The sequence below is a fragment of the Syzygium oleosum genome, unplaced genomic scaffold, assembly GCF_021117445.2.
Source record: "Syzygium oleosum isolate NSW1041296 unplaced genomic scaffold, Sole_v2.1 Sole_v2.01, whole genome shotgun sequence".
In the NCBI taxonomy this organism is placed as follows: domain Eukaryota; kingdom Viridiplantae; phylum Streptophyta; class Magnoliopsida; order Myrtales; family Myrtaceae; genus Syzygium; species Syzygium oleosum.
In genome coordinates this window covers 3,236,440-3,305,577 of record NW_026607485.1, presented here as the reverse complement: position 1 = coordinate 3,305,577, position 69,138 = coordinate 3,236,440, and the positions used below count along the sequence as shown (strand labels likewise).

The window sequence follows — 69,138 nt, the reverse complement described above, 5'->3', positions numbered from 1 at the left end:
GATTGGTAAGTGGAGATGGGAGTTTCAGTTTCTGTAACCAGGCAAAAGAGAAGATAGGAGGTACTTTCTATTTTATACTATTCAGTCAAATAATGGGACTCTTAAGTTAATATCTCCAACTTCGGTAATATAATCTTAGTTTATCGTTTAATGGATTTGCTTGATGCCAATATTAGGTATATTATTGAATGCCACATGCTTTATGGATGGGTAGATTCTCTTTTGGGCTCGTGGCCTGAACCAGTGCAAGCAATGGAAATTTGTTGGTTGACCTATTCAAAAACAGTTTTTGGATAGCTTTTCTTGCTGGTCTGTGTAGTGATCTTGAGTGTCCTTGAGAATGTTATGACAACTCTAAAATAGATGTCCGCCGTGTTTGAGTGAAGAGTCCTTATTGTTGCTGTTTCTACTTATAGTATCTGGATGCTGGTCACCTCTTCTACACGATTGTTTACCTGGACATGCTTCAACATGACTATCCTGTGTCAGTTTGGGCCTAGCTGAAGCTGAATCTACAGCCTGAATAAACTTTTCTGTTGAACCCACCATAATGAGCAATATTGTGGCTGTCTTGAAGATTGACCTTGTAGATCTGGAGAGAGATGGCCTTTGTAAATATATAGAAAGAAATTCTTTTGATAGATTGTGTTGCAGAAAACACCACACCTGCAGTTTTACTCGCCTTGCAAGCACTGTATTATTATAGGTGACATAATACACCTCCATTTTTCTAATTATAATGCATCAGATGTACCTTTACCCCTCCCATCTGAAGCCACAGTATTACAGAAGAGTGATAGGTTGTCTCCGTGGTTAAATCATTTGACAGAAAGAGTGATACTGACCTTATTCTCTAATTAGATTCTTCACAATTATAGGACGGGCTTTGGTTTGAACTTCTTGACTAATGACTCATTTTGTGTTTGTACTTTTTTCTCATGTTCTTTTTCATAATCACAAAACAGAGAGAAAATAGAAACAGTAAGTGTCTACCAGAACATTAACTTTCTTTGGCAAACAAGTACATCCTTCATTAGTAGTCATTTTCCTCTCATTGCCAATCATAACTTGTACCTTTCGCTTTCTCTAATGGTGCTTTTTTGTCTATACATGTAATTTAGTTGATGCTCTCCGTGAAATCACGACCGCAATGGGGTCGACATTCTGGGATTTTAATGGCGGCAACTGTCAAATACGAAGAGTTGGGTTAACACTGCAGCCGCCAGCAAAAGCCAATGGTAGCATTGGATGTGACTGCAACATTGGGAATGATACGTTCTGTCACGTCGTAACGATGTATAAGTCCCTCATCCAATCACTGATATTGCAACTTTTAGAGAAACACATTTTAGTTTTTTTTCTCATCAAAAGTCTCTTGCAACTTTTAGATACTGTACTTGGTTATTGAGTTTTTTCTGAATTCACCAACTTAAAGTTTTTTAGTGTCTTGACATAGTTGTTCTCATAAGTGTGAAATCACCTTGCAAGTCCAATTAATAGAAGATATTACTGCCATTCAGAACTTGATATCTTTCACCATTTCCCCCAGACATTTGCTTTAACGAACCACAAAACCCAATGTCTTCCAATATGTATTTCGAAAAGAAACAGGGTTGTTAAAGAGCAAAATATGGTGGCATCAGTGAAGAAGAGGGATATATCAACATTTATCTTTGTGCTTATTTAGGCTGTTTCCCGAAGATGTAAATTGGTCTCTTCAATATATCCATGACTTCAGCAATCTTATGCACAATTTTCACTGCTGATTCACGGTGTTACGCTATAGTTTTCCAGATATGCGATGAAGCCATCTCTTGCACTTAACATTGATCTGCTTATCGTGCATCACAGAGTGCTGAAGTTTTACAGTCTACCCGGAATCCTCCCCCCTGAGCTTACCAAGCTACCTTACCTCAGAGAGATGTAAGGACTAGTTTCCACTTCCTTCATTTTCCGTTGTGCTATTTTACTACTTCGTGTCCAAACATAATTTGGGGTCAAAAGCAATTTTTTGTGAATAATATGCTGATGAACTCTTACATTGCAGTGATTTTGCTTACAACTACCTCAGTGGTGAAATTCCTGACAAGTTGGGTTCCATGCAGTTGACATCAATGTAACCAATACTCCTTGATTTCTTCACATCATATGTTTTTTTCTGATTGATTATGAACGGAAAAATGGTCGTGCAGCACTCTTCTTGTGAATCGCTTATCAGGAGCAATACCAAAATCATTGGCAAACATTATCTCACTGACACATCTGTAAGTTTCATGCTAAATCTCATTATTTCTCTAATGCATTTCTTTCCTGAGCAATTGCTGCATTTTGAAGTCATCTGAGATGCACGTTTCTTGGCAGCTATATTTTGCAGTTTGTTTTTTCCTTTCTCCATCAATATATTGCCACTTTCTTTTTTGTAGAAGTATATCTAGAACATTTATATAAAATTTCTTTCTCATAGCTCTTGGGAAGAATGGCTAAAATGCCTTTGGTTTCAGATGATTTAGTTGGAGTCCATTACAGAAGATTATATTTGGTTATAATTCAATAACAATTTTAGAGTTTCTTAACCAGGAATCTTGAAGCCAATCAGTTCTCTGGTCCTGTTCCTCCTGAGCTTGGGAGTTTAATCAACTTACAGCATTTGTAAGAAACCCTAATACTCCTAAGCTTGGGACTAATTGTCTTCCATCTTTATACTTTTATTTACTTATCGTGGTGCCGTAATATGGTTGTAGGATTTTGTCCTCCAATCAGCTAACAGGAAACGTGCCACCTACATTTGCTGCGTTAGGAAATCTGACAGATTTGTAAGACAATGATGTGCTTGTTTCCTATATAACTACTATGATTTGAATGCCTAATAACACTCTATATTTCATAATGCAGTCGAATAAATGACAACAACTTCAACGGCACAATACCCACTTTTATCCAAAACTGGAAGCAGCTGAACAGACTGTAAGATCACGGTTTTAATACATTTTGCGTGGGTTAAGTTTGATGATCAACATGATTTTTCTTATAATCTACATACTGAGTATTGCCATATACATTTCAACTCTTGAAGAGAAATGCATGCGAGTGGACTTGAAGGACCCATTCCTTCCCAGGTTTCTGCTTTGAATAAAGTAGAGGAGCTGTGAGTAATTAGCTTTCTTACAATTAATTCTATATCATTTGTACGTTAGGATGCAAGTCATATATTTTTGTAAATCGCAGTTGTTTGCTAATGATTAAATACATTGACAGGAGGATTAGTGACATTGATGGTCCTCTCCAGCTATTTCCTGCACTGGAAAACATGACAGGCTTAGTGAAATTGTTAGTCTTAGTTCCTTTATACAGAGTTTGGATTCTCCTAGGATGTGCTGTGCTTGATGTTTGAGTTATTAAACCTGGCAGCATATTGTTATAGGGTACTGAGAAGCTGCAACATATCTGGGCAGATTCCCCCCTACATGTGGAACTTGCAGGATCTAGAATTATTGTAAGTACATCTTGTTAAGTTTTGACTGGAGAAGTTTTAATAGTCTTCTTACAGCCGAAAGTAAGGTAAGCTTGCTTACCTTATGTCTTCCTGGTCCTAGGGATCTCAGTTTCAACAAACTGACTGGGCAAATTCCGGCTACAATCAATTTAAAGCACATAAGGTTCATGTAAGTTCATCATTCACATGCTCGTGAATGCATGTGTGCATGCACGTCTTATTGGATTGCCGTCTCTTACTTATGTCAGTGCAAAGCAACTTGTGGCCTGAACCATGGGACATAATGCAGCCAGATGAATTAATGCCTTTGTTAATTGAATGTCGTTTTAATGGTTTCTTTCTTTGCCTATTGTATTAATTATATCACGCGATTTTTGCTCAGATTTCTGACCAGCAATTTATTAACGGGAAATGTTCCGGATTCAATCTTGAAGGAAGGAACCAGTGTGTATGTTTCTTGTTCTTATCGAGTTGATTGCCCTCACCATCCTCTTGATTCTCACCATCTTGAAGTTAGTTTTTCCCCATGCTGTGTGCAGTGATCTTTCATACAATGACTTCACATGGCAAGGTCCTCAGCAACCTGCTTGTCGAGGAAACATGTGAGCCACCAGTACCCGTGCCATATTTCTTTTGAGATATCTTTTGTATGATTTTCGTGGAAAATCTGATTTTGTTACTCTCCCATTTTCTTCAGGAATCTGAACTTGAATTTGTTTAGAGGCTCCTCAGCAGAAAATAACTCGTAAGATTCCTTTTATCATGCCCAATATGAGTCTTCATTCCTCAATTTTTTCTTTTGGATTCTGCTAAAAAGATTGAATCTTTCAGTTGAAAGCACAGTTTTTTGCCAAAGTGATCGTCTGTGATATGATGGCTCTATTCATGAACATTTTCTTATAGAAGTGTCAGGTCTGTAATTATTCGAAGGCTTCAAATATATTGATTGCCAAATGGCCATATGACTGCATGCCCATTTGTTTGGTTTGCACTGAGTTTTCTTGTGAAATGAAAGGTCTGGGTATGGTCGCTGGTCAAGGCTAATTCATTTATACTTCTGTTGCAGAGGCAGAGGTGATCCTTGCTTGGAGAACTTCCAATGTCCACATTGTAAGTATATGCTTGCTGAATTATTGCTCTGTGTCCTTCAAAAGCTCTGGAATTTTCAAAGCTTGGTTAAACTTTTGCATCTTATTATATGCTTGTCCATTTTGAGATCAACTGTTTGGTCTTATCCACAACATGGTGCTGTAGTTACGGTTTTTCATTATTTTCTCTCTCTGTCGAGGTCAGAAGTTTTCTAAATCATATGAAATTTTTCTCTCTTCAGACTCGAGTTGTTTACATGTTAATTGTGGTGGAAAAGATGCAACCATCAAGGAATCTAGGCAGATGATCATCTATCAAGGAGATGAATATATAGAAGGTGGTGCTGCAAAATACTATTTAAATCGTGATGAGTTCTGGGGATTCAGTAGCACAGGGGACTTCATGGATGATAATGATAAACAAAATCTGCGCTATACTGTGTCTCTGCCTTCGTCAAACCTCTCTGTCTTGGATGCAACAGCACGAACCTCCCCAATTTCACTGACTTATTTTCATTATTGCTTGGAGAACGGGATGTACACAGTGAAACTCAGATTTTCAGAAATACAGTTCACTAACAACAAAACATATAACAGCCTCGGGAGGCGGGTATTCGATATTTATGTTCAGGTAATTAAGTTCTCACTGGAACAAACCTGGATATTCACATTGCGTATTTGTTTCAATTCTCCGGCGCATTAAATCTTAGTTGAATATGTATGGCACAGGGGAAATCAATGCAGAAGGACTATGATATTGAAATTGCAGCAGGTGCTGCTCAGAAGCCAAGAGAAGAAGCCTATAATGTCAGCGTGACAAATAATATTCTAGAAATTCGTCTAGTTTTTGCTGGAAAAGGGACAACGAGGATTCCTGAAAGAGGAGTTTATGGTCCGCTTATTTCTTCCATTTCTGTAGTTTCAGGTGAGGCTGAAAATTTTCCCTATATCATATGGCCGGATGGTTTCCATAGTCTGATGCTGAGCTGCATAAAGTGTGAGGCCATTAATAGGCATAATACATTGGTTCTTCAGCCTTTGATATGATATTTACGATTCTCAGCATTATCCAACTGTTTGACTGATCATTTTCACCATTAGTAAATCCTTCTTCATTTCTTGTCTTGTTTCTGTTGGGCAGATGTCAAAGAGTGTTCAAGAGGTGGAAAACAAAAAACTGCTTATATCGTAGTTGGAGTTGGAGGTGGAGCATTTTGCATTGTTCTCTTATCACTCTGTATACTTAAGTGGAAAGGCTATTTCCGAGGAAGAACCAAGAGAAGACAAGGTGCAGTTTCTATGAATTTTGTTAAATATGACTGAATGTTCTCTGTCATCAAACTGACTTACTTGAGAAGACCACAATCTGGTGCTTACTCTAGTCTACTGTGCAAGTCGCCAATAGCTTACTTGGGCTTGCATAAAATTAGACGTCCGATTTGTTACTCAACAGCATTGTTATCGGAATAGCTATCACTACTGAAAAAACTTGTACCCAACTACAGAGTATATTGGTCTCTATTTTGTCAGTGATCTAATTCTCTCATTTGGGCTTACTTTCTTGAGTTTTCTGGTTTCAAGTTCTGTCTTTTCTCTGCTTATATAGGCATGGAAGGACTAGATCTGCAGATGGGGACATTTTCCATAAAACAAATTAAAGCTGCGACAAATGACTTCGATTCTGCAAACAAGATTGGGGAAGGCGGTTTTGGCGCTGTCTACAAGGTGCGTGCTGTTATGTGTGTTGTCCTGTTCCATAAATCGTCATGCAATGTACTTATAAATTAATTCTAATAATTGGGTTGGCATGCAGGGTCAATTAAATGATGGCACTGTAATAGCAGTTAAGCAGCTCTCGTCAAAATCGCGACAAGGAAATCGAGAATTCCTGAATGAGATAGGAATGATATCATGCTTACAACATCCAAATCTTGTGAAGCTCCACGGGTGCTGTATTGAAGGAGATCAACTATCGGTGGTTTACGAGTATATGGAGAACAATAGTCTTGCTCGAGCCTTGTTTGGTCAGTTCTACTTCTACAATATATGTTTCAATTACCATACAAAATGGTACCTAGATAGATGTTGAAATAACAAGCAACTCCGCCTTCTTGGGTCAAGCAGGTCCAGAAAATCATCAACTTCAACTAGACTGGCCCACGAGACTTAAGATCTGCACCGGGATCGCTAAGGGTCTCGCCTTTCTACACGAAGAGTCTAGAATCAAGATTGTCCACAGAGATATTAAAGCTACTAATGTGCTGCTCGATCGAGATTTAACCCCGAAAATATCAGACTTTGGACTGGCCAGGCTTCATGAAGAAGAGAACACTCACATTAGCACCAAAGTTGCTGGAACCATGTAGGCTATCTTCTCCCTAACAAATTCCATGTCCGAAATTTCTTAACCACACCTTGAATTCAGCTTATGCTCTGATGATGCTATAATTTCTTAAGGTTATCGATTTAACAGATTGCGATCTTGTTTGCAGAGGATACATGGCTCCAGAATACGCATTGTGGGGTTACCTCACATACAAAGCCGATGTGTACAGCTTCGGAGTCGTGGCCTTGGAGATAGTTAGCGGGAAAAGCAATAACAGTAGCCTGCCGAGTGACGACTATTTTTGTCTATTGGATTGGGTATTTTTCCTCGTCTCTGATTCTACTTAACTAGACAGCAAGAACGTACTTGTTAACAGTTGGGCTGGGTTCTCCATTCTCATGGTATAAGAATTTTTCAATAGCTCCATGACAAAGTACTGGTTTATGGTAATCATGCTGCAGGCATGTCACTTGCAACAAACTGGGAACTTGATGCGACTTGTCGACGAGAAGTTACAGACCAAAGTCAACAAAGAAGAAACGGAAATCGCGGTAAAAGTAGCTCTTCTGTGCACAAATGCATCTCCATCTCTGAGGCCCACGATGTCCGAGGTGGTGAACATGCTCGAGGGAAAAATGACTGTACCGGACATGATCCCGGAGCCGAGCACCTACCGTGAAGATCTGAGGTTCAAAGCCATGAGAGACCTCCGCAAGCAAGGGCAACAACAGAGTTTTACCGAGACCCAAAATGAGGATTCCACGTCCATCAACACTTTTCGGTCTTCGTCAAGCACCTCCAGTCAAGATCTGTATAAAAAAAATCAAGAATCCAGATCCCTTTCATAAAATGCGCGAACCTTAGTTGCCGCGGCATACCAAACTTAGGCTTAGTCTCGAACTAGCGAATCGGAGTCCCATTGTCGTTGCTGAATAAACGGTCCTCGACTACTAGAGCCTTGATCGGTGGAAGCAGAAAAACTCGGCCGAGGGCGAGGCCTTGTGGCGAGGAAAGCTGGGATGTGCAAAAGCTGTGCAATTAGGAAGGAAGCATTGGTGCTTGAATAGGTGAGTCATTTCTTAGTTTGTTACTTCTCTTCGGCGTTTCGAGCAATAAGTCGATCGAAGTCATTGATACAGATTTGCCCAGATTATTGTACAGTGTACTGAATTACGTGTTTGTTCGATTTGATGCGAAGAAATGAAGAGATTTTCTGTCAGGTTCATCATCTGGTTCGCCTGGATGGAATGACTAGAAAAGAAAGTTTTGAAGCACTTGTAGACTACTCATGCATGCACTCACACAGTGGCTTAAACCATTAGGTCTGATTGTTTCCCATTCCCATTTGGCTCTCTATAGGATCACCCTCCCTATCATGAATATCAGATCAGTCATGTTTTTTTTGGACTTCTGCCTCGCCGAGGTTGCGCGATCCCAGGCCAAATCTTGCCACGCCGATCCGTCGCCTCTATCCCAATTTACGCGTCACCTTCTTCTCCCACATCTCATTTTTCATTTTCTTTGAGGATTTATTATTAGGTATACTGGTAGCGTGAAAAACCATTTATACATTCATCATTGGATGGGTGATGATGTGGATGAGCTCGATTACACAACTATCTCAAGTACATATGTCACCCATCTGGCAGTGAATATGGAAAAAGTTCTTTACACCAGCAGTACACGCAATCGTAATTGTAATCGTAATCTTTATTTTTTTTTTCAAAGTTGCTTGTTTTGAATTTTTTACTATTTACTTTGAGTTTTATATTACCGTATTTTTAATTCTTTTTTTGTATTTTGCTTTAAGTTTTGTAGAAAACCACGTACCTTGAAGTTGTTTCATGGCATGCACCCTGTCCACTTTCGTTTGTTTTGGTTTGTCATCAGTGGATGCATGAGCTGCTGCACCGTCCTTCTCCTCCCGACGAAAACCAGCAACATGTGTTAGAATATTTAAATATGAAACCACGTAAACAGTTTAAGTTTTTAGAATAGTTAGCAGCGGTCTCACCAAATCTCGCAGTATGTCCCGACCTACCATAGTTAAAGCAAACACCACCGTTCCATCTGCACAGTCCGGGGTGAAATCTGCCATACCCCGCGCATTTGTTCGGGGACCAGCGTGATCCTTCGCTCTGCCCGAACCACCAATTTTCATCCTCTTCGTCCTGATTTCCCCATTGTCCCTGCTAGAGTTGAAGATCCTCCTTTCTGCTACCAATGCTCCCCGGAGGACATCGTTGCAACTGGTCAGCAGTAAGATAGAAATATTCGGCCTCATGCCTCGTCTGAAGCCCCTGCCGAAAACTTCCGGCTTTGTTCTCGTCTGCGTCAATGATGCGAGCGGCATATCTGCCGAGCTAAGTAAAGAAGGATGCAGATTGTAGCACAAGATGATCGATTTATTAGTAGAATTAATACCATGAAAATCTCTAAATTAGTACGTATGTGACAAATTTATCCAAAATTAATTTTTTGATCACAAAAAACCTCAAATCGATACACCAATGATGAATTTACCCTCTGCTAGTTTCTGTTAAACTTTTACTATCAATTTGCTGAATTAGATGATACGTGGCAATTGACTGGTATACCGATTTAAGGTTTTACCTTTCATTTGTCATAGATGTACCAGTTTAAAATTTTTCGTGGTATTAATCAAATTTAACGGAAACTAACGGAGGGTAAATTTATCACAGGTGTACTAGTTTCGGATTTTTTATAATCAAAAAATTAATTTATGGTAAATTTGTCATTGGTGTACCAGTTTATGATTTTTCATGGTCTTCCCTTGTTAGTAAAGTGGATCTATTTGTTAGTAAAAATAATTTGTTCAATAGTAAACTTTATTCATTCGCAGTAAATCGTATAGCTTTCGGTAAGAATTTCCGGTAATAGAAAACCGTCAGCAATGGACCTAATTTGTTCATGGTAAGCTTATTTGTTCTTCGTGAACATTTTCATTCCAACAGATATCGCTTGCATAATAATCCTTAGTAAATAATTGATTTTATGCTTACCAATTTATTTTTGTAGACATTAAAAAGAGTGGCGAGAGGGAGAGGTGGCTAGGAAGCGGCACAGCCACTGCCCACATCCATCAATGGCTCCCCGGGGGGGGTTCCTAACACCCCGTCGACACAATGGGTACTCTTGTAAACTGGGGCGGGTGAGGGTCTAAGAAGGGCCACGACACCTTTCCTAGGCTCGGACAAGGGTCGTGCAACCGTCGCTAGTAGCTGGAGCCTAAAGAGGATCATTCCGCCCTTTCTCGTGGTGCCGGAGTTGGCCGTGACTAGGTTGCCCCGAGACACTTTTTTTAAAAAAATTTTTAAAATCTTAAATTATCTTTTCAGCGATTTCTTTTTAAATAAGATTTTCTCTTCTAATTTCATGTATCTTGTGATTGGCTTTTTTTTGGGTGCGTTACTAAATCATTATTTGGTTTGGTAGATTAGTTTTTACGAATATCACATTAACGAGAGGAGATATCATTAGAGATATTATGTTTTTCCAAGAAGTACAAACAACATTATTTTGTTCATGGGACTCATCTAGATCATCGGACTCAACATCATTGGTCTCTGAGAATGTTTCAATGACATGGATGGTCTTTTATGATGTTTCATCTTCTAGAGAAAAGACAGACTCATGGGTCCTATTACGCCTATTCCTAATCCTAAATGGCTGTCTTCTTCAAGAGAGATACTTGTCTTAATTTTAACATCGCGACCCACAGGTGAAAAAAATAGATAGTTCAGATTGATTGTAGGTTAATATCATGAAAAACCCTAAACTGATACACATGTGACAAATTTACCCTAAATTAATTTTTTAACCTCGAAAAATCACAAACTGGTACACATGTGACAAATATACTCCAAACTAATTTTTTGACCACAAAAACTCTCAAACTGATACACGTGTGATAAATATACCCAAAACTAATTTTTTGACCACTAAAAATCTCACGCTGGTACATTTGTATTAAATTTACTCTCTTTTAGTCTTCATTAAATTTGATTAATACTACAAAATATCACAAATTAATATACCTGTAATAAATGGAGGGTGAAACTCCAAATCGGTACACCCGTTAACTGTCACGTTTTATATAACTCGATAATTTGACAGTAAAATTTAACGGAAACTAACGGAGGGTAAAATTATCGCAAATGTACCACTTTGAGATTAATTTGGGATAAACTAATAATATATGTATCTTTATCCAAAAAAAAATAATACATGTATCTATTTAGGATTTTTTATAGTATTAACCCTCGATCATAATAGTTCTTAATTCTTTTTTGGTCAGAATCTTAATAGTTCTTTAACAGCAAGGATTTTAAGCTTATGATTAGGTCACTTTGACCTCGCCTAATGGCAAAGAAATCCAGTTTCGCCACGAGAATGACAGCAGGAGAGAAACGTCCACGTCCTTTCCTCCATCGTCCATCGGTTCTTGCCCCCCCTTTGGAATATTCAATTCTTGTCAAACAGAACGGGACCGAGAGCAGCCAGACATTCATTTCCTTATAAACCAAAACACAAATAAGATAATCCCATTGGCGGCCAACTTGTCAAACTATTTCCACATGCCAGCATTCGACCCATCTCTTTCTTTTCCCATCAGGCAACTGGAGATTTAGCTTGTTTTGTCAACTACCACGTTAAGTACGGAGCACAGCATTTGCTGGTTTTTCGCCATTTGCTCAAGCTCCGAGACATCTCTTCCTCGTACCCAGAATAGGTCCAAGCTCGAAGGTCTTTGCCATTAGTTCCTCGGGAGACCAAGATTCTTGTTCGTGATGGCCAAGAACTTATTCGTTTTCTTGATTTTCATGGGGTTGAGCTGCTTCAGTTTGGTGTGGCTCGCCGAGGCAAAGCTGCCCCAAGCAGAAGGTACGAGTTTATCTTTTTCGCTGTGAACGGTGAAGTACGTGTTTGGATGCTGAGAAATTGTGGGAGAGTTGCGAGCTTTTGCTCTCTTAAAATCTGGGTTCCAGTTGGTTTACGTTGCTGAGATTATCTTGGGGTTAGCTTGCTGCTCTCTGTTTCTCTGTTCTATATTTTGTTTCCTTTTAGTGACAGTGTTGGAGCTGACTGGGAGATGGTTAAAATTAATGCAAGATTCATATGAGAATCTCTCTGCCCAATGTTTGCAATTCGTTCCCAGACTTTAATGGGTATAATTTTGGTATTCTGATTGGTAAGTAGAGATGTGAGTTTCAGTTTCTGTAACCAGGAAAAAGAGAAGATAGGTTGTACTTTCTATTTTATATTATTCAGTCAAGTAATGGGACTATTAAGTTGATATCTCCAACTTGGATAAGATAATTTTAGTTTATCGTTTAATGGATTTGCTTGATGCCAACATTAGGTATATTATTGAATGCCACATGCTTTATGAATGGGTAGATTCTCTTTTGGGCTCGTGGTCTGAACCAGTACAAGCAATGGAAATTTGCTGGTTGACCTATTCAAAAACAGTTTTTGGATAGCTTTTCTTGCTGGTCTGTGTAGTGATATTGAGTGTTGTTGAGAATGTTAAGACAAATCTGAAATAGATGTCTGCCGTGGTAGAGTGAAGAGTCCTTATAGTTGCTGTTTCTACTTATAGTATCTGGATGCTGGTCACCTCTTCCACACGATTGTTTACCTGGACATGCTTCGACATGACTCTACTGTGTCAGTTTGGGCCTAGCTGAAGCTGAATCTACAACCTGAATAAACATTTCTATTGAACCCACCATAATGAGCAATATTGTGGCTGTCTTGAAGATTAACCTTGTAGATCTGGAGAGAGATAGCCTTTGTAAATATATAGAAAAGAAGTTCTTTTGATAGATTGTGTTGCAGATAACACCACACCTGCAGTTTTACTTGCCTTGCACTGTATTATTAAAGGTGACATAATACACCTCCATTTTTCTAATTATAATGCATCAGATGTACCTTTACCCCTCCCATCTGAAGCCACAGTATTACAAAACAGTGATAGGTTGTCTCCGTGGTTAAATCATTTGACGGAAAAGAGTGATACTGACCTTATTCTCTAATTAGATACTTGACAATTATAGGACGGGCTTTGGTTTGAACTTCTTGACTAATGACTCAATTGTGTTTGTACTTTTTTCTCACGTTCTTTTTCATAATCACAAAACAGAGAGAAAATGGAAATAGTAAGTGTCTACCAGAACATTAACTTGCTTTGGCAAACAACTACATCCTTCATTACTATTCATTTTCCTCTCATTGCCAATCATAACTTGTACCTTTCGCTTTCTCTAATCGTGCTTTCTTGTCTATACATGTAATTTAGTTGATGCTCTCCATGAAATCACGACCGCAATGGGGTCGACATTCTGGGATTTTGATGGCGACAACTGTCAAATACAAAGGGTTGGGTTAACACTGCAGCCGCCAGCGGAAGCCGAGAATAGCATTGATTGTGACTGCAACATTGGGAATGATATGTTCTGTCACGTCATAAGGATGTATAAGTCCCTCATCGAATCACTGATATTGTAACTTTTAGGGAAACACATTTTAGTTTTTTTCTCATCAAATGTCTCTTGCAACTTTTAGATACTGTACTTGGTTATTGAGCTTTTTCTGAATTCACCAACCTAAAGTTTTTTAGTGTCTTGACATAGTTGTTCTCAAAAGTGTAAAATCACCCTTGCAAATCCAATTAATAGAAGATATAACTGCCATTCAGAACTTGATAACTTTCACCATTTCCCCAAGACATTTGCTTTAACAAACCACAAAACCCAATGTCTTCCAATATGTATTTCCAAAAAAGAAAAAGGGTTCTTAAAGAGCAAAATATGGTGGCATCGGTGAAGAAGAGGGATATCAATGTTTATCTTTGTGCTTATTTATGCTGTTTCCCGAAAATGTAAATTGGTCTCTTCAATATATATATATGACTTCAGCAATCTTATCCACAATTTTCACTGCTGATTCATGGTGTTATGCTATAGTTTCCAAATATGCAGTGAAGCCATCTCTTGCACTTAACATCAATCTGCTTATTGTGCATCACAGAGTGCTGAAGTTTCACAGTCTACCCGGAATCCTCCCCCCTGATCTTGCCAAGCTCCCTTACCTCGGAGAGATGTAAGGACTAGTTTCCACTTCCTTCATTTGTGTTACGCTATTTTGCTACTTCGTGTCCAAATATGGTTTGGGGTCGATAGCAATCTTTTGTGAATAATATGCTGACGAACTCTTACATTGCAGTGATTTTGCTTACAACTACCTCAGTGGTGGAATTCCTGACAAGTTGGGTTCCATGCAGTTGACATCAATGTAACCAATACTCCTTGATTTCTTCACATCATATGTTTTCCTCTGATCGATTATCAACGGAAAAATGGTCGTGCAGCTCTCTTCTTGTGAATCGCTTATCAGGAGCAATACCAAAATCATTGGCAAACATTACCTCACTGACATATCTGTAAGTTTCATGCTAAATCTCATTATTTCTGTAATGCATTTCTTTCCTGAGCAATTGCTGCATTTTGAAGTCATCAGAGATGCACGTTTCATGGCAGCTATATTTTCCAGTTTTTTTTTTCCTTTCTCCATCAATTAATTGCCACTTTCTTTTTTGTGGAAAATTTATGTCGAACATTTATATAAAATTTCTTTCTCATGGCTTTTGGAAAAACTCTATTCATTGAATTTCAGAAGAATGGCTAAAATGCCTTTGGTTTCAGATGATTTAGTTGGAGTCTATTACAGAAGATTATATTTGGTTAATTCAATAACAATTGTAGAGTTTCTTAAACAGGTGTCTTGAAGCCAATCAGTTCTCTGGTCCTGTTCCTCCTGAACTTGGGAGTTTAATTAACTTACAGACTTTGTAAGAAACCCTAATACTCCTAAGCTTGGGACTATTTTTCTTCCAGCTTTATACTTTTATTTACTTATCGTGGTGCCATAATATGGTTGTAGGATGTTGTCCTCCAATCAGCTAACAGGAAACGTGCCATCTACATTTGCTGCGTTAAGAAGTCTGACAGATTTGTAAGACAATGATGTGCTTGTTTCCTACATAACTACTCTGATTTGAATGCCTAATAACACTATATACTTCATAATGCAGTCGAATAAATGACAACAACTTCAACGGCACAATACCCACTTTTATCCAAAACTGGAAGCAGCTGAACAGGCTGTAAGATCACAGTTTTAATACATTTTGTGTGGGTTAAATTTGATGATAAACGTGATTTTTCTTATAATCTCCATACTGAGTATTGCCATATACACTTCAACTCTTGAAGAGAAATGCATGCGAGTGGACTTGAAGGACCCATTCCATCACAGGTTTCTGCTTTGAATAAAGTAGAGGAGCTGTGAGTATTTAGCTTTCTTACAATTAATTCTATATCATTTGTAAGTTAGGATGCAATTCATATATTTTTTTAATCCACAGTTGTTTGCTTTTGATTAAATACATTGACAGGAGGATTAGTGACATTGACGGTCCTCTCCAGCTATTTCCTGCACTGGAAAACATGACAGGCTTAGTGAAATTGTTAGTCTTAGTTCCTTGATACAGAGTTTGGATTCTCCTAGGATTTTCTGTGCTTGATGTTTGAGTTATTAAACCTGGCAACATATTGTTATAGGGTACTGAGAAGCTGCAACATATATGGGCAGATTCCCCCCTACATGTGGAAATTGCAGTATCTAGAATTAATGTAAGTAAATCTTGTTAAGTTCTGACTGGAGAAGTTTTAATAGTCTTCATACAGCCGAAAGCAAGGTAAACTTGCTTACCTTATGTCTTCCTGGTCCTAGGGATCTCAGTTTCAACAAACTGACTGGGCAAATTCCGGCTGCAATCAAGTTAAAGCGCATAAGGTTCATGTAAGTTCATCATTCACATGCTCGTGAATGCATGTGTGCATGCACGTCTTATTGGATTGCCATCTCTTACTTATGTCAGTGCAAAGCAACTTGTGGCCTGAACCATGTGACATAATGCAGCCAGATGAATTAATGCCTTTTTTAATTTACTGTCATTTTAATGGTTTCTTTCTTTGCCTATTGTTTTAATTATATCATGTGATTTTTGCTTAGATTTCTGACCGGCAATTCATTAAGGGGAAGTGTTCCGGATTCAATCTTGAAGGAAGGAACCAGTGTGTATGTTTCTTGTTCTTATCGAGTTGATTGCCCTCACTATCCTCTCGATTCTCACCATCTTGAAGTTAGTTTTTCCCCATGCTGTGTGCAGTGATCTTTCATACAATGACTTCACATGGCAAGGTCCTCAGCAACCTGCTTGTCGAGGAAACATGTGAGCTCACCAGTATCCATGCCATATTTCTTATGAGATATCTTTCGTATGATATTCGTGGAAAATCTGATTTTGTTACTCTCCCATTTTCTTCAGGAATCTGAACTTGAATTTGTTTAGAAGCTCCTCAGCTGAAAATAACTCGTAAGATTCCTTTTATCATGCCCAATATAGGTCTTCATTCCTTAATTTTTTTCTTTTGGATTCTGCTAAAAAGATTGAATCTTTCGGTTGAAAGCACAGTTTTTTGCCAAAGTGATGTTCTGTGATATGATGGCTCTATTCGTGAACATTTTCTTATTGAAGTGTCAGGTCTGTAATTATTCGAAGGCTTCAAATATATTGATTGCCAAATGGCCATATGACTGCATACCTATTTGTTTTGGTTTGCACTGAGTCAGGTCTGTAATTTTTCGAAGGCTTCAAATATATTGATTGCCAAATGGCCATATGACTACATACCTATTTGTTTTGGTTTGCACTGAGTTTTTTTGTGAAATGAAAGGTCTGGGTATGGTCGCTGGTCGAGGCTAATTCATTTATATGTCTGTTGCAGAGGCAGAGGAGTTCCTTGCTTGGAGAACTTCCGCTGTCCACATTGTAAGTATTTGCTTGTTGAATTATTGCTCTGTGTCCTTCAAAAGCTCTGGAATTTTCAAAGTTTGGTTAAACTGTTGCATCTTTTTATATGCTTGTCCATTTTGAGATCAACTGTTTGGTCTTGTCCACAACATGGTGCTGTAGTTACGTTTTTTTGTTATTTTCTCTCTCTGTCGGGGTCAGAAGTTTTCTAAATCATATGAAATTTTTCTCTCTTCAGACTCGAGTTGTTTACATGTTAATTGTGGTGGAAAAGATGCAACCATCAAGGAATCTAAGCAGATGATCATCTATAAAGGAGATGAATATATAGAAGGTGGTGCTGCGAAATGCTATTTAAATCATGATGAGTTCTGGGGATTCAGTAGCACAGGGGACTTCATGGATGATAATGATGAACAAAATCTACGCTATTCTGTGTCTCTGCCTTCGTCAAACCTCACTGTCTTGGATGAAACAGCACGAACCTCCCCGATTTCACTGACTTATTTTCATTATTGCTTGGAGAACGGGATGTACACAGTGAAACTAAGATTTGCAGAAATACAGTTCACTAACGACAAAACATATAAAAGCCTCGGGAGGCGGTTATTCGATATTTATGTTCAGGTAATTAAGTTCTCACTGGAACATACCTGGATATTCTCATTGCATATTTGTTTCAATTCCCTGGCACATTAAATCTTAGTTGAATATGTATGGCACAGGGGAAATCAATGCAGAAGGACTATGATATTGAAATTGCAGCAGGTGCTGCTCAGAAGCCAAGAGAAGAAGCCTATAATGTCAGCGTGACAAATAATATGCTGGAAATTCGTCTAGTTTTTGCTGGAAAAGGGACAACGAGGATTCCTAAAAGAGGAGTTTATGGTCCGCTTATTTCTTCCATTTCTGTAGTTTCAGGTGAGGCTGAAAATTTTCCTTATATCGTATGGCCAGATGGTTTCCGTAGTCTAATGCTGAGCTGCATAAAGTATGAGGCCATTAATAGGCATAATACATTGGTTCTTCAGCTTTTGATACGATAGTTATGATTCTCAGCATTATCCAACTGTTTGACCGATCATTTTCGCCATTAGCAAATCTTTCTTCATTTCTCGTCTTGTTTCTGTTGGGCAGATGTCAAAGGGTGTCCAAAAGGTGGAAAACAAACAACTGCTTATATCGTAGTTGGAGTTGGAGTTGGAGCATTTTGCATTGTTTTCTTATCACTCTGTATACTTAAGTGGAAAAGCTATTTCCGAGGAAGAACCAAGAGAAGACAAGGTGCAGTTTCTATGAATTTTGTTAAATATGACTGAATGTTCTCTGTCATCAAACTGACTTACTTGAGAAGACCACAATCTGGTGCTTACTCTAGTCTACTGTGCAAGTCACCAATAACTAACTATGGAGTATATATTCGTCTCTATTTTGTCAGTGATCAAATTCTCTCTTTTGGGCTTAGTTTCTTGAGTTTTCTGGTTTCAAGTTCTGTCTGTTCTCTACTTATATAGGCATGGAAGGACTAGATCTGCAGACGGGGACATTTTCCTTAAAACAAATTAAAGCTGCAACAAATGACTTCGATTCTGCAAACAAGATTGGGGAAGGCGGTTTTGGCGCTGTCTACAAGGTGCGTGCTGTTATGTGTGTTGTCCTGTTCCATAAATCTCCAATCTTATAAATTAATTATAATAATTGGGTTGGCATGCAGGGTCAATTAAATGATGGCATTGTAATAGCAGTTAAGCAGCTCTCGTCAAAATCGCGACAAGGAAATCGAGAATTCCTGAATGAGATAGGAATGATATCATGCTTACAACATCCAAATCTTGTGAAGCTCCACGGGTGCTGTATTGAAGGAGATCAACTATCGCTCGTTTACGAGTATATGGAGAACAATAGTCTTGCTCGAGCCTTGTTTGGTCAGTTCTACAAGATATGTTTTACCATACAAAATAGTACCTAGATAGACGTCAAAAATAACAAGCAACTCCGCCTTCTTGGGTTTTGCAGGTCCAGAAAATCATCAACTTCAACTAGACTGGCCCACGAGACATAAGATCTGCACCGGGATCGCTAAGGGTCTTGCCTTTCTACATGAAGAGTCTAGACTCAAGATTGTCCACAGAGATATTAAAGCTACTAACGTGCTGCTCGATCGAGATTTAAACCCGAAAATATCAGACTTTGGACTGGCCAGGCTTCATGAAGAAGAGAACACTCACATTAGCACCAAAGTTGCTGGAACCATGTAGGCTATCTTCTCCCTATCAAATTCCATGTCCAAAATTTCTTAACCGCACCATGAATTCAAATTATGCTCCGCTGATGCTATAATTTCTTAAGATTGTTGATTTAACAGATCGTGATCTTGTTTGCAGAGGATATATGGCTCCAGAATATGCATTGTGGGGTTACCTCACATACAAAGCCGATGTGTACAGCTTCGGAGTCGTGGCCTTGGAGATAGTTAGCGGGAAAAGCAATAACAGTAGCCTGCCGAGCGATGACTATTTTTGTCTATTGGATTGGGTATTTTTCCTCGTCTCTGACTCTTACTTAACTAGACAGCAAGAACATACTATATTGACAATTGGGCTGGGATCTCCATTCTCATGGTATAAGAATTTTTCGATAGCTCTATGACAAAGTACTGGTTTATGGTAATCATGCTGCAGGCGTGTCACTTGCAACAAACTGGGAACTTGATGCGAGTTGTCGACGAGAAGTTAAAGATGAAAGTCGACAAAGAAGAAGCAGAGATCGTGGTAAAAGTAGCTCTTTTGTGCACAAATACATCTCCATCTCTGAGGCCCACGATGTCTGAGGTGGTGAACATGCTCGAGGGAAAAATGACCGTACCGGACGTGATCCCGGAGCCGAGCACCTACCGCGAAGATCTGAGGTTCAAAGCCATGAGAGACCTCCGTAAGCAAGAGCAACAGCAGAGTTATACCGAGAACCAAACCCAGAATTCCACGACCATCAACACGTTTCGGTCTTCGTCAAGCACCTCCAGTCAAGATCTGTATAAAATAAATCAAGAATCCAGACCCCTTTCATAAAATGCGTGAACCTTAGTTGCCGTGGCATACCAAACTTAGGCTTAGTCGCGAACTAGCAAATCGGAGTCCCATTGTCGTTGCTGAATAAGCGGTTCCTCAACTACTAGAGCCTTGATCAGTGGAAGCAGAAAAACTCTGCCGAGGGCGAGGCCTCGTGGCAAGGAAATCTGGGATGTGCAAAAGCTGTACAATTACGAAGGAAGCATCGGTGCTGGAATGGGTGAGTCATTTCTTAGTTCGTTACTTCTCTTCGGCGTTTCGAGCAATAAGTCAATCGAAGTCATTGATACAGATTTGCCCAGATTATTGTACAGTGTACTGAATTACCTTTTTGTTCGACTTGATGCAAAGAAATGAAGAGATTTTCTGTCAGGTTCATCATCTGGTTCGCCTGGATAGAATGACTAGAAAAGAAAGTTTTAAAGCACTTGTAGACTACTCATGCATGCACTCACACAGTGGCTTAAACCATTAGGTCTGATTGTTTCCCATTCCCATTTGGCTCTCTATAGGATCTCCCTCCCTATCATGAATATCAGATCAGTCATGTTTTTTTTGGACTTCTGCCTCGCCGAGGTTGCGCGATCCCAGGCCAAATCTTGCCACGCCGATCCATCGCCTCTGTCCCAATTTACGCGTCACCTTCTTCTCACACATCTCATTTTTCATTTTCTTTGAGGATTTATTATTAGGTATACTGGTAGCGTGAAAAACCATTTATACATTCATCATTGGATGGGTGATGATGTGGATGAGCTCGATTACACAACTATCTCAAGTACATATGTCACCCATCTGGCAATGAATATGTAAAAAGTTCTTTACACCAGCGGTACACGCAATCGTAATTGTAATCGTAATCTTTATTTTTTTTTTCAAAGTTGCTTGTTTTGAATTTTTTACTATTTACATTGAGTTTTATATTACCGTATTTTTAATTCTTTTTTTTGTATTTTGCTTTAAGTTTTGCAGAAAACCACGTACCTTGAAGTTGTTTCATAGCATGCACCCTGTCCACTTTCGTTTGTTTTGGTTTGTCATCAGTGGATGCATCAGCTGCTGCACCGTCCTTCTCCTCCCGACGAAAACCAGCAACATGTGTTAGAATATTTAAATATGAAACCACGTAAACAGTTTAAGTTTTTAGAATAGTTGGCAGCGGTCTTACCAAATCTCGCAGTATGTCCCGACCTACCATAGTTAAAGCAAACACCACCGTTCCATCTGCACAGTCTGGGGTGAAATCTGCCATACCCCACGCATTTGTTCGGGGACCAGCATGATCCTTCGCTCTGCCCGAACCACCAATATTCATCCTCTTTGTCCTGATTTCCCCGTTGTCCCTGCTAGAGTTGAAGATGCCTCCTTTCTGTTACCAATGCTCCCCGGAGGACATCCCTGTAACAAGTCAGCATTAAGATAGAAATATTCGGCCTCATGTCTCGTCTGAAGCCCCTGTCGAAAACTTCCGTCTTTGTTCTCGTCCGCGTCAATGATGCGAGTAGCACATCTGCCGAGCTAATTAAAGAGGGATGCAGATTGTAGCACAAGATGATCGCTCTGTTTCAGGGTCCAAGTACTCTTGTTCTCTGTTAATTTGCAGAGAGGCCGGAGATAAAGTAGTCGTAGAATAACTGCTCAAACACAATCGCAAGCTGGAAAGCAAGCTGGGGTGCGTTTGGTTCGGCTTTGCAAATGGGCTCTAGGGAAATGCAAATGCCTTCGGCTTAAAGCCCCTTGGGGAAATGCTCAGCCCACCAATGGTTCGCTTCATTAATCAGCAGAGGAGTGACGAAGTTCACTTCATTTTCGTCAAAATAAAACTCAAGTTCATCAAATATAGTTCTTATTGCAAAATAAAACTCACTGTATGTTGAAAAGCATCATAAATCGATATTGAAAAGGATAGAACCACATATAATTTCCAAGTTTCTAACATTTTTCCGGATAAACTAACCAAATCATTTTCCCAATTGGTCGCGTACTCTCATTTGCGACCCAACATTCACGAATCCTTAGCCTCGGAAACCTGGAAATGTAAAATGGGGAGCGAGCAAAATCACAGCTCAGCAAGCGACTAATACCACTTCTATGGGATCAAGCAATGAACAAAACAATTCGAACAAACATATGCATTCACATCGAATAAACAGTCCTATAACTCGATGTAGTATTAGTATCCACATATATATACCCATAAATCATTCGAAGCCAACATAAACTAAAACTTAATTGCTCATGTCAAGAACCCCACAGTCACAGTTCACCAGATGACAAGGCCGAAAAATATGTCGGCTATGATTATGCCCAGAAAATCACATCGGCTGTGGTTAAGGCCGGAATGTCAAGCCATCATGATTAATCCCCAAAGCAGAACCGATTCATGCACATGTTCATATCTCATCACATGTGGGCCGACAATGGACACAAATCAAGTAACACAATTTTCACAATGCTAGCATATAAATATCATCATGATAAAACACGTCGTATGCAAAGCCTGATCTGGTTTTAAAGTAGCATGTTGTAAAACCTTCATCTTTATATCTCATCATAAATTAAGTTCAATGCCATAGAATGTAGGGTTGATACCACAAAAAACCCCAAAATGGTACACCTGTGACAAATTTACCCTGAACTAATTTTTTTATCAACAAAAACCCCAAACTGGTACATTTGTGACAAATTTACTCTCCGTTAGTTTCCGTTAAATTTTACTATTAAATTACTTTGTTAAATAACACGCGGTAGTTGATAGATGTACCAGTTTTGAGTTTTATCATCCGTTTGTCACAGGTGTACCAATTTATGATTTTTTGAGGTATTAATCCAATTTAACGGAAATTAACGGAGGATAAATTTGTCACAGATTTACCAGTTTGGGGTTTTTTGTATTCAAAAAATTAGTTTGGGGTAAAATTGTCACAGGTGTATTAGTTTGGGGTTTTTGGTGGTCAAAAGATTAGTTTTGGATAAATTTATCACAAGTGTACCAGTTTGGGGTTTTTCGTGGTATTAACCCTAAAATGTATATTTAATTTACTTGAACAAGTCGTGCACGGTTAATATAAACCGTAAAAGTCGCTTCGAATTTCTGCTAAATCACTTTATTCAAATTAGTCATGGATTTTCCTCGGCTCCTAAGCATAATATATCAAAGTAGTGCAATCAAGTCTTTTTGGCGAACAAGCCCGTCACCGCGAAAATTACGAAAATGCCCCTCTGCTACCTCAAAACTAAGGTCAGTAAATGCAAGCTGAGACTTAATCGTACTTATCTTTCTTGACTCAAAATCATACTTAACTTTCACAAAACAGAAAATATATTATTTCTCTCTTGTTTTAAATAAAGCTGAAAATCCCATTTTCTTTTTAATATTTAATAATATCAATGACCCTCTGGTCTAACAAAATACTTTCCTTTTTTAGTAATTTTTCTTAATTTCCAGAAATTATCGAAAATACTATCTTTAGAAATTACGAAGAATACAGGAGAGGTGGAAGTCATTGCGCTGAGTTCAACTGTGAAAACGGTGTCTCAATTGGACGTCGGGGTGATATACACGCGCCCCCTGGAAGTGGCTGCGCGTGGAACCCACGCGCCGCACGTGAACGGTATGCGCCTGGTGTAGAGATTTCCAGCTTCGGGCTAGGCTCGATGCCGACTTTGAAGCGTTCGTTCTCTCTCCATAAGGAACCGAATTGGGTGCTCTAGGTGTCCATAGAAAGAGCGCGCGACAATACTTCGAAGGCATTCGGAGCGTCGATCATGAAACTAACCGAGCAGGTCGAGAAATTGCGGCGAGTGTACTTGCTCGCAAGCTGTGACAGAGAGTTTGGAGGGCCGGTTTTCTCGAATTGGTCATCGGATTCGCACGCCGTCAAAAATCGGGAGTTTTGGTTTGGTGAGGGAAGCAGTTCTTTCTTTCTTTTTTTCAGGTCAAAGAAGAATTTTATTCATTTATCTAAGTTGAAATATCAGAGCTCCAAAAGAGGCTTTAGAATAAAGTAAATCCCAAAGGGTTTGAGAGGATATGCTAACTAATTTTGTGAAAGGGCTTTTTTTCCCTTGGGGCTTAAGGAATCCGGTCCACAACTCTATTGTCCTATCTACAATAGCGGGCTAGATGAGTCGTCCAGTGATAAGCACCCGCTCTTCCCATGGAGTATGATCTGTGTACTTTGAAGCACTTATCAAAATCGAACTATCTGACTCGAGGGCTAAGTTTCTGGAAGCAAAGTGTTATGGGTTTTCAACGAGGGGCGAGGGTTTCTGTTTGTGTGGCGGATGAAACCGGGAGCAAATTGCGCGAAGCCATCGATGAGGCTCCCTGAGGAGTTGCTGACAGATGCATAGGGATGGCGAATTCGATCCATCCTGCTTCAAAGGATCCATCCATGCTAACTTCTCAAAGCTCCTTTGCTTCTGTTAGAATCCAGATATGAGGTGAGCTTCTGTTTTCTGAACATGAGTCCATCGTTCTTGAGTTCCATTTCCTGAAATTTCTGAGCTTGGCAAGGACAGATTCTATTAGGTTCCCTAGGTCTGGGGCTTGGCGTCTGAAGATGAAGTCATTCCTGTATTTCCAGGTATACCAAAGGAGAGTTGATACCATAACAAGCAACGGTGAGTTAACTGAGTTGCTTCTGAAATTTAAGAGCCACTCTTCAATCTGTCAGCCATGACTTGAAATCTGAATTCTCAGGGCTGTGACTTACCACACTGGTTTTGTCCATGAATAGAGCAGAAAACTTCTAATGAATTTGTTCTTCATCTAGAATTTTATTTACCTTCAAAGTTTTGGAAAATAAGTCATATCATTTCAAGAGTATTTTTGATAATTCTCTCTTTATCCATATTCCAGGTTTTAATTAAATAGGAGATGCAGTTTTGGAACGACAAATTAAACAAACTAAAACGCGAATATGGGTCTCATAACAAAGCTACGCCATGTGTTTTTCACATAATAGTAGCGAGTATAAAGACAAATATTTTCTAAGCTTCTTTCCATGTTATTATGAAGCAAATCAAAGGAGGGTTTTTCCCCTTTGAACTTTTGCCAGAAAGAATTTTAAAGAAATTTTGCGGATTATTTACGAGAAATGATCAAATGACAATCCTTAATTTACTATGAGATTTGTTTTTTGGTTGAAAATTACTATGAGATTAACAGCATGTTCATGACTAAAAAAAATTAATAAATAATTATAAATTGTTGTGGGGTCAACTCCTTCAAGAATTTGTGACTCACAATGTGCTGTAAGAGTTACTCTCACAGTGGTCCAAAAACTATTATGCTAGTAAATCTCATTACTTATTTTCTCTAAATACTATGAAATATGACTCAAATAGTCATGTACATATTACTTCCTCTAAATACTATGTATCAATAAATAAAATGTGTACATTAATTCTTCATTTATATATTCCACAACAATCTGCGCATCACATAAACATATGTCTAATCGTGCGGGATAGCCATAAAAATAGGACAGTTTCAATAGTATGTGAAAAGATTATATTGCAATATTGTATGAAAAGTTAACTGATTAAACTTGGATGTTAAGTTAGTTGTACTTGTTCAATATAAAGAACTCTCGTATAACTATCTCGTCAACTGATTAATATAATTTAAATATATTTATAGGAAGGCCCATATGGCATAACATTGAGCAAAACAAAAAGTAAATCAAATAAGATTTATAATCAAAGTACCACACATAAACAAACTCACAGATATGATGTGATCACCTATTTTATGTATCTTTTAATATGCTTCAAATATATAATATATGAATATGAGACATTTATAGTCATTAACCTGGCAAAAGTGACTTCTTGCTGCCTAATTGAATATTCAGAATAGTATAATAAAGTACCTAGAGGAAGTACAATTTTATGAGTCGAAACTTCATAAAGTCACAAAAAAGGCTAAAAAGAATAAAAGTAGAGAGTTGGGACATCTTTATATCACATTTTTTCTACCTTTTTATATATAGTTTACATGTAAATTTAAATCATCTCACGTTACGAGGGGAAACAAACTATGTACAAGATAACATATACTGGCCATCTCAATCAATATCGTGAATTATAGAAGGAAGAAGTTTCTAGCCCAAATGAAAGTACGTATAAACAGCCATATAGATGAAGCAGAAAGAGGATGTTTGGCCATCATGAGAGTATAATATGAATTTATCAAGAAAACTGATAAGACATGACATAATTACTTTGAAATTGATATGACTTGACGTGTTTTCATGAAATTTTAATAAACAAATTTCTATGTCAATATAGCTTGACCAATGATGTTGCAAACCTAAAGCTAGTGTCATCTATAAAAATAGATGCAATGAGGGTCTTGGGTGGATATGTGTCGCTCGCTCAAGCGCCCCCTTTCACTATTTTTCATGTATTCACTGTTCATCCAATCTTTTCTTTCGATTTGTTTTTTATTCAGAATAACAATTTGATTATTTTTATCATATAATTGCAAGTTACACTTTCTACTGTTAATATTCATAGTTAGTTTTATCTTCATTTTGGAATATTCACTTTCTTTTCCTTTTAATTGAGTTTTCTACCAAAAAAAAAAAACTTTGTTTGAAGTTATAACAAATTTATACATTTCACGTAGTTTTTCGTGATTCTCTTTAAGTATGTTTTCTTAAGTTTATTGTATAAAAGTAATTTGTATGCTTGGCTTCGCTTAATATCAAACAAATATATTACTTACCATAAAGAAAAGAAGCATATTTAAATATCGAAATACTGTAAAGATTACGAAGTGACCTTATATATGAATAATTACTCTTCTTTTTAAAATTTAAAGTGTTTGAGAAATTAAATGATGAATAAATTTAGAACTAAACATGAAAGAGTTGTTGTATGGAAAAGGCGTCGTGGGAATGCGAACCCTCCCTCACATGTAATTAGCCCTCCAAGGCTAAACTCTAAGTTATCAGTCATATATATTATATGTATATGTGTGCGTGTATATATATATTCAACTTAAGTAAGTCAATGATGCCGTCTTATACCTAAGAATGCATTTCCGATCAACTTACTTAATGACCGTGTGCTCTTTTTTTTTTCCTCCACTACTCTTCCTTTTGTCTCTATCTATATTCCCCAAACAAACCTTTTTTAAACGTAACAAAATGATATTCTCATAATATGCTTCGACCATATGCCAAATATTATCGCACTGGAAATTTTTTTAGGCAATCATGACTACGGAGCACTTGAATTTATGCCCGGGTCTGGCCAAGGGCCGCCAGTGGCGGGCGGGGGCGAGGACTGCAATGAGTTTGCTTATTTTTTTATATAATTTAAATAAAATTTATATTTAAAATCAGATTTGAACCAAAACGACGTCGTTTTAACGTTATATTTTAGCTATTTCATCGCTGCGTAGGAGAGAGAAAATAGTAAACAAAGTCATGTTAGCATTTTTTGTTAGTCAAGTTGGACGGAGTTTGCGGAATGACTTGATTGCACCAATTAATTTTACGATTTAATTTCACTTTTTGAAAGTTTTATGACTCAATTCTACTTTCGTAACAGGTTTTTAAGACTTTAGTGCACTTATCCTCTCTTATTATTGGAAAAATTTTCTAATAAATTTAAAACGCGTTAAGTATATTTCAAAATGAAGAAAAGGAAAATAACTGCTTTTATAAAAATAAAAGAAAATAAATATGAAAGGCATACAAATTTCGACAAAGGAAAACAACAAAAAATTGAAACATTGCAACCTTTGTCGATTGTGTCGCTTGTGGCCACTGTGGCTACCCCTAGGTGACACGCCGTGGGTCAGGAAACCCCGGCGAGATCTCGAGTGGAGTGGCGCAGCGCAGAGCGATTGCAGCAAAATCTACCTGACATGGGGTTGCGCAAATAATAGTTCTATATGATGTAGCTAGCAAGGATTACCTAGAGGGGGGTGAATAGGTGATCTAAAACAAGTTTCAATAATTTATGCGGAAACAAAATAAATCGCAGAAGAGTCTGAATAAAATTCAGATTCAAGACAGATTATATAGACTGTGCTCTTGATGTGCAGAATGTAAGGTAAGAGATAATGGATAGAGAATCTGCACACAAGTTTATAGTGGTTCGGCTTATAGCAAGCCTACGTCCACTCTCCCACGCTTACAGCCTACTGGCTGGATTCCACTAATCAAATCAATGAGAAGTTACAGCAAGTTGTGCCGCTTAAACCCAAGCACTTCTCCCCGAGGGTGCTGCTTATACCAAGCCGATAGATCACACTATCTCACACCTAAGCACACACTTATAACACTGTCTACACCTCTCAAATGATTACATGTTTAAGCTCACGAAAGACAAGAGATTGAATCGGAGTATGCTCAGACTTTGGACTTGTTGATTCTTGATTTCGTTCTCTACCTTCTGCTCATCGTTGATCTCCTTTTATACTCCTCCACTTCCAAACTAGCCGTTGGACAGTCTTCAGAGGATCATCTTCCAATATTCACCTTTGGACAGATTTGTATAAAATGGATTGAGTAGCCGTTGGTTGATAAAATCTGAATCCCGCTGATTCTGGTCGCCCATACAATCAGAATCTTGGTTTCCATAAGTAGAGCTTTATCCGTTGTAATGTATACTTGTCGTAATGTTTGATTGTCAATCAATTATAGCCTTAGATTGAGACAATCAAAACTTTCCTTCCGTGAAATCCATACCAGATCACTAGCTATTATTTTTCGTTCTGAATTCTGCGTCTGAATAATTTTAGCGTTTGCGTCTGAATAATTTCAGCGCCTGCGTCTGAACTTTCTCGTTCTGAGTCTGAACTTTCTCGTTCTGAGTCTGAACTTCTCGTTCTGAGTCTGAATCTCTTTTACTTGAAGTTCTTTCACAATTTGAACACGAACTAGATCAAGATTGACATATGCTTTTCTTCCAAAAACAACTTCCTGAATCAAAATACTTCAAAGCATTTATCAGACTTACAAAACACTCATGGACAGTTTTGTCAACTTCAAAATCTATTGGGAATTTTCCTTAACAATCTCCCCCTTTTTGATGGTGACAAAACTTCCATGCAGATATATAGATTTTGAGATAATTTTGAAAAATATGATCAAGCATATAATGTAGCAGATATTCAAGATATCATATATGATCAGAGTAATTTGATATGGGATTTTTTATACTCAGTTTTTGAATAAGACAAGGAGTATGACAAAATATGAACCGTAAAAAAAATCTAAATCACAGTCTGTCTCCTTTTCTTTGAATCCAATAATCTGCATATCAAACCAAATCATATCTGCATATTTCTCCCCCTTTTTGTCATCATCACAAAAAGATATATGCATAAAATTCCTTAATGATTATGACAATATATGGAAGTATAATCACAACTCAATATTATGCATCAATTAAGTAGAATTAACCACTAAGCACATATGCATATTTACATTCTCTCCCCCTTTTTATCATAAACAAAAAGTGATAGTAATGGAAAGGGTATCACGTAGAGAATATAAATTTAACTCATCTTCACATACTATCTTCAAAATATATTTGGCATGAAACACAACCTTCAAAAATATCATCTTTCGCGAACATAACATATATTAAATATAGCTCATGTTCTGAAGAATCAAATATCATATATATCAACGAACACGTATGCACATAATAAATTTCACAATCTTTTTGTCATGAAAAAACGATAATATAAATAAGAGATTCGTTAATGACAAAAAGTAAGAGATACTAACCCAGATTGTGTAGAACTTAGCAAGTTCTAACATACATTACCTTTTCTTTCATAGTAATCAAGAGTGGGCAGAAATTAAATTGACTTTCATACTTGATTTACGCTCCCCCTCAATTTGATACCATTTTGAGATGATTCTCCCCCTTTCTTTTGCATTTTTCCATTTTTTGTTTTTCTCCCCCTGTTATCAAGACAGCTTTTGCAAATAACTTTCATTGCAGCTTGTGCACTTTGAACAAATTGTTGTTCCTCTATTTTCTTTGTAGCAGCAACATCCACCACATTTGTTTGCATTTTGAAATTCGAGAAAGAAATTTGTTTTCTTCCATCAAGCTCGTCTCGGATTCAAACTGCATAAACTCAACAAACTTTTTGCACAAATTTGTGGTTAAAGATATAATATCTCACATAATATGTAATGCCTTTTCTTTAGCAATTAAAATAATATCAAATATTTAAACCTGAAGCAACTTATCCTTTCGTACGACGCAGTAAGCATTTGCTCATCGTGTTTTGACATGCCTCCAATAATTTGTCAGAATTTTGCATAAAGGAGAAATTTTCGATCCTTCGGAAATGTTGCAGAATCTCCCCGATTGTGGGATCAAGCTTTCCAAACTTCACAAGGAAAGATTCTTTTACATCCTGCAAATACTTGTAAGAGAGATAATAATCTTTGCAAAATATAGAGAATGTCACGTACATACCTTCCTCCGATTTGCGGATCAAACATGCCAATTATAATAGTGCTTCCAAGAATATACCAAGTGTATCCAAAATATGCAATAATATCTTTCAAGATTGTATGAATTTTCCTTAAGCATGAATCTTAGATGCATAAAGATAATATGACATTAACGAATTTCGCAAAAGGAATGTAGATATTTTGATGTATTAAATTTATGCAATATCTGACACACATGGCAATAGAAATTACTGATTCATATCCCAATATGCATGTGCAGAATATACCTTTCCTTTTTAGAAAATAATTCATCACTTGAGATCCTTCGTTGATTGCATCATGACTTGCATAGGCTTGCATTCATGCTTCCTTTGTATAATTGTCTGCAATAAACTCATTTCCTTTCTAGTATCCTTGTATTTGGATCCTTTCTTTTTGTTAGACGCAAAATAGGAAACTTTCATAGAAGCCCAAGGATACTTTCCCATCTCATCTCAGTAGAGTATTTAAGGGAAATATGCATAATAAAACAATATCTCGCAAAAATAAATTCTTTCTTTGTAAGGCATGACAATATCGGAGAACACATAATGAGTCCATAAAAAAAATTCATTTCTAATAAGATATCAAACAATCTCTTTTATAAAATTTCATCTAAAAAATCCATCAAAATAAACTTGACTTTTATTAGGACATTTCTAACACAACCAACGATGTAAAACACGCCATTTCAAGTCAAAATAAAGCAGAGCATGAAGATAAAATGTTAAGTCCAAAGAGAATTCATAGATATTTAAAGTACGTATCCAAAGCAAATTTAGAATTTGAAAAATATACCTTTACTTACCAAATTCTCTTTCCTTATTCCCAAAATGATTTCTATAATGCTGGATTAAAGGCCTGTGCTTTAATCTCTCCTTGACCTTCGGAAAGTCATTCTTGATCTTACTTTCATTTTTGAAACCGAGGCCGGATTTGTTGTAATAGGGGACTTGAATGAATAGAACATGCTCTAATGTCTTTGAGCCAAGAGAAAAATTTTTGCAAATCTTCGGAATTTCTTCCTTATAGGAATCAACTTCTTTTTGCAAAATATCCTTTTCTTCCTTGACAGAGGAATTCTCCTTTTCAAGCTCAATGATCCTTTTCTCATTCGTAATATTTTGTTGCTTCAATTTAGAGACTTCCTTTTTCAACTTGGAGATCTTCTTCAACGCATTCTCATGTTCCGTGCTTAACTCTTCAAAAAGATCATCATCATCGAGAATAGGATCTGAACAAATCACCTCATCTTCTTCGGATTCAATGTCCGCCATTAAGCATAGATTTCCCTGCTCAAGGATTTCATCATCGCTGGATTCAGACTCTTCATTGTCGTCTCTATTCTTAAGATATTTTCTTTCTCCAGATTTCTTTGTTGGCTTCTTCTCTTTGGGGTTTCTTCTCTTTCTCACAAGGTGTTGAAATCTTTTGATCAGCAACTTCATCTCCTCATCGTCGTCTTCTTCATCTCCTTCAAAATCTGTTTCATCAGAATCAATGTTAGATTTTAAGGCAATTAACTTCTTACCTTCTGGATCTTCTTCGTGTATACGTTCTACTTCATATGACTGAAGAGTTCCAATCAGTTCATTCATTGATATTGGCATGATCCTTTGAGTCTCTCGAAGTGAGGTTTTGATGTTGTCCCACTGCTTTGACAGTTCTCTCAAAAGTTTGTTGACTTTCATCGCATCTGAGACTGGTTGTCCTTGATATGCAAGACCGTTTACTATGTCAGCAAATCTGTCATACATATCAGCAACTGATTCTCCTGTCTTCATTCTGAACGATTCATATTGTCCAAGCAACAGATTGATCTGTGTTTCCTTCGCTCTATCTGTTCCTTCATATGTGGTGTAGAGGGTGTCCCAGATGTCCTTTGCTGATTCACAAGAAGCAATTTTCTTATACTCAACAGGTGATAAAGCACAATAAAATGAATAAATTGCTTTTGAATCTAAAGCTTCTCTTTTTGTTATCTCAGTTTGAGATAATGAAGGATCTGCTGATTTGCTTTCTTCTTGCTTCTCGTTTGAAGCAGATACGGAATGTTTTGGATTGATTCCTCTGATGACAATATCCCATTGCATGTGATTAATTGATTTGATGAATGCCTTCATCTTGTTTTTCCAGATGCTATATTCTTTGCCATCGAAATATGGTGGCCTGGAATTGCTTTGTCCTTCAATAAGACCTAGAGCACTCATGCTAGCCATATAGATCGTTAGCTCAGAAGTAAAACACTTCAATAAACGAGCAACCTGCTCTGATACCAATTGTTTTAGATCACCTATTCACCCCCCTCTAGGTGATCCTTGCTAGCTACATCACTATAAACAGTTAGTTCTCAGTCAATTGAAAGTTCAAATGAAACTGCACTTCGATGAAAGTTCACATAGTGCTAGTACTATCATCTCTTATATCAATAGAAACTACATGTTCTTTACGTCTCATATCAAAGAAGGCAAGATTTGTTGATCCAGCGCATTTTGCAAATTCACCTCCTGATCACTCTGTAAAAGGATGGAAATAATTGTAAAATGGGATCTTCGCAGAAGTCTTCTCATAATTATTTCTGGCACCGACTTCAAACTATAAACATCACACTATTCCTATGATGTTCATACAGAAGCTAGCTCTGCAGTGAAAATCATAAATCACATGGTTGAGTTTGGCGAGAACTAAGAAGATATTCAAAAGTCAATCGTCATCATAATTGAAAACCAAACATAATAGCACATGAAAACTTTAAATCTTACCATCTCCTGAATTGCTCCCGATTTTTTGACATTAAGATCGCGTAGTTGCTCTAAGCTGACTGCAGAAAGTGGCATATCCAAGGGTACTTGAAAGCAAAGCTCACGTGAGACTTGTCTCATGGTCGGTCGAAGCCTTGGATCGGCTTGCAAGCACTCGAACACTAGCTTGGCGATCAAGACCACGTCTTGCGCATCTCGAAGGCCAATTTTAGAAGACGAGAGACGTTGATCAAGCACATCTTTCAACATCAGCGACTCAGTTTGGGCGAACAATGAACATTCCCGAGAGACATGATCTCCTGGATGCTTTCCCATGATTGTCTCTAATGCAACAACTCCAAAGCTATACACATCGCACTTTTCGATAGGAACTGTAGAATAAGCTAACTCTGCAAGTGGAGAATATACTGCTTTTTTATTCATGATCATAAGTTGTATTCAAGTCGACAACATTACTTCCCATGATGTGACGTGTGACGATTACAAGTGCAGATTTCTACTTAATCTACACTTACAACACTAATTTGAGTATAGGAGTTTATGCTCTAGCAAAGTTCAAAAAATTTTGTTCGCGCTTAAAGCACGAGCATCTTCTAGGTAATATGAACATAATATCCTTGAAATGGATTGATTGTGATGTTTTCCTCATTTGCAAATTCTTACTTATGAGGAAAATCGAAAAGCTTTTTCATCAATACCGAATTTGAAAGCTCTTAAAAAGTATAACAAATTTCCATAAGACGATTAAAAATGAACTGCACTAAACTAGTAAAAGTTCAATTATAGAAGTATGACACCGAGTGCCATCGAAATTGAACAAAAAATTTCAAAGTACCTGGAGCAATATACCCGATGGTGCCAGCAATAGCAGTCCAATTTGATGAATCTAGCCTTAATAGTCTTGCAGTGCCAAAATCGGAAAGGTGAGCCTCATAATCGAGATCTAATAGAATGTTGTTACTGGTCAAGTCTCGATGTAACAGCGGAGGTGAACATTCGTGATGCAGATAGGACAATGCATCCGCAACTCCTCGGACCACATTTACCTTATTGTCCCATTGAAATCCTCTTGCTCTTTCATCATCGTTCAAAACTGCCCTCAAGCTTCCTCTTTCCATGTACTCATACACCAAAAAACAACGTTGGGCATGAGAGCAGAAGCCATAAAATTTCACGATGTTTCGGTGACGTATATTTGTTTAGGCTTGAATTTCCCTTTCGAATGGTATCAAATCAACGATCTCACTATCTTCTTGTGATGACGAGGTTTGCTTGATAGCAAATGTTTGAACTTTTGATATCTCGGCTTTATAAACAATTCCATATGCTCCTTCACACACATAGTACTTAGAGTCGAATCCTTCCGTGGCCTTAATGATTCGATCATAGAAAACTTTGCCATCATAACTCAAAATATTTATGAAATCCAAATCATTTGCCCGCTCATTGTTCTCTCTCTTCATAATCCTTCTTTGACGATGATTGACGATTACTAGAACAATCAAGGTGCAAGAGAGAAGGAGAAACCCTAAGAACAAGAGAACGTGGATAACTGTGATTCTATCTCTAACGTGCCATTTACGTTTCTTGTTCCTAGTAGAATTGCATTTCGATAAACCAATGACATTTCCACAAAGCCCTTTGTTATGCTGAATCGCCTCAAATGGAGCCTCATTGAAGGCCTTGACATTAGGGAGAGGACCTTCCAGGGCATTGTAGGATACATCAATAGAAGTCAAGGCCAACATATCACCAAAAGTACGTGGGATGAAACCAGACAGGCTATTATGAGAGATATTTAGAACTTGCAAGTTTCTCGGAATTGCAAGCTCTCCCGGTATATTTTTAGACAAAATATTATAACTCAAATCAAGAACCTCGAGGAATTGTATGTTGCCTATCTCAAGAGGAATGCTTCTCCGAAATTTGTTTCTACTCAAGTTCAAGCTCAACAAGCTTTTGCATGAGCCTAGCTGCACTGGTATCAATCCACTCAAATTGTTTGATGCTAGGTTTAGATGTGCCAGATGGGATAAAAGTCCAATCTCAGGCGGGACATCTCCCATGATCGCGTTGCTGCTTAAGTCGAGTTCTAACAACATCGACAGGCTTCCCATTTCCCTCGGTATCTCTCCGCTTAAATTATTTGAAGAAAGGTCTAGTATATGTAATTGAGCCATTCTTACAAATATTGAGGGTATCTCACCAGAGAGGTCGTTGTTTGATATTCTTAAGCTCATCAAATTACGACAATGCTCCCATTTCCACGAAAGTTCGCCTCTCAAATGATTGTGGCTCAAGTTTATGAAATTTAGATGCGGATATATTCCAAAAGCATCTACTATGTTTCTAGTAAGTTGGTTTCTTTCAAGCCTCAATCTGTATAATGTGCTACAGTTCTTTAGGCTCGTGGGAATGGGACCCGTGAAATGATTATTGGAAACGGCGAAATATTGCAGTGATCTCCCAAGACAAACATCTTCTAGCAGTTCCCCTTCTAGTTCATTATTATATAGTTGCAAAATAGTCAACTGTGTTAACTTACTGAATTCAGAAGGCAAGGAACCAAATAATTTATTGTCGCCAAGGTTCAGTCCAGTTAGATTGGCGAGGCTTCCAACTGATGCAAGGATTGGACCGGTCAAATTATTATCCCAAATAAATAAATATGTAAGAGAAGTGAGCCTCCCGATTTCCGAAGGTATCAATCCTGAAAGTCCATTTTGAAAGAGGTAAAGAAGAGATAAACTTAGGCGATTGAGCTCCTGTTCATCCGGCTGACTCTCTTCGATTATGGTCGTTCTGGCCATTGGTTTTTTTTCTGGAATTTGGAAGTTGGGCTCGCCGGTCTATTCCCTTTCTATCCACCGTGGTGATCCTTAATCAGAGTATTCTGGGTTGCTGGTGGACAGATCTGTCTTCTTCCTGATTCAGACGCGGGTGGCTCTGTTCATCCGCCTGGCTCTTCATCGATTCTGGTCTCTCTGACCGACGGTTTTTGCTATTTCTTGGTGCTGGGCTTCGCTAGTAGCTGTTCTATCACTGGACCGGAGGATCTCTCTTGTGGTACTCCTGTTAATTGGGTAAGCAGATCTGGGAATCGGCTCCTTCGTTGTTCTTAGTTCCTGTTCACCCGCCTGGATTTTTGCCTTCGATTTTGGTAGTTCAGACCGGCGAATCTTGCTGATCCTTGGTGCTGGGCTTCACCAGTTGCTACTTTGCCTCTTGACCGAAGGAATTCTCATGAGGAGGCCTCTGTTATTTGGGTAAGCAGACCTGGGATTTCTGGGGTTCGTTGCTGTTATACAGTTCCTGTTCACCCGCCTGGTCTTTGTTTGATTCTGGTCTTTCAGACCGACGTTTCTGGTTGAATTTTGGTGCTGGGCTTGGCCAGTAGCTGCGTTGTCTCTTGACCGGCGGTATTCTCATGAAGTGGCCCCTGTCAATTGGGTAAACAGTTTTGGGATCCCTCTGATTTGCTATTCTTCAGCTCCTATGCTGAGCGGAGCTCTCTTGGAATGGCTAAACTCATATAAGGGAATTCATGTCTAGAAATCCCACAGGAATGGAGCCTCTGATGAAGGCCACTGGATTGAATGCTAAGCCAAAGTAGGGAACGGCTAAGCATCTTTATGCTGCTAAAGCCCCTTCTATGGCCAAAGATGGCACTCTTGAGACAGTCCAGATGGGAATGGTGGTCGAGGCTATCCATCCTCCCTCGAATCTCTCTGTGTTACCGACTACTCCTTCTGATGAAGCTGGAGTGGGTATTTCCTCTACTGCCCCAGCTGTGCGACCTCCTCGCCTTCGGAGCAGTGGTCGCAGTCGTCAAAGGCAACCGTCCATATTGCCTCGTTTTGGTACTATTGGGGTAGGGCATCCCCAGAAGGAAAAAGCCCAGGCAAAAGGTCGCAGCCGTAGCAAAGGGGTTGCCCCTTCGAAATCACCAGGCCAGGTCCCGGTTCCTTAGCATAACCAGCGTTCCTGGGCTTCAGTGGCCAAATCAGCGGAGAAGGGTTACAATCTCTCCTATATCCCTCCATCATTGTGGATGGTAAACCGGTGGTGAGAATCTCGTATGAGATCTTAAGGGATTCAAACCCGATTTGGAAGGAATGTCTAGTAGGATACTTCGTAGGTAAAAAACTCCCCTTCAAGATGACTGAAAATGCAGTCAAGAATATCTGGGGGACACAGGTGGTGGATGTCCTTGCCAATGTTGATGGGTTCTTCTTTTCCACATACCCGATGATTCCTTCCGAAGGAAGATTCTGGATGGCGGCCCTATTACCATTCTTAGAGTACCAATGTTTCTACAATAGTGGTATCCAGAATTGAAGCTTTTGAAGGATCAAACACGAGTCGCTCTTGGTTTGGGTTAAACTACGGAACATTCCGTATGCTCTGTGGTCTGCTACAGGCATCAGCGCGGTAGCCAGTGCGATCGGTAAGCCCCTCTATGTTGACGTTCAAACAGAGCGGATGAGAATGATCTCGTTTGCCAGAGTTTGTATTGAAGTTAAGGCCACCCAAACACTGCCTGATTCAGTGGATGTTCTGTTGAATGAAGAACTCTGGCCCATTAAGGTTGAATATGAGTGACGTCCTGTTTCTTGCCTGTTCTGCGGTACTTTTGGCCACAAATGCTCCCCTCTTGCTGTTGCTACGGCTTTGGCGTTGCAGCATTCCCCTCCAGTAGGTGCAAACCCTGATGAACTCCTCTCAGGTGAAGGAACTTGGGAGAAGGTGACCCGGAAACGTGTAGTGTCTCATTCTTCAGGTCCTGCTCTAGCAAACTCCCCAGTCCTAGAGCCGCCTCCTCCTACCCTTAATCCTTCGTTAGCCTCTTCGTCCAGACAGACCCCCCCTGTCCCTGTATTGGCTTCTCCTACTTCGTCTGAGGATATGTCCGACTTGGATGACTCTCAAAATGGCAAAACCAGTGGCATTAGCAGTGATGGTGATTCCCCCTCTCCTGCTCCTCCGTCCTTGAGGTCGAGACCCGTCCTTGAGATCTGCCAAGTGTCTCCTGCCAAGAGCCCAGACCCTCCCCTTCCTGCTCCAGTGCAGCCCCTATCTTCTCCAGTTAACACCTCTGGACCGGCTAAGAAGCCTCCCCCGAAACCCAGAAAGAGGGGAGGGGGGGTTTGAAAAGAAGGTAAAGTGTTCAACTCCTTTTTTGATGTTTTTTGGCATATGGAATATTAGAGGACTTATGCACTCCCTCAAGCAGGCTGAGATTAGATCTTTTGTTAGATCTAACAACCTCTCGTGCATTGGTATTATGGAGACTAAGGTCAGCCCGACTCTTTTTGACAATATTTCTGCTGGTTTATTGCCGGGATGGTTATGGTCCTCTAACTATAGCCACTCTCCCCGAGGCAGAATATGGGTAGGCTGGAACCCCCAGGATGTTGATTTTGTAGTTCTATTTGTATCCGAGCAGGCTATCCATGGCCGTGTAAGTCTTTTGGCTTCTTGCAAGACTTGTCACCTTTCGGTGATTTATGGCGGACATACTTTTATCACTCGTTGGACTCTTTGGGCAGATCTCATCCGGTTGAGCCCGCAATTTGCTGAAGTGCCTTGGGTGATTGCTGGAGATTTTAATGCCATCAGAGACCATTCAGCCAGAATTGGCAGCTCCAACTCTTGGATTCTTGCATTCGACGAGCTCACTAATTGCCTAGATCAAGCTGGTCTTGATGACCTTCGATATGTTGGCCACAGATTCACGTGGTCTACTTCCTCAGGTACTCGGCGAAAACAAAGGAAGATAGATAGGGTGCTCATTAATGAACACTGGACCAGAGCTTTTTCTTTCTCGGAGGCTACCTTTTTAGCCCCAGGAGTTTCTGATCACTCTCCGATGGTTATAAGAATTGATTCTCCCCCGGTCCTCAGAAAGCCTTTCAAATTCTTTAACTGCTGGATGCGGTATCCCTCCTTTTTGAGTATGATGGCGGAAACTTGGGACTCTTGTGTTTCTGGCACTCCCATGTTCATTTTATGTCGTAAGTTGAAGCTCCTCAAAGGTCGCCTCAAACTTCTCAATAGGGAATCTTTCTCTGACATCTCTACCCGCACTGCCCAGGCGAGAGCAGAACTAACTTCTACCCAAGATGCCTTTGCTAGTGACCCTTTTAACCAGTCATTGGCTAACTAGGAGAAGGACCATCTCCGAGTCTTCTCTGAACTCCGTATTCAGGAGGAATTGTTCTTCAAGTAGAAATTTAGAATCAGATGGCTGAAGGAAGGGGATCGCAATACTAAGTATTTCCATCATTCTGTCAATCGAAGGCAACTCCGCAATCGAATAATCTCGACTTCCGATGGCGTTGGATCTATCCTTTCTAACCTGACTCTAGTCCGTGACCATATTGTCACATACTATGAGAACCTGCTTGCCTCCGACACGTCTGCCCCTCGGCCAGCAAGTCGGGACATTCAAGTGGTGATCCAACGCCCCCTCAACGAGAATCATACCCAACTTCTGTCCCGCCAGGTGACTGACCTTGAAATCCGAGATGCTTTTTTCTCTCTTCCGAAAGGTAAAGCCCCCGGACCTGATGGCTTCAGTGTGGACTTCTTTTTATCATCTTGGGATATTGTTGGACCTTCAGTTACTTTAGCTATCAAGGACTTCTTCCAATCCGGCTCCTTGCTCAACGAGACCAATGCTACCATTCTCACCTTGGTGCCCAAGGTCCCCAACGCCTCATCCATGAATGAATTTCGACCGATTGCCTGTTGTAACACGGTTTACAAATGTATTACCAAGATATTGGCCAATAGAATTGCTGCAGTGTTGCCTGCCATTATCAGTCCCACTCAGAACGCTTTTGTCAAGAAGCGGCGAATTGGGGACAACATTCTTCTTGCACAAGAACTCTTTGCGGGATTTCATCATGACCCGCACCTGCCAAAATGCGCCATTAAAGTTGATTTTCAAAATGCATATGACACCGTTGACTGGATTTTCCTCCAACGGACCTTGCAAGCCTTTGGGTTCCCCTGTATGACTATCGAGCTTATTATGCTGTGTGACGACCCCGAAATTCTCAGTTGCAATTAATGGAGCTCTCCACGGTTTCTTTCCTAGCGGTAGAGGATTACGTCAAGGGGACCCGATGTCTCCTTCCCTCTTTACTTTGGTCATGGAAGTCTTCACCGGAATTCTGGTAACCCAATCTCGTCTCCCGGGTTTCAAGTTTTTCTGGCGGTGTAAGTCCACATCTCTCACCCATTTATTTTTTGCTGATGATGTTCTGTTATTTTCGGAGGCAAACGACACTTCAACTGCCCTTCTTAAGAGTGGCCTGGATCTTTTGTCCCGGTGGTCGGGACTTAAGCCAAATGTCAACAAAAGTGAGATATTCTTCTCGGGTGGCTGTCCTTCTCTTAGGAACCGTATTTTACACTCATTTGGCTTCATCGAAGGTACGCTTCCTTTCCGTTACCTTGGAGTCCCTATTTCTGCCTCCAGATTGGGTAAGAATGACTATAACTCGTTAGTCAATGCTATCACGGCTAGAGCTCGCTCTTGGACTTAGAGATTCCTTTCGTTTGCGGGACGTCTTCAACTTATAAAATATGTTCTCCATTCTGTTCAAGTCTACTGGGCCTCTATTTTCTGTCTTCCACGTTCTGTCCTTGCAAGAATCGAATTGATCCTTAGACAGTTCCTATGGAAGGGTCCAGGCTTGGGGGTGGGGGGTGCCAAAGTTTCTTGGAATGATGTTTGCCTACCTAGGTCCGAAGGTGGACTTGGTATTCGTAGACTTATCGACTGTAACCGTGCAGCTATGCTTAAGCACATCCGGGTCCTTTTCACGGACAAGGAATCTTTATGGTGCAAATGGATCCATTCCAATTTTCTCAAAACGAAGAACTTTTGGGTCGCCCCTAAACCTACGGTGTGCTCTTGGGCCTGGAAGAAAATCTTAGATCTCCGTTTTGAATTTCAGCAGCAGTTCAAATGGAGAATTGGCAATGGATCTTCCACTTCTTTCTGGTTTGACTTCTGGCATGATAAAGGCCCACTCTATAAATTGTTCTCTAATAGAGACATATTCTGCTCTGGCATTGCAAGAACGGCCTCGGTTAGGGATTTCCTGTCCTCCGAATGGCACCTGTCTAACGTGATTCAATCCTTCAATTCCTGGACTGAACATACCCCCCAGCTGGTGACGGAGTCGCCGGACCAACTTATTTGGCAAGGTCATCCTTCCGGAGTGTTCTCTCTTTCCTCGGCCTGGGAATTAACTCGGAAAAAGGGACACCATGTTTACTGGGATTCATTCATTTGGGACTGCAGTTTTGCCCCGAGACATAGCTTTTTGCTATGGCTGATGACCCTCAACAGGCTTCCGACCCAGGTCCTCCTTTCCTATCACAGAATCTCTGAAGGACTTTGTGCTTATTGCCAAGGTAGGCCAGACTCCGTTGATCACCTGTTCTTTGGTTGCACTTATACGGGCTCTTTGGCGTCATTTTGGGCTGCCAAATTTAATCTCCCCTGGCACAACGGGTCTTGGCAACATCTTCTCCGCTCGGCGTCCACATCCATTGCCGGCAACAGCTTCCATCACCGCCTTGCTCGGTTTGCACTTGGAGCTCTATGCCACCTCATTTGGATAGAGCGTAACAACTTCCTATTTAGAAATGGGACCATTTTCCTGCCTGCGATGCGGAACCATCTTGTCAAAGCTATTCAAGATAAGGCTCTTTCTCTCAAGCCTGTTGCAGATTCTCCGCGCAATAGACGAATCCAAGCCAGCTGGGACATCCCGACATCTATTTTTCTTAATGTTCTGTAGTTGTTGTTCATTTGTGGCTCTTCAGTCCGCTTGATAGAGGTTCAGCTCGTTCTTCTTAACACTCGGGCCCCTGCTGCTTGTAGCACCCGCTAGCTTTAGTCAGCCGCTACACCTTTGCACCTATCGCAGCTCCTGTGTTGCTTTAGGTACGAGGTTTTTGTGTTCGGCTTTTCTGCTGTATCTTGTGAATTGAAAAGTATAAAATCCTCTTACCTTACCCAAAAAAAAAGAAGAAGAGATAAACTCCTCAAGTTTCCAATGGAATGAGGAATTGAGCCGGTGAATTGTTGATTGATAGGTCAAGTTTAATAAGAGAAGTGAGCCTTCCGATTTTCGAAGGTACGGATCCCGAAAGTCCATTTCGGAAAAGGTAAAGAAGAGATAAACTCCTCAAGTTTCCAATGGAATGAGGAATTGAGCCGATGAAATTGTTGATTGATAGGTCAAGTTTAATAAGAGAAGTGAGCCTCCCGATTTCTGAAGGTATGGGTCCCAAAAGTCCATTTAGGAAGAGCTGAAGAACAGATAAACTCATCAAGTTTTCGATGGAATGAGGAATTGAGCCGATGAAATAGTTGTCTGATAGGTCAAGTTCAATAAGAGAAGTGAGCCTCCCGATTTCTGAAGGTATGGGTCCCGAAAGTCTATTTCGGTAGAGGCGAAGTGAAGATAAACTTGTCAAGTTTCTGATGGAACGAGGAATTGAGTCGTTGAGATTGTTGTCTGATAGGTCAAATTTAATAAGAGAGGTGAGCCTCCTAATTTCTGAAGGTATGGGTCCCGAAAGTCCATTTCGGAAGAGGTGAAGCCAAGATAAACTTGTCAAGTTTCCGATGGAACGAGGAATTGAGCTGCTGATATCGTTGTCTGATAGGTCAAGTTCAATAAGAGAAGTGAGCCTCCCGATTTCAGATGGTATGGGTCCCGAAAGTCTATTCTGCTTGCTAGAGAGTCTTCATTATTTGTATCTATGTGCAAACAACTTGAGTGGACACATCCCTTGGGAGATTGGATGGTTGGGTTCTCTTTTGGAACTCGGTTTTTCCAAAAACAAGTTCGCCGGGCCCATTCCTCCTTCTCTTGGAAAATTAGGCAATTTAACCAAATTAAGTGTTTCATGCAATAACATTTCCGGTTCCATTCCTAGAGAGATAAGTGACTTGAGGAATTTGGAATTTCTTTACATATGGCAGAATAGACTTTCGGGACCCATACCATCTGAAATCGGGAGGCTCACTTCTCTTATTGAACTTGACCTATCAGACAACAATATCAGCGGCTCAATTCCTCGTTCCATCGGAAACTTGACAAGTTTATCTTGGCTTCACCTCTTCCGAAATGGACTTTCGGGACCCATACCTTCATAAATTAGGAGGTTCACCTCTCTTATTAAATTTGACCTATCAGACAACAATCTCAGCGGCTCAATTCCTCGTTCCATCAGAAACTTGACAAGTTTATCTTCGCTTCGCCTCTACCGAAATAGACTTTCGAGACCCATACCTTCAGAAATCGGGACCCATATGTAAAGAAATTCCAAATTCCTCAAGTCACTTATCTCTCTAGGAATGGAACCGGAAATGTTATTGCATGAAACACTTAATTTTGTTAAATTACCTAATTTTCCAAGAGAAGGAGGAATGGGCCCGGTGAACTTGTTTTTGGAAAAGCCGAGTTCCAAAAGAGAACCCAACCATCCAATCTCCCAAGGGATGTGTCCACTCAAGTTGTTTGCACATAGATACAAATAATGAAGACTCTCTAGCATACCTAAATTTGGAGGAATGTCCCCGGATAGTTCATTGAAGCAAAGGTTAAGAGAGTTGAGTTTGGAAAGGTTACCGATACTTGAGAGAATGGAGCCATAGATCGAGTTGTTGGCAAGTTCAAAGCTAACCACACTTGTTAAGCGGGAGAAGTTGAGGCCGTCTAGAGTTCCTCTCAAACCGAAATAGGAAAGATTTAGATGGGCGATGGCTCCAAAGTCGTCGCAAACGACACCGGTAAAGCCGCAAGGATTGTCGCTGTGCCATGAAGAGAGGAGAGACTGGCTATGGTTGTCAAGAGTAGATTTCCAATTCAGGAGAGCCTGTGCTTCATCCTTATTCTCGGTCGCGTTGGTAGTGGAAAAAGGAGTGGAGGAAGCAGAAATGCCTGCCCCGTGAAATGAAGTGGTGTCGATGAAGAAGAGCAAGAAGATGAAGAAGAAGAAGACAGCTAAAGGAGGCTGGGTGGACAGCAAAAAGGAAGTAACCATGATTTGGGGGGGATGGTTGGGTTTTGGGAGGTGGGAGATGGTTCAGGTCTACATATTGTTAACAAGATTGATGACTATACTTATAGATTGGAAGATCACTCCTGAAGCCTCTATCGAGGACAATTCTTGTTATAGCTGGATGGCGTTTTCCGGTGAATGGGTATTCTCATTCATGATAGCCTCATCAATCAGTTTAGCGTGCACTGCGGCGGAAACTGAGTGAACAGCACAGAAGCATAAAAGCCTCAATCGTGGATCAAGCTTGAGTTACTTTTCCAAGTCTTTATTGAAATCGATAGCTAAAGGAGACTGGGTGGACAACAAAAAGAAAGTAACCATGATTAAAGGTGTTAAAATATATCTCGAGTTTGAGTTCGAAGCGAAAATCTGAATATTTCGAGTTGGATATTTTGCGGACATATGAAATCGAGTAAAAGGAAATATACGAACAGATCAATTTTGCTATTCTCTCGTTGGAGTCCGAATAGTGAAATAAAATAAATATAAAAAGGGGAGCCCAATGTTCCTTTCTTGCTGAGGAGTCGTAATTAGACGAAAGTCCAACTTGGACTTACGTTTGAAATATACGGAAATTGATTTCCGCATTGAAGTCTGCAAAGGAAACAGCAAAACAAGAAAGTGCAACGTGGACTTGAATTGGAATTATTCGGCCAACCTGAATTGGATTGTACTGACAGGACTTCTTCTATGGCGGTGATATTAATAATTCAACGGTTTATAATTTGTGGATCTTGCTTCCACATGTATAAAGCAAGTCATGCCGTGGCTGTGAAGATCTTTTAGCGCCGTTTTCAGCGAGTGCCGTGGGAGTGCAACTGACGTTCCGTTGGTGCTGGGTGCTTGACATTGGGTTCGTGATTTTATTCGTGAAATTATATCAAGACTTCAAGTATTTGTAGCAATTAAATTTTTATGGTAAGAATTTGTGTATAATTCCTTCGTAAAATTGAGAGATTATTTCGTGATAAATTATCGGGGCTAAATACTGTTTGAGTTATTGGGTGTAATTAAGGCTTGAAAAATACTTAGAGTATTTGACTAACTCGAGCGTGGTTGTAATCTCCATTGTATCTCTTCATTTATAGTGGAATTCGTGCTGCTCTCCCTGTTGACATAGGTCACTGCGATCGAACCATGTAAATTTGGTGTCTAATTAATTTTTCTTATTTTGTCAATTTTACTGTTCAATCGCTTGATTTTGCAACATAGGGGATGGTTGGGTTTTGGCAGGTGGGAGATGGTTGAGGCCTACATATTATTAACAAAATTGATGACTATACTTATAGATTGGAAGATCACTCTCGAAGCCTCTATCGAGGGCAATTCCTATTACAGCTGGACGACATTTTCCGATGAATGGGTGTTCTCATCGATGATAGCCTTATCAATCAGTTTAGCATGCACCGCGGGGGAAATTGAGTGAATAGCGCACTCAATCGGGGTTCAGGTATGACTTACTTTTCCAAGTCTTTATTGAAATCGACATGTCAACCAATGTCGTGGAAAATGGTTATCCTGACCGTGGGTTGGTTATATGGATGAGAATTGACACTCCGATTTTGTGTAGATGAGTGGCGTGTTGAAAGGGAATATACATTATGTGGGATTAATATTTGGGTTAATATCACGAAAAACCCTAAACTAATACATCTGTGACAAATTTATCTTAAACTAATTTTTTTACCACTAAAAACCTCAAATTGGTACATTTATGATAAATTTATCATCCATTAGTTTCCGTTAAATTGAATTAATACCGCAAAAAATCACAAACTGGTACACCTGTGACAAATAGAGGGTAAAACATAAAACTAATACATCAATTAACTGTCGCGTGTCATTTAACAAAGCAATTTGACAATAAAATTTAACGAAAATAAAATGAGAGTAAATTTGTCACAAATGTACCAGTTTTGGGTTTTGGTAGTCAAAAAATTAGTTTGGAGTAAAATTATCACAAGTGTACCAATTTAGGGTTTTTCGTGGTATTAACCCTTAATATTTTTGCTTCGCTGCCTTGGAGGGAAAACAAAGCAGCAACAATAATATGAGTAGGTTACTTCAGGGGAACCATAGGCCTCCTATACTGGAACAAGAGTTTGGTGAAAAGCTCAAAGTTCTATTTACAAGTTATTTAGGTCGATTCGTGAGTTTTCTCATCTTGTTCAAGTCTTTCGGTTGAAGCAAGTTCATTGGTAAACATTTATAAGTGGATTTCTGTTCCAAGTAATTCTAAATATTAACTTGTTTTGACCATTGAATTTGTCCTTCGCAAATCAAATTTAAATGGTTTACAACCTATATCCGCACAAAACTTAACTCGAAAACTACGATGCTGTACTTCGACCCAAAAAAAAAAACTATGACGCTATTACCTTAATTACTAAGGTTGGTGCACGCAGAAATTGCAAGTGTTGTTTGGACATGTGAAATGTCCAAAACGGATTAGACTATATTTGTCTTTCACCGAGAATGTGATTCGAAAAATCAAAGAGAGGGTAAATAGATGGAGAGGTGAGAAAAATAGGAAAGGAAAGGGGTGGATAGCGTTCAAAACAGTGATGATTATGCTAATACCGATTTGCGATTATCTACATTTTTAAGTTCACGTGCTATGAATGAGTTTTTTATAAGAAAAGAACGAAGTGACTACAGGAATACAAGGAAGCAACTTTTGGGTGAATATGAACCTCAATAGCCTTTTTATTCCACACCGGAGTACAAAATTGATTTATAAAGTCACACAATGAACACGTACAAATACTCAAACAAATATCCAATTAGGTTGCGTTTGGCCGTTTGGATTTTTAGCTAAGATATGATTGGATAGGATAGGATATGAAATCCAATGGATTTACTATATTTTATCTACTGTTTGGTGAATCACAGTAATAAAACCGGATATTTTCATATATTACCATGTTCATTATTTGCGATAAACGTCATATCAGTATAAATAAACCTGAAAATTGCACAAATAGAGATGGTAAAATTTGTCGCGATACTCTTACCTACTTCATTTTTATTTGCTTATTTTTTTTATTTTTCCCTTTCTTTTTTAATTATTTTCTTTTTATTTCTTTTTTCCCCTTCCATCATTCTCTAATATAATTTTATTAAATAGTAAACTATACAAATATACCTAAAATATGTAATAAATATAAATACTAAATGTATTTATATATATAAATATATAAAATTTATATCATAAGATAGAAAGAAATTTGAATATATAAATAAAAACGAATTTATTGTTATATTGAATTTTTTATATTAATATTTAAATATGATTTATATTCAAATATTATTTCAATATTATTAATTTAACAAGTTCGTTATTCGAGAAAAATAACTTTTATATTATGGATATTATAAATCTTATTCACCTTTATCCCACCTCCCCCATTGGATAATTTTATCCAGGCTATATCCCTAATATATCCGACTTTATCCTGTCATGGGCAGGCACCAAACACGGGATATGATAAAATCTATCCTATCCGGAATTTTATCCCAATCACTAAACGTAGCCTTAATGTTTTTTATCTCTAGCATTTTATTCTTTGGAAAACCTCTATCGAAAGAATTAATGATCTAGTTTTAACTTCTTAAACAACGAGGAAGCAAGATTGGTGCAAGATGGTCGAAAGCTTGCGCTTAAAGGGCAAGACTAAAGTGATGATCAACTCCGATAGATTTTGTATGTGCTTAAGTGGTGGGATGGTGAAAACGGAAACTTCACTAAGAATTTTCATCCCTCATTGCCTACGTCTATAAGGAGAGTGATAGAAAGATTTCGCTATAAACAAGTGCCACATCAAAGACTACAAATATATTTGAATACTCATATTTCTATAAACCCATCTTAGTCAATAAATTAAGCAATGATTGAACTTTAGTCCAATGTGTAATGTGGTCCCCGAACTTTTAATTGTTTAATGTGGCTCTTGAACTTTAGCTCAATGTGCAATGTGGTCCCTGAACTTTCAATTTGTTTAATGCGGTCCATGAATTTTTTGTAAATGTTCAAACTAGTCCCTAGAATATATGAAAATAACCAATGTTATCATTCCATTAATTTAAGTTTAGGGACAACATTAAATATTTTCATATAGTTCAAGGACTAGTTTGAATATGTACCAAAAATTCAAGAATCACATCGAACAAATTAAAAGTTCAAGGATGAAATTGCACATTGGGCTAAAGTTCAGAGACCACAATGAATAAATTAAAAGTTTAGAAACCACATTGCATATTGGGTCATAGTTCAATGACCATTTGTGTCATTTTCATAAACTAATAAATTAGTCCTTAGACTCCGTTTGTTTATCAGAAAATGTGACATTTTCTGGAAAATGTTTTTAAGGAAGTCATTTTTGAGGAAAATGACAATATTATCCATTGTTTGGCTAAAATCTAAAAATGAATTGGAAAATATTTTTTGTCGTTTAGTAAAGAATATATGATTTTCATAAATAGTTATACACTATTTGGGTGCTGGTAACTTGTGCACAGATAACCGGGGAACCGGATACGAGCACTAGGGTCCCTGGTCCGACCTCGATGGACCCTAACCCAGGCGTCAGGAACCTCAAGTACTGGATCTCAGGCACAAGCATGGGCACCAATCCCAGGTCCACAAAAGTCGGGCTCGAGAACCCGGTGCTCATGTCCGGCTCAAGTCCACAAAGGCCAGGCCCAAGAACTCGATGCCCACGCCCAGATGACTAGCACCTGAACCCAAGTCCATCGAAGCTGGGCTCGGGTTCATAAAGGCTGAGTGCGAGACCCTAGTGCTTAGGCTTGAGAACTCGGTGCTCGTGCTTTGAGTTGCCGATGTCCATCGAGGTTAGGTTTAGGCTTGACCTAGATGGACTTGGATGCGGGCCTTGGGTTCCTGAGCTCAATTTCAATGGACCTGAGCACGGGTGCCATGGACTTAAGCACAAGCACTAGGGGGTCCCAAAGCCTGGGCGTTGGAGATACAAGCATTGGCACTAGGGTCGTGGGCTCGATCTTGATGGACCTGAGCACAGGCACCAGAGTCTCGACCTTCGGCCTCGATGGAGCCAAGCTTAGGCATGGGAGATCCGAGCACCCAGGGTCCCAAGCCCCACCTAGATGAACCCTGACATTGGCACCCGAGCCTTGGCCTCGATTGACCCAGGCACAGGTGCCAGAAACCTCAGCACAGGCACTGGGGCTTGGGCACGAGCACTGGGGTCCTGGGCCTCGCCTCGATAGACACTAGTTTGGGCATCGGGGACTCGAGCTTGAGCGCCAAGGACCCATACATGGCCTTTGTGAATTTGGACTTGAGTGCTGAGGACCCAAGCTTGAGCACCAAAGACCCAGGCATGGACTTTGTGGACCCAAGCCCGAGTGCTGGGGATTCAAGCACGGGTATCGGGATCCAGCGCTTGGCCTTTATGGGCTTGTGCCGAGCTGCCTGGGCATCGTGCACAGGCACCGGTGTCCCGAGTCCGGCCTCAATGGACCTAAACACGAGTGTGGGGATCCAGGCTCGATGGACCTGAGCATAGGTGCCGAGGACTCGAGCACGGGCACTAGGGTCGTAGGCTCGGCCTAGATGGACTTGGGTCTAGTCGCTGAGGACCCGAGACCCGTCGTTGGAGCTTTTGTGCTCAAGCGTAAAGTTTCTAATCTAAGTGCTAATTTCTAATCATATTTTGAAAAATGATTTCCGATTTGTTAAATAAGAAATCATTTTCTTGAATTTAAGCATAGATTTTCATGAACTTATTTTCTTTCCTAAGTGATTCAAACACCGGAAAATGAGAAAATGTGTTCACAAAAAAAATTTCCGTAAAATAAATGGAGCCTCAATCATACTTTTTCCGCAAAACAAAAAAAAATATTTGTCTTTTTTTTAATAAGGCCAAAAATTCTTTTTGTTTGATAATCCCATTATAAGGAGTATTTTTATGTTCTCTTCTAAATCAAACGGAGTTGTAATATGGATGTGCTAAATAAAAAAAGACAATACATTTAGGGATTCATTGAAATTCTCAAATTTGGAGTACACGTCTTTCTTTTTATTTTGGATGAGCTGAGCCAATAGGATGAATTAAAAGAGTTCCACATTATGAACTTTGTACAGCACACATAACTTACACGCACTCTAAAAGGTCGCTTAGGAGAGAATGAATAAATAGAATATGAAAAAAGAAAATAATAAGAAATGAAAGGGATCGAATTTTATTTGTACTGTATCTCATATCCATCTTGGCTATTCCCATCCATCAACTCCTTGAGACTAGACTAGACTTCTCGGATCTTGTAAAAACTGATATACGTCCTTACCCAAAACAATATTTTCCTATTTCAGTATTTTTTTCGTAATTCCCAGAAATTATCGAAAATAGTATCTTTAGGAATTATGAAAAAAAAACAGGAGAGGTGGAAGTCATTGCGCCAACTTCAACTATGAAAACGGTGTACTATGAAAACGGTGTCTCAATTGGACGTCGGGGTGATCCACACACCCCCCCCCCCCCCCCCTCCCGGGAAGTGGCTGCGCGTGGAACCCACGCGCTGCACGTCGACGGTACGCGGCTGTTGCAGAGATTTCCAGCTTCGGGCTAGGCTTGATCCCGACTTTGAAGCGTTCGTTCTCTCTCGGTACGAAACCGAATTGGGCGATCTGGGTGTCCATAGTAAGAGCACGCGACATACTTCGGAGGCGTTCTGAGCTCTGACCATGAAACTGACCGAGCAGGTTGAGAAACCGCGATGAATGTACTTGCTCGCAAGCTGTGATAAGAGAGTTTGGAAGGCCGGTTTTCTCGAACCGGTCGTCGGATTCGCACGCCGGCAACATCGGGAGTTTTGATTTGGTGAGGGCAGCAGCTCTTTCTTTCTTTTTTTCCGGTCAAAGAAGAAATCTATTCATTTTTCTAGTTGAAATATTATAGCTCCAAAAGAAGCTTAGAACAAAGTAAATTTCAAAGGGCTAAGTTTTTCTCACGAAATGTGATCGACGTGCATTGAAGCACTTACCAAAACCGAACTATCTGACTCGAGGGCTAAGTTTCCATAAGCCAAGTGTTGTGGGGTTCCGACATGGGGCGGGGGGTTTTTATTCGTGCGACGAACGAAATCGGGAGCAAATCGTGCGAAGCCACCGGTGAGGCTCCCGGAGGAGCTTCGACCGGTGCATGGGACGGCGCCTTCGATCCATTCCGCGTCAAAAGCACCGAGCTCGATCAATTGTTGTAGCTCCATAATTTCTTTCCGTGGGTTTAAAGTACCGAGCCCAATTCTTGTCGGCCCATAGATTATAATTCGGTGAAAAAATATTAAATTATTATCATAAATTGTCCATGTCAGTACCGGTCATGTCACATAGGACGGTCGGCATTCACGTTAGCGAATTTCGATCAATTTTGGTAAAATGAACTCAATTGGTAAAACGCGAAAAAATTTATAACTCAATTGGAAAGATTAAAAGATTAAAAGATTTCTAAAGTGCAGTATGATTAGGACTTTTCGAACAATTTTCCCGGTTCAAAGCAGTTGGCCCAATTCTTGTCGGCCCATAGAAAGCCCAAAGTATGCTTTGATACCAAAACCCTACATCTACTTGTTTCCCTCTCTCAAGGCTTCCGTCCGTCCGTCTGTCTCTCTCTCTCTCTCCCCGTCCGGCCACCACGCAGCCACCACCTGCTCAGCCGCCGGTGACGCAGCCGCCGTCGCAGCCGCCGTCGCCGGCCCGGTCCTCGGCGGAAAACTAGGACGAGGTGACGCGGTCGCACCGGAACAGCTTCCCGGAGAAGTTTCTTGGGGGGGGGGGGGGGGGGCATGAAGGTTTGCTGAGGTTTACGCTTCGTTAAGGTCGCGCAAGATTATTCGAGGCATGGGTCGAGTTCAAGCGAACAAGGCTCACAAGTCCCGGTTCTCCTCCAAGTCATCTCGCAACATCCACAGAACGTCCCTCAAAGGTCAGTTTTCGCCGCCCCAATGTTGCCGTGCTACTGGGTCTGCTTAGAGTTTGATTATTACTGCTGTTTCGGTCTGTGAAGTTTGAATTTGGTGGAGGTTTCTCGATCGTTTGTGTGGGCGCGAGTTGTTTTTCATGGCTTGAGTGAGTGCACATTGTCGGGATAGCTAAGGGTTGCGGTTGCTGACGAGCGTTGTATTGTGTTTCAGACAAGGGCAGGATCGCAAAGTCCGATGGCAACGTCGGCAAGGGCGCACGAGCTGCTAGAATTCAGCACAGTAAAATGGTGATTGATAGTGTGCCCGTTTTGGAAACATTAGGGTGGTGTAATTCGCTATTGCTTGTGGTCTTATGAGTATTGGTGCTGTTTTATAGGTGAGGGAGCAGAAACGGGCCGCTCTTTTAAAAGAGAAAAGGGCTATGAGCGGATCGGCGAGTCCTCCCCGTGTCATTGTGAGTTTTCCTGACAAAAAGTTGCTGTGTGATGAATTGTGGTATCTTATGCAATTGTATGCAAGTAAAGTTTTCTTAATGGTATCTGTGTGTGATGGTAGGTTCTTTTTGGCCTTTCTGCTTCTGCGAATTTGGATTCTCTTGCTGAAGATCTTCTTAGATTATTATCCGCTGAAGATGCAGGAGTTGCGCCCTCAACGTTTTCTTCTACTGAATACAAAATGCGTGTGACGGTGGGTAATTCTTTCACATCTCCCTTTCTGAAGTTTGACGTTTGTAGGTAGTTATTTTTTAATAAAGTTCATAGAGCTCAGAGCTTTGGACTCTCGTTGTCATTTAAAGCGTGGATAATACTCCCTAGATGCACAGTACAAACTGTGTATTAATATCCATCATCCAGGGTTTTTGGTACTTGCATGCTTATGCCAAATCATGTCAGCCTAGTGAATCATGTGTCCTACATTCCTACAGTAATGGATCCATAGGCTTTTTGTTGACATGACTCCCACATCAGATGACGAGAAAAGAAATCTCTCTCTCTCTCTCTCTCTCTCTCTCTCTCATAATTTCCGATCTGTTTGCTTAGACCTCACTGATTTCTGCTGCTTTAGGTACTGAAAGCACCACATGGGGATCTCATGGCCTGTATGGAAATGGCTAAGGTAACTTGGGTATACTTTGTTTCTAACTGCTGTTCTGATCCTGTGGTTTGAGGTTTCCCTTATGCATTATCGCCTGCTTGTAGGTGGCAGATCTGATTGCTTTTGTGGCATCAGCAAGTTCATTATGTGAGGACAACAGCTCGGACTACATCGACTCCTTTGGAAACCAATGTCTCTCTGTGTTTAGGTCTATTGGTTTACCCAGCACTGTTGTTTTTATTCGAGTAAGGTGTTTTGACTTCATGTATTGAATATTTTTAAAGTGTCAGGAGTTGGTAAATAACTTTTTAAAATACTGTGTCTGAGAATTTAAATGATTGTGTACAGGATCTGCCTTCAGATATGAAGAAACGACATGAATTTAAGAAGATGTGTATATCTAGCCTTACGCCTGAATTTCCTGAAGATTGTAAATTTTACTTGGCAGATACCAAGGATGAGTTGCATAAGGTAAAGTTTATAGACCTTAAGTATGTCAGATTCGGCTCCTCTTGCAGTATTCTTGTTACAGCAACAAACTGAATAATCATGTATTATTTCTGCAACATAACTGTGATTTGTTCTATTCTGAATTTTTCATGGGTTGCAGTTCATGTGGCTTTTCAAGGGACAAAGGCTAAGTGCCCCTCATTGGCGGAATCAACGGCCTTATCTTATGGCTCAGAAGGTGATTGCTTCGTTAATTATTAAACTCTCGGAAAATTCTAGTTAGAAGCAGTGCCCTTTATGGGTTACCACTTTCAAAAGAGCTGCAACTGAGTGAGTTGGAGTTGTGAGGATTCACATAATTAAAATGTTTTGGGGAATTCGCATGACGTGCAATTACGGGCTTCTACATGGTTGTATCTTCTTGAGCATGGCTAGAATATATATGTTAATTGGAGAAGCGTTACAATATTCCTTAAATATGAAAGTTATGTGGAAAATCTAAAATTTTGTTGGAGCTGTTCTGAAATTGATATGGATGGATTCAAAGAAGTAAGTAAGAAAGAAAAACATAATTTTTCTTAGTTCAATTTATTAGTATTGGTTCTGGACTATTATGAAGCCCTCTCGACAGAGAGCAATGATCTTATTTTTATGTTTGATAGGTGGATATAGTAAATGATGATCAGAATCCTGGAAGAAGCACTCTTTTGCTCACTGGTTATCTCCGTGCTCGCTCTCTCTCAGTGAACCAGTTGGTAATTGCTTTAGCCATTGTCTCAATACAGTGCTGGATATGTTAATAGTAGCTCATAGTCATATTCAACAGGTCCATGTTTCTGGTGTTGGAGACTTCCAATTGAGCAAAATTGAAGTTATAAAGGATCCACTTCCTTTAAATGCAAGAAAAGATCATGGTGCCATGGATTTTGACGAAGTGCATGAAGTTGAGGTATAGACTTCTACATGTCATGGAAAGAGGATACAAGTCATTTTGTCCACATGACTTGTATTCTGAATTTTTTTGGGGATCAAGACTTGTATTCTCAATGGTCATTGTTGATTTGGCTCCTCTTGGACAAGTTTTCAATTTAGTGATCATATGTATTACTTATTAAAAGCTTACTGAAATCATTTGGCCAAACATGCAACTTATTGAATTCTGACGCACTCAATGATATAGGTATAGCTTTTTAAGACTGTCATGGTGAATTAAAAACTGCTAACATTAGGAGCAATTGGGAGGTGCTTTGAACCCATGATGTTCATAATGAACGCTTCCACTCATTTCTGTTACAACTGCCTCCCTCTCCTCGCCCAACCACCAACGCCAATACACACAGGAAAAGAAACACAAAAGAAATGTCTAGGAAGAGCATTGCGTCCATTTAGCTGGTATTAGGTTCCACTTGAGTATTGGGCATCAGTATTAAACAATTGTAACCTTGGGAATTATTCTATGTTTGATGATACTAGGTTACACGCTCTTATCGCCCTTTTCCTGTTGCTTTACTAGGTCATTAAATCTCTGGATCCAGAACCCATGAAGCAGGAGGCATTGCTTGTTGAGAACGTTCCAGATCCTCTTGCGGGAGAACAGGTGATTGGAGAAAATTCTGAATTTTCTGTTCTGTCCGTTGTCTATCACACTTACTTTTCTACCTTGTGTTTTGAAGCCGAATTATTTCTGGTCTGTCATTAATTAATTTGCTTTGGTACTAGATCTTTTTGATCAGGTATTATCCCAATGAGACATGATAATCTATCGGTTGATTTGTTAGCTATAGAATATATCCCCCTCTGAGATATGAGTTGTTGGCTGACTGCCTCTCATTTTTCGAACTAGTACTTAGTCCATTGCGATTGTATTTTTCTCAGTTGCATGCTACTGATTTTCATTAGCACGTATATAATTATTGTGAAGTAGAGGATACTTTCTAAGTATATGAGAGGAAATGTGTGGGAAGGAATTGAATTGCGTTAGCAGGACAAGATTTGTTGAATTTGCACCTTTTCCTGTGGATATGTTGATTTGACCTTTGTTGAAGGACCATCCCTAAGGCTTCTGAGTTGATCATTTACATAACATTTCTGCGATGAACCCGGTTGACTTCCATTCTTGATATTCAGCTATTCTTTATTGCTTTCATTGGGGACCATGTTTCTGCTGGAAGTTTGTGCTATTTTATTCACTTTGTTCTTCCTTAATTGCAGACCTGGCCAACGGAAGAAGAAATGGCTGAGGCAGAGAGAGCTCATGAACAAAAGAAACTAAAGAAAAGGTCGCTTCCTCGAGGCACCTCTGAGTATCAGGTCATCTGATGTATCCACTTTCAGTTTTTCTAGAAGATTATCATAGATTTACTATTTTTTTCAAATTTATATGCCGATGTACTTCTTTATCAAATGATGGTTGAATTCTATGTGATTTTTGTGGACTCTGAAGTAAGATACATTCACAGGCTGCTTGGATTGTGGATGATTCGGATGTGGAGGATTCAGAAAGTGATGGTGATGATGACAATGGAATGGTTTTGGATGAGGAGGAAAATGGCAGTGCTGCTCAAGAAGGCCATAATGATTTATATTATGATGATGATCATGCTTCATTAAACTTGAGGGATTCTGAAGAGGAAACTGAGGTTGATTCCATGATGATGGTAAGTTTTGATATGGAGAGACATGACCTGTGAGATTCAATAACGTAAAACTCGATGGTAGCAATGTGCAAACTCGGTGGTTTACTGTGTCTGATCAAGATATCGTGATCAAACAGTTACATTCTTAAAGCTTCTTTTTGAGTAAAATGTAGCTTTGTGCGTAGTAGCTGTTTGGGATTGCTCCCTAATGAATGCTTGCTTCAAATTTTGAATTGCTATTTAATATGGCTTTTTACTGCCATATCTGATGATGATTTTGTTTAGGGATACTATCTGGTTCTTTTAGTGATGCTTGGCTTGTGAAATACTCTGTTTTGTCTTGCAGGATGGCGATAACTTGACAAAAGAACAAATAAAAGATGAGCTTCAAAAAATTAAAGAAGCACATGCTGAAGATGAGGGTACCTCGATCTACTCTATCCTGCAATCTTGTTTGACTTTGGTACATTTTAGTTGATAATTGATATTAACATCAGAAAGGTTTCATGCTAAATCCAGTACTCACTGATTAACCATGATAAACGGATCCTCAACACAAATTGGTATTTTATGATTGAATCTCCTAGATGTTGAGTTATACTACTGTAATTTCTTGTCCAGTAGGATGTCTTTCTTGCTGGAAATATTTAGTTGGTGAGAAGAGAAAATTTAATTAGAAGGGAAAAAGTAGATTTTCCTGCTCATAAGGGGTTTTCAGCATGCAGTGGCTATGTATGAAGTGGCCTTTACTTTAACCTGAATTTGGATTTTGTGGAGCTGCTTCCTTTGTAGTGTTGATTTAATTACCCTTTACCAATGATCAGGCTTGTGATTCATGTTTTGTTTTGCATTTCAGAATTCCCAGATGAAGTAGACACTCCACTAGATGTTCCGGCTAGGAGGCGTTTTGCGAAGTATAGAGGATTGAAGTCCTTTAGGACCTCCTCATGGGACCCTAAGGTAATGATATTGGTGTTTTCTTGTAGGATTTCGTATGGCTTATGATAATTGACATTGCATTACATTTTTCTTGAAATTAATTTCAGGAATCACTACCACCGGAATATGCCAGAATATATGCCTTTGATAATTTTAAGAGGACACAAAAGCATGTTCTTGCAAAAGCATTGGATATGGAGCAATCTGACCAGGATGACTGTATACCAGCTGGCACCTACGTTAGACTTCATGTTAGAGAAGTACCTACGGGTGTTGCTACTGGATTGTGTGACCCTGGGAAGACATTGCCAATAGTAGCATGCGGTCTTTTGCAGCATGAGTCCAAGATGTCTGTTCTCCATTTCAGGTTCTTCCTTTTACAGATACAACTTTTTGCACTGTATGCTGCTGCGATCTCATCTTTTCTTTCTATTCAATGACGCTGGTTTTTTTTTTGGTTGTGATCCAGCATAAAGAAGCATGACACATATAGTGCTCCCATTAAATCCAAGGAAGAGTTAATATTTCATGTTGGTTTTCGTCAATTTGTGGCAAGGTATTGTGACAGTAGTTGATTGGAGCATCTCGCTATATTGTTGTTTATTGTTTGTTGGAGCTAGCCTGCTAATTTCTATTGCTATGCAGACCAATCTTCTCCACGGATAATATGAACTCAGACAAGCACAAAATGGAGAGATTTCTTCATACTGGGCGTTTTTCTGTAGCATCAATCTATGCTCCAATATCTTTCCCTCCTCTCCCTCTGATAGCCTTGAAGCATGCTGAAGATGGTTCTGCACCAGCTGTTGTAGCTGTAGGTTCCTTGAGAAGCGTTGATCCTGACAGAATAATTTTGAAGAAAATCATTTTGACTGGGTAGGGATTGAGTGGAACAATTATATCACAATGCTCTGTGTGTGCGCGCGTATGCATATGCATGGGATGATTACAAAGTTCTCTATGTAATATGGGTGGTCAAGGGATTGATTTCATGTTCTACATAACTTCAACATGAATATGTAACACACAAGCATACAGTCACTAAGATGAGAAGTTTTTAGGTGCTCGTATCTGAAGACTGGATTGGCTTAGGTGATGGTAACGTGGCTTCAGGAACACTACATAATGTCATTACACACACACAAACACCGTCTCTTGACCTTTCTACTGTCCTGTTGTGCATCAGGTTAAAAAACATTACACTACTGTGCCTGTTGTGTGTCGGGTTAAAATTGAGGTGAAAAGCAAATTACAAGGTCAGATATGTGGGTTGGAGTTAAATCTAATCATAGCAAAATATTCTTTTGTTTATCGGTAGATGAACTAAAAGCTTTAGCTAAAACTTTCCAGGATGAAATGAAAAGGGTAGGTCATCAATTTTAGGCAGAAAAGTACATTTAGCTCTTTGGTTTAGATTGTATCGAGTGCTATTGGTGGTTTTCCAAGTTTATTTTTGTGCATTCAATATTGAAGATGGAGATGACTTCTCTGTGGTTGAGGAGTGCTAGTGGTGGTGGTGGTGGATCCTTTCATGATTTTGGAGTGTGCTCCCCTTTCTTGCTTTTCTGAAATTTAAAAGTTGACTATTTCTCGACGCATGCCTTCAATTTTACGTTATACTGCATCCTGTATGACAATACTTGCCTGCAAGTTCATCAATGACAGTAAACATACTTATTCTCGAGATATCTCGTGTTGCAGTTACCCTCAACGTGTGTCTAAGTTAAAAGCCTCAGTCAGATACATGTTTCACAACCCAGAAGATGTGAGATGGTTTAAGGTAAGGGATTTGCTGCTGGTCTAATCTCTCGTATCGGATTTATCAACGATGGATTTAATCCTCGTGGTCTTTGAAACTCTTCAAAATATTGGTTGCAGCCTGTGGAAGTTTGGACAAAATGCGGCCGTCGTGGTCGTATTAAGGAGCCTGTTGGTACACATGGTATGTTTTCAGAATCCTTTCTCATCTAATTGAGAATATCTTTTTAATGGAATCTACTTGTTGTAGTTCCCCTCTTGGTGCTAAGTGCTAACCCTCTCCTATTTTCGACTCAGGGGCAATGAAGTGTGTTCTCAATGGAGTTCTTCAGCAACATGACACTGTATGCATGAGTTTGTATAAACGTGCATATCCCAAGTGGCCCGAACACCAGTTCCCCATTGCGGATGCTTGACCAGACGGACCGGCGGTCCAGTCTGGTTGGGATTTATTCCAGAATCACAGATGCAGATGCTTGGGTCTGTGAAGGGAATGAAGCTCTGGTTCAGAATATGAATTGTAGGTAAAATTTTGGTGGTTTGCTCACATGCTGTAGTGCGAGATACTCATCCTGGTGGTCAATTTTTTGCCCCTGTAAAATACCCCCCATTGGCAATTTAGAAGCACCAGTAATCTAGTTTTTCCCCATTCTTTCGAGGGTTGGAGCCGAGTTGAATTCCTCTGGCTCGCTTTTGATTGGTTCACCGTCTTTATTTGGTTAAAGTTCGGTAAATATATGTGTTTCGCTCTTTAGTATGACATGAACTCGTGAGAATTTATGCTTCTGTCTGCATTACCTCAGAAAAGGGAATGTTTCTTTTTGGCATTACTACGTTATAACAGGATATAAATAGGTTCAAACAGCTAAGCCATCCGTGATCCTAGTATTACATCTAGAGACTTAAATGACCATAGATTTATCAAAGCAAGTTAGTGGCCTGAAATTGTAGTTAGAAACCCCCTTGTATCGACTCTTTTCTGACTGATTCATTTGCGGCCTCGGCGGATGATTTGTTACTGACTGACGTGAAAGGCCTGAATTGGGGATGTTGATTCCTCGTGAAGAACGGCTCTACTTCAAGAAATTTAAATGGCTCAACAGTTTGCATTTCCATTTTGACCGGTCTGTACCCGCCCGACTTGCATCATGTCTTAACATCCCGTGCCAAAGATGAAAACTGACTCGCAATGCTCGGTATGCTCCAAAGTATATGTGAAATGGATAGACTGACCCAACCCGAAGATTTTGTGGAAATGGACGATGCAGAAAAACATGATCCTTGTTCCAATTTGTGACTAAGCATACGTACAAAATGGCACTGAAGACCCTTGTTTCCGTTGATCATTGGTAGCTAAAATACCATTTGAACGCTCGGTAGAAGACACTGATAGGGAACAGACGAATTCCATGCCTTCTGTAACACCTTGGTCGTGTCTGCCTGTCAATATTTTTATACCCTCTTGTGGTCAAACAAAGTATAGATCTCCTGTCCATTTGTTTAGCAATATAATAATCAGATTGAACTGGTTATTCGATTCGATGCATTTCTATCCCGCTCAACTCTATCCTCAGACCAACACTTGTTGGGGGGATCCTCAAATTTTCGACGGGGAAAAGTTAACACGACCATTCCAGGTCCATGGATACAGAGCCGAGTAAGCCGAAAAGAAAGTGAAGATGGCTTCGCTTGTGCACCCATCTGACGTGGGACTTGGCGCGACTAGGCCTTTTTCATAGGATCGTAGTACTAACACGGCAAACTAAAAACGCATTTAGCATTTCTATTTCAGATTTTCCCCTTAACATTTGGTCCTTCCTTTCATAGTAGAAATTTCCTTGTTTTCTGCTGATTACTAGATAAGGGTGAGCATCACTCGATTCTCGAACAATTCATTTCTAACAAGATTGAACAATTTCGACATGCGCAGTTCATTTTCCAAGCACTAAAGACCTAAATCCGCATCGAAACTGAACTAACCCAATCGGAGTTCACCTCTGATGAGGACCCAATAATCTATGGGACGCCAACCTCATTTCCATAAGGTCACATGTGATCTGACGTTGATGTACTGCATCTGGTCGGGAGAAACACGTATCTGATTCAGACATCTAGGGAATCTTCAACTGCTCTTGATCAGAAGTATATCTTATATAAGACTTTATTTTCCGTCATAGTCGTGTGAAGGTAACGCAATCATGTAATAAATTCGTTTCATAATGTCATTATTCTAGTTCTAATTTTCCTATACACTCCCATGGAGGAAAATCATTTTCCTAAAAATGAATTCGTATATTTCGCGAAAAACGAATGATTTGCAAAACAATTTCCTAAAAATGATTACTTGTATCACATACAAAATTGAATGAACAAAAAAAAAAATACATTCATCGTTCACTAAAGTATTTAGACATAAACTGTAATCGAAGTGATACAAGTAATCATTTTTAGGAAAATATTTTCCAAATCATTAATTTTCTACGAAATAAACGGAGCCTAAAAGTTTAAAAAAATATGGTTAATACTATGACAAATCCCAAACTGGTACACCTATGACAAATTTACTATAAACTAATATTTTTACCACAAAAAACCCCAAATTGTTACACCTGTGACAAATTTACCATAAACTAATTTGTTTACTACAAAAAACCTTAAACTGATATATTTGCGACAAATTTACTCTTTGTTAATTTGGATTAATATAACGAAAAATCACAAACTGGTACACTTATGACAAACAGAGGGTAAAATCTCAAACCGGTATACCCGTCAACTGTCACGTGTTTTCCAACTTAGAAATTTGACGGTAAAATTTAACGGAAACTAATGAAGAGTAAAGTTGTTATAAGTGTACCAGTTTGGGGTGTTTGGTGGTAAAAAAAATTAATTTAGGGTAAATTTATCATAGTTGTACCAGTTTGAGATTTTTCGTGGTATTAACCCTAAAAAAATAAAATCTCGTATATTTTTCTTACCCCGTTTTGTCCTTCATTGTGTTGGACGGGACAAACATTGCTTGGTGACCCTAGAGAAAACAGAGGAAGGGCCGGCAAAGGGATCAACACAGATACTCACGAAGGCAAATTATCTTTCCTTTATTTATTATTTATTTTTGGGTTAATACCACGAAAAACCCTAAACTGGTACACTTGTGACACATTTACCCCAAACTATTTTTTTGACCATAAAAAACCCCAAACTGGTACATCTGTGACAATTTTATCCTGAACTATTTTTTTGGCCACCAAAAACCCCAAACTGGTACACCTGTGACAATTTTACCCTGAACTTACCACAAAAAACCCCAAACTGGTACATATGTGACAATTTTACCCTGAATTAAAATTATAATATTATTTTTTTATTTTTTTCGAATTTTCATTTATTTTTTTATTCTTTTCTTATTTTTTTTTTTTTCATCTTCAACCTCTGGCGGGTCGCCGGTCCGCGACCGCCAGGGCGAAAAAGGGCGAGGCGGCCCTCGCCGGCGTCGAGCGAGGGCCGCCCTCGCCGGCGTCGGGCGAGGGCCGCCCTCGCCCGGGCCTCTAGCGAGGGCGACCCTTGCTGCGTCGGGCGAGGGCCGTCCTCCCCCCGCCCGAGGCGAGGGCGACCGTCACCCGACTCGGGCGAGGGCGCCCTCGCCCGATACCGGGCGAGGGTCGCCCTCGCCGGATCGGAGTGAGGCGACCACTCGCTGCGTCGGCAAGGGCCGCCCTCGCCCGCCAGTGGCAGGGCGACCCTCGCCCGGCTCGGGTGAGGGCGGCCCTCGCCCGACTCGGCGAGGGCGGATCCGGGGAGGCGACCACTCACAGCATCGGGCGAGGCCGCCTCGCCGGATCCGCGGGCGACCCTCTCTGCGTCGGGCAAGGGCCGCCCTCGCCGGCGTCGGGCGACCCTCGCTCAGCGTCGGGCGACCCTCGCTGTGTCGGGCGGAGGCCGCCCGACGCAGGCAAGGGCGGCCCTCGCCGGCTTCCGCCTCTGGCCGGTCGCCGGACCGGCCAGAAGTTGAAGGTGAAGGAAAAAAAATGAAAAAAGAAAAAATTCAAAAAAATAATATTAAAAATTAGTTCGAGGTAAAATTGTCACATGTGTACCAGTTTGGGATTTTTTGTGGTATGTTTATGGTAAAATTGTCACAGGTGTACCAGTTTGGGGTTTGTTATGGTAAAAAAAATAGTTTGGGGTAAATGTGTCACAAGTGTACCAGTTTAGGGTTTTTCGTGGTAATAACCCTTTATTTTTTTATTTCATTTTCCGCCTTCGCACAATTTGATACGAAATACCTGAGGAATCTTCGGTCGTTAGTCGCACAATTTGTCACGTACGAGGATTCTCTTTACCCGTTGACTTCGCACCAAACTGACAATGAGTAATCATGTGCACAGCCTTTCAAGAAGTTTGTCATTTTCCTTCATCTCTCTCAAACGCGAACCCTGCCACTTCGAGTATCTCAACCTCGCACGTCGCCGTGGACGAGACCAGATCCGGAGGCACGACTCAAATGTGAACCCTCCCACTTCAAGTCTCTACAGCTTGAGCTCGTTGAAGATATCCACAAGAGTTGTTCTGTTTCTTCCTCTTTAGTCCTGTTTTTACTGATAAAGACAAGATGAACCTATCTATGGTACTTTCTCTTTTTCTCTCCATTGATTTATTTGTCTGAATTTTGTGTAGGTTTCATCCTTGTCTTTGTTAATCTGTTCTTTTTCCAACTAAAATGGTTGTCATGCAGGAGACCAAGACTGAGTTTGTCGAGGGGAAGGTGGATTGGAAGGGAAAAAATGCTTTGAAGCACAAGCATGGTGGGATGAGGGCTTCTTGGCTCATTCTAGGTAGGTACTCATTTTATTTCGATTTTCACTGCTATGATCTTGGTCTTGTACGCCAGTAAAGGGGTTATAGGACCTCTCAGAGTTTCACGTGTCGATTTCCGGATGGATAATAGTCGAGAGGTTCCTACACCGTGTTTGTCTCACTATGCCCTTATCGTCTAATTTGAACATCTACTAAAGGTACGCGAGCAATGACACATGATCCTTAGGGAGGACCGAATAGCAACTCGTATTTGAGCATCCCACAAGCATTTTCGGGGGTCAATGCTGTGCAATCAGAGTACCTAATTGATGAATGAATTTGAACTGACTTGTATCATAATGATCTAGAGCAATATTGACCCTTTTTTATTGTCTCATTTTGGCTTAAATTGCAAATTCTGCAGGGGCATTTAGCTTTGAGATCGTGGCGACTTTGGCACTCGCTGTCAACTTGGTGACATACTTCAATGGAGTGATGCACTTTGAGCTAGCTGACGCAGCTAACCAGCTCACAAACTTCCTGGGGACTTGTTACATCCTCCCCATACTTGCAGCCATTCTCGCCGACACTTTCATCGGCAGATTCAAGACCGTCCTCATTTCAGCCTCAGTCGAATTCCTGGTACATATTCCCTGAATAATTGGTTTAAGACTACATAGCAACTGAATTGACAATTGGTTTCACTGGTGATCTCTGAACTTTGTTTAGACTCGAACGAATTATCTATCATTATTAAGAAGAGTCTTCATCGATTACCAGTAGATCCCCGTCGGTCACAATTTTTAATGTTTGGCCACGTTCACACATTGATTCCTCCAGATTTTAACTGACTCTAATTGTGAAGTATAGTGAAGCCCCTTTATAGACTATGGATGAGTTATGAACCCATCAAAGCTCTTGAGCAACTCAACTATACTTAGGAATGCTCAAACAGGGACTGGCACTCCTAACAGTGCAAGCTCACTATCCGAAGCTTCGACCGCCGCCGTGCAACGTATTTGATCCCACTTCCCACTGTGAGAAAATCAGCGGTGGAGATGCTGCTCTCCTATTCCTCGGCTTATACTTGTTGGCCAGTGGCAGCGCGGGCATGAAGGCCTCCCTGCCAGCCCATGGCGCCGACCAGTTTGATGAGGGAGATTCAAGGGAGGCAAGGCAGATGTCTAGCTTCTTCAACTGCTTCTTTCTGTCTGTGTGCACCGGGGGGATGGTGAGCCTGACGCTTGTTGTCTGGATCCAAGATAACAAAGGATGGGACTGGGGGTTCGGCCTGTCTACCATTGCCATGATCGTGGCAATAATCGTCTTTGCTGCGGGACTGCCACTGTACCGGATTCAGATAGTTCAGAAATCTAGCGCCATCATTGAAATCATTCAGGTATGAGCTCATCATCTTCTTTCATATATGTATTTCGCTCATCCAATTTTTGTTTTGTCACGATTTGTTGTTTTGTGCAGGTATATGTAGCTGCAATCAGCAAACGAGATCTTCCACTTCCCGAGGACCCAACAGAGCTTTATGAACTTGATAAAGATGGAGAAGCTGCCTCGGAAGCAGAATTTTTACCTCACACCGACAATTTCAGGTTGATTCCATCTTTAGTGAGGAACAGCAATGTTATGTTAGACATACCAATTGCAAAAATAATAAGCATACCGGTTCAACTATTCTAGTTCAGAAAAAAATGCTGAAGTCATGGGAAAATCAAAAGTAATGACCTCAAAAATTAAGCAACAAATCACAATTAAACTGCTTCAATGTTCCTCCTCTTATTGCTTGTTAGGTTTCTTGACAAAGCAGCCATTCAGAAAACTTCACCAGTGCAATTCGGAGGTGAGAAAGTGCCGAATCGATGGGTGTTGTGCCCAGTCACACAAGTGGAGAATGCCAAGATCATAATAGGCATGGTCCCTATCTTCTGTTGCACCATCATCATGACCCTATGCCTTGCTCAGCTCCAAACCTTCTCCATCCAACAAGGCCTAACCATGGACACAAGCATCACTAGGTCCTTCCACATTCCACCCGCCTCCCTGCCCATCATCCCAACCGCCTTAATGATCGTCATCATCCCAGTCTATGACCGGGTCTTTGTACCCTTTGCACGCAAGCTCACAGGCCACCCGGCTGGCATCACGCAACTGCAGCGCATTGGGGTTGGCCTGGTCCTGTTCTCTGTCTCAATGGCCGTGGCTGCAGCTGTCGAGGTCAAACGAAAAGCTGTGGCGAGGAACCGCCACATGCTTGATGCGGTGCCTGTGCTCCAACCTCTCCCAATCAGCACGTTCTGGCTGTCCTTCCAGTACCTCATTTTCGGGATCGCGGACATGTTCACAAATGTGGGGCTCCTCGAGTTCTTCTACTCTGAAGCGCCGAAGGGGCTCAAATCAGTCTCGACTTGCTTCCTCTGGAGCTCCAAGGCACTCGGGTACTTCTTCAGCACGATAATGGTAAAGATTGTGAACAGCGCGACAAAGGGGATAACAAGGAGCGGAGGCTGGTTGGCTGGGAACAACATTAACCGGAACCATTTGAACCTGTTCTACTTGTTGCTTTCCATGCTTAGCTTGATCAACTTCTTCGTCTATTTGATTGTTGCAAGGAGGTACAATTACAGGACTAAGTCACAAGTGAGAACAACACTATGTGAGGAAGTGAGGGATAATAATGTGGAAGAGTCAAGTTGAATCAAATCAGAAGTTGAATGTTGCTACAGTTTGGTGTTCTGAGATATCATTTGGTGTTCATGACTGGAAGCAATTGGTAATTCGGGTGCAATGACGACGACTAGCACTTGTAATCTTCCCATAACCATCTATTTTAATGTTAATTTCTCTTCTTAATGATAATGACTACTGCTTGAGACATCAACTAATGGACTAAAATCACGGGAAAGGTTTAAGAAATTTATCCCTATAATTGGAAGATAAAGCATTATTTTACTGGAGAGTATCAATTAACAATTTGACCTAGTAAAGTTTACAATCACACATCTTGCTTCGAATAAGTTTTATTATTATAGTTATAGATATAGATATATAAGATCTTTCTGTACTATATATATTATAGCGCCACTCTGAAGAATCACAAATCAATCTATATTTTGCTGCTTTTGTTCTTCTTCTGAGACAATTCATTTGGTGTTAGTGCTATGGATGAATTATCGGATCGTTGAGAGGATCGATTCTCATTGTTATTTTGATGGACGGATGACTTTTGTGGCTTGTTATGCAGTGTCCCTCAATGTTGTGGACGTTTGTTAATTTAGTTTATGGATGGTGGAGACTCGTCAGGCTTGCTTCTCAATGATGTTATAGTTGGTTGTGGACTTCTTATTCTACTGGCTTATGAAATGTGTTTTTTGAGGATTATTTTGCATGGTGGATGATTAGATTATTGTATTGCAGGTTATTTTATTTTATCATAACAGGCTTTTGATTTGTTATGATATCGTTATATGGTTTTTTTTGTTTTTACTTTTTTAGTTTGGTCATTTGGGGTTCAGCTGCATCAACCTCGTATATGCAAGATTCCACACAATCGGTACCTAGGAAAATGTTCTTGCTGTCAAACTTCTTCCCCGAGGATGTTTTCATGTTTAGTAGCTCTCTAGGAAAATGCAAAGAGATCTCCGAAGATTTCTTGTTCGGATTTCTTTCTCAGCTCAACATTAGGGAGAGGAACTCTTCCTCTGGAGAATTAGTCTTGCACCGAATTCTGGCTTTTTTAAGCCTCATTAAGTATTGTTTGACGGACTCTACAGATGGTTGTCGTATCTTGCCAGGTCGGCCACCTATACCCTGGGATCAGTTGAGAGAAATATGTCTAGAATCGGACTTGCATGTCTCGCCAATCCCTAACCGAATTCGCAGGCAGATTGAGGTGCCAATTGAAAGCTGGTCCTGACAGTGAACTAGGGAAGAGCCTTAACTTTGAGAAAGTCATCAATAGAAATTTCTTCATTGTTCAAGCAATTTGCACGATGGCCGTGATTTCACCTTTACCGGCAAACAAAGCGAATTCAGAATCGCTATACCCCCTGGAGAAGGGATAGTTTCAGTCGATGTGATCATGGCATGGTTTCCTATACACAGTCGTGTTATTCCTTCAAGATCTAGGTCCACACAGTTGCTCTAATATTCTTGATCGATGGGATTAGCTACTCTTGGTTCGTTTTCATCGAGTCCTCTTTCAGGAATTTCTTATTTCGGGCCTCCCTGGGGCCAGGTGTAGTTCTCTACTTCTCCTGTCATCATTCACATTTGGCCTCTCTAGGGGCAACTTGTGATGGTTCCCTACTCCTAAAGGGTGGCTCATAGTTCCCAGGCCCTTCTGGGCTAAAGCCAGGCCGAGGATAGTCTTTGACAGCTTCTTTGAAGATAGTGTTTTGCCTAGTCCAATCGTAATGATCCCTTTTTAGAGATGCCCACTGTTCCTGGTACTGGAGCTTTCTCCACCGTGTCGAGCGTGATACCCCTGTGAGAAGTGGGATCAATTCTAATGGGAGTTCGTCGATTAATATGGCCGTCGTTCCCACAGGAAGCATTCAGGTTTCCCCCATGAGCCCTATGGACGAGGTTTCTTTCCTTCATCCTGTTTTCAAAGGCATTGATGAGTCTCCTGACATGAGTTATAAGATTGTTATCAACGATTTTTCGCCGTTCAAAGGTTGGCTCTAAGATTTGAACCACTCATTCAGCTACTTTGTTAGTCATGGGATCAGTCATCCCTTCGATAACTCGATAAAACCTTGTTATTACATTCTTAGCTTGTTGATCAATAAGGTTAATGACTGAAATCATGTTTCTTTCACCACGTTGCCTGTGTGCAGATTTATCTGGGGAATGCGTTCAACTTGCTTGCACTTTCAGTCCCGACCTAGCATTCAAAGCCTCAAATTGCTCATCCAATTCTTATAAGGCTCTGTCTTGAATCTCTTAAATGATCCGAGAGAATCAATCAAAGAGGTTTTCTCGCACACTTTCGGCGACGGACGGAGACAAGCGGACTTTCATCTCGGGAACCATCCCTAGCCTGAGAGGCTTTTGTTGGATTAAGGCGCAACTCTTGATTATTGTAGTCATTGGTAAGACATTCTATTCTACCACTATGATTGCCAAAAGACATGTTGAAATTCAATAGTTTCAATTAGTAATAAGTCTAAATGAGGGTTATCAATGGTCAATTAAATTGTTTAATTCGAATTTGAATGAAAGGTACGTGGATTCTAATATGTCTTGAAGTCTCTAAGGGCTTTGCAAAA

The 69,138-nt window shown here is 40.0% G+C and overlaps 7 protein-coding genes across 10 annotated transcripts in view; 4 read left to right on the top strand and 3 right to left on the bottom strand.

Moving 5' to 3' along the window:
* Nucleotides 1-8,132, top strand: part of LOC115665405 (probable LRR receptor-like serine/threonine-protein kinase RFK1) — an 8,707-nt gene extending 575 nt beyond the window's left edge. Inside the window, exons 1-24 of one of the 3 annotated variants that reach the window (XM_056312394.1) lie at nt 1-60; nt 1,122-1,296; nt 1,852-1,923; nt 2,048-2,116; nt 2,193-2,264; nt 2,578-2,649; nt 2,742-2,813; nt 2,893-2,964; nt 3,074-3,145; nt 3,256-3,327; nt 3,422-3,493; nt 3,594-3,662; nt 3,876-3,941; nt 4,033-4,095; nt 4,191-4,238; nt 4,560-4,603; nt 4,824-5,212; nt 5,311-5,506; nt 5,723-5,869; nt 6,188-6,306; nt 6,395-6,605; nt 6,706-6,943; nt 7,074-7,224; nt 7,369-8,132. The exon at nt 1-60 is cut by the window's left edge and continues 116 nt beyond it. In XM_056312394.1, the coding sequence (XP_056168369.1) occupies nt 1,151-1,296; nt 1,852-1,923; nt 2,048-2,116; nt 2,193-2,264; nt 2,578-2,649; nt 2,742-2,813; nt 2,893-2,964; nt 3,074-3,145; nt 3,256-3,327; nt 3,422-3,493; nt 3,594-3,662; nt 3,876-3,941; nt 4,033-4,095; nt 4,191-4,238; nt 4,560-4,603; nt 4,824-5,212; nt 5,311-5,506; nt 5,723-5,869; nt 6,188-6,306; nt 6,395-6,605; nt 6,706-6,943; nt 7,074-7,224; nt 7,369-7,755 (2,919 nt within the window). In that variant the 5' untranslated portion in view covers nt 1-60; nt 1,122-1,150 and the 3' untranslated portion in view covers nt 7,756-8,132. The remainder of the gene's footprint in view (nt 61-1,121; nt 1,297-1,851; nt 1,924-2,047; nt 2,117-2,192; nt 2,265-2,577; nt 2,650-2,741; nt 2,814-2,892; nt 2,965-3,073; nt 3,146-3,255; nt 3,328-3,421; nt 3,494-3,593; nt 3,663-3,875; nt 3,942-4,032; nt 4,096-4,190; nt 4,239-4,559; nt 4,604-4,823; nt 5,213-5,310; nt 5,507-5,722; nt 5,870-6,187; nt 6,307-6,394; nt 6,606-6,705; nt 6,944-7,073; nt 7,225-7,368) is intronic. The other 2 variants (XM_030587295.2, XM_056312391.1) reach the window with 2 other exon arrangements.
* A 3,419-nt stretch (nt 8,133-11,551) lies between these two features.
* LOC115665388 (probable LRR receptor-like serine/threonine-protein kinase RFK1) lies at nt 11,552-20,257 on the top strand. 2 transcript variants are annotated; one of them, XM_030587270.2, is made up of 24 exons: nt 11,552-11,812; nt 13,233-13,407; nt 13,964-14,035; nt 14,159-14,227; nt 14,304-14,375; nt 14,712-14,783; nt 14,876-14,947; nt 15,027-15,098; nt 15,208-15,279; nt 15,390-15,461; nt 15,556-15,627; nt 15,728-15,796; nt 16,010-16,075; nt 16,167-16,229; nt 16,326-16,373; nt 16,786-16,829; nt 17,050-17,438; nt 17,537-17,732; nt 17,949-18,095; nt 18,326-18,444; nt 18,526-18,736; nt 18,828-19,065; nt 19,196-19,346; nt 19,493-20,257. In XM_030587270.2, exons 1-24 carry the CDS (start codon nt 11,719-11,721, stop codon nt 19,877-19,879), a joined length of 3,042 nt encoding a protein of 1,013 aa, XP_030443130.2. In that variant the 5' UTR covers nt 11,552-11,718; the 3' UTR covers nt 19,880-20,257. The 2 variants fall into 2 exon arrangements, with proteins under 2 accessions (XP_030443130.2, XP_056168377.1); XM_056312402.1 differs by lacking the exon at nt 13,233-13,407.
* A 12,452-nt stretch (nt 20,258-32,709) lies between these two features.
* Nucleotides 32,710-34,250, bottom strand: LOC115690057 (MDIS1-interacting receptor like kinase 2-like). Its single transcript, XM_056320110.1, has 2 exons — nt 33,958-34,250; nt 32,710-33,511 (listed from the first exon to the last, which is right to left on the bottom strand). The coding sequence occupies exons 1-2, from the start codon at nt 34,238-34,240 to the stop codon at nt 33,057-33,059; spliced, it is 738 nt and encodes a 245-aa protein (XP_056176085.1). The 5' UTR covers nt 34,241-34,250; the 3' UTR covers nt 32,710-33,056.
* A 71-nt stretch (nt 34,251-34,321) lies between these two features.
* On the bottom strand, nt 34,322-35,362 carry LOC130140525 (MDIS1-interacting receptor like kinase 2-like). Its single transcript, XM_056320109.1, has one exon. The coding sequence runs from the start codon at nt 35,360-35,362 to the stop codon at nt 34,322-34,324; it is 1,041 nt and encodes a 346-aa protein (XP_056176084.1).
* An 8,053-nt stretch (nt 35,363-43,415) lies between these two features.
* Nucleotides 43,416-44,301, bottom strand: LOC130140611 (probable leucine-rich repeat receptor-like protein kinase At1g35710). The gene is made up of 2 exons (XM_056320381.1): nt 43,559-44,301; nt 43,416-43,444 (listed from the first exon to the last, which is right to left on the bottom strand). Exons 1-2 carry the CDS (start codon nt 44,196-44,198, stop codon nt 43,416-43,418), a joined length of 669 nt encoding a protein of 222 aa, XP_056176356.1. The 5' UTR covers nt 44,199-44,301.
* A 7,542-nt stretch (nt 44,302-51,843) lies between these two features.
* Nucleotides 51,844-59,816, top strand: LOC115690074 (uncharacterized). The gene is made up of 21 exons (XM_056317234.1): nt 51,844-52,180; nt 52,389-52,465; nt 52,555-52,632; nt 52,734-52,865; nt 53,244-53,294; nt 53,378-53,518; nt 53,622-53,744; nt 53,884-53,961; nt 54,386-54,478; nt 54,550-54,672; nt 55,237-55,320; nt 55,935-56,033; nt 56,183-56,380; nt 56,706-56,781; nt 57,216-57,319; nt 57,406-57,665; nt 57,768-57,854; nt 57,944-58,174; nt 59,000-59,078; nt 59,177-59,240; nt 59,354-59,816. Exons 1-21 carry the CDS (start codon nt 52,096-52,098, stop codon nt 59,470-59,472), a joined length of 2,382 nt encoding a protein of 793 aa, XP_056173209.1. The 5' UTR covers nt 51,844-52,095; the 3' UTR covers nt 59,473-59,816.
* A 3,852-nt stretch (nt 59,817-63,668) lies between these two features.
* LOC115669258 (protein NRT1/ PTR FAMILY 4.5-like) lies at nt 63,669-67,421 on the top strand. Its single transcript, XM_056320321.1, has 6 exons — nt 63,669-63,683; nt 63,792-63,891; nt 64,278-64,495; nt 64,809-65,252; nt 65,333-65,460; nt 65,659-67,421. Exons 1-6 carry the CDS (start codon nt 63,669-63,671, stop codon nt 66,560-66,562), a joined length of 1,809 nt encoding a protein of 602 aa, XP_056176296.1. The 3' UTR covers nt 66,563-67,421.
* The last annotated feature ends 1,717 nt before the right edge of the window (nt 67,422-69,138 follow it).

What these genes read in the sequence shown, in the direction of transcription:
- LOC115690057 (XM_056320110.1), bottom strand. Translation starts at nt 34,240, where the DNA reads ATGGAAAGAGGAAGCTTGAGGGCAGTTTTGAACGATGATGAAAGAGCA. An exon ending in CATCGGGTATATTGCTCCAG is followed by an intron (nt 33,512 to 33,957) that starts GTACTTTGAAAT and finishes CTCCACTTGCAG; the next exon opens with AGTTAGCTTATTCTACAGTT.
- LOC115690074 (XM_056317234.1), top strand. Translation starts at nt 52,096, where the DNA reads ATGGGTCGAGTTCAAGCGAACAAGGCTCACAAGTCCCGGTTCTCCTCC. An exon ending in CCACAGAACGTCCCTCAAAG is followed by an intron (nt 52,181 to 52,388) that starts GTCAGTTTTCGC and finishes ATTGTGTTTCAG; the next exon opens with ACAAGGGCAGGATCGCAAAG. An exon ending in GCACTGTTGTTTTTATTCGA is followed by an intron (nt 53,519 to 53,621) that starts GTAAGGTGTTTT and finishes GATTGTGTACAG; the next exon opens with GATCTGCCTTCAGATATGAA.
- LOC130140611 (XM_056320381.1), bottom strand. Translation starts at nt 44,198, where the DNA reads ATGGTTACTTCCTTTTTGCTGTCCACCCAGCCTCCTTTAGCTGTCTTC. An exon ending in TCCTTCTCTTGGAAAATTAG is followed by an intron (nt 43,445 to 43,558) that starts GTAATTTAACAA and finishes CGATTTCTGAAG; the next exon opens with GTATGGGTCTCGAAAGTCTA.
- LOC130140525 (XM_056320109.1), bottom strand. Translation starts at nt 35,362, where the DNA reads ATGAGCTTAAGAATATCAAACAACGACCTCTCTGGTGAGATACCCTCA.
- LOC115665388 (XM_030587270.2), top strand. Translation starts at nt 11,719, where the DNA reads ATGGCCAAGAACTTATTCGTTTTCTTGATTTTCATGGGGTTGAGCTGC. An exon ending in TTGAAGGAAGGAACCAGTGT is followed by an intron (nt 16,076 to 16,166) that starts GTATGTTTCTTG and finishes TGCTGTGTGCAG; the next exon opens with TGATCTTTCATACAATGACT. An exon ending in AAGAACCAAGAGAAGACAAG is followed by an intron (nt 18,096 to 18,325) that starts GTGCAGTTTCTA and finishes CTACTTATATAG; the next exon opens with GCATGGAAGGACTAGATCTG.
- LOC115669258 (XM_056320321.1), top strand. An exon ending in CAGCCTCAGTCGAATTCCTG is followed by an intron (nt 64,496 to 64,808) that starts GTACATATTCCC and finishes ATGCTCAAACAG; the next exon opens with GGACTGGCACTCCTAACAGT. An exon ending in CCATCATTGAAATCATTCAG is followed by an intron (nt 65,253 to 65,332) that starts GTATGAGCTCAT and finishes TGTTTTGTGCAG; the next exon opens with GTATATGTAGCTGCAATCAG.